This window comes from Mercenaria mercenaria, chromosome 15 (genome assembly GCF_021730395.1).
Source record: "Mercenaria mercenaria strain notata chromosome 15, MADL_Memer_1, whole genome shotgun sequence".
In the NCBI taxonomy this organism is placed as follows: domain Eukaryota; kingdom Metazoa; phylum Mollusca; class Bivalvia; order Venerida; family Veneridae; genus Mercenaria; species Mercenaria mercenaria.
Genome location: NC_069375.1, coordinates 27273416 through 27345504, shown reverse-complemented (window position 1 = coordinate 27345504; position 72089 = coordinate 27273416). Strand labels below are relative to the sequence as shown.

At 35.5% G+C, this 72089-nt stretch overlaps 1 protein-coding gene across 2 annotated transcripts; it reads left to right on the top strand.

Annotated features, from left to right (window-relative positions):
- The first annotated feature begins 14823 nt into the window (after positions 1-14823).
- Positions 14824-46936, top strand: LOC123549573 (LIM/homeobox protein Lhx3-like). 2 transcript variants are annotated; one of them, XM_045337771.2, is made up of 6 exons: positions 14824-15157; positions 26180-26354; positions 39203-39405; positions 41096-41282; positions 43168-43307; positions 43693-46936. In XM_045337771.2, the coding sequence occupies exons 1-6, from the start codon at positions 15046-15048 to the stop codon at positions 44040-44042; spliced, it is 1167 nt and encodes a 388-aa protein (XP_045193706.1). In that variant the 5' UTR covers positions 14824-15045; the 3' UTR covers positions 44043-46936. The 2 variants fall into 2 exon arrangements, with proteins under 2 accessions (XP_045193706.1, XP_053380832.1); XM_053524857.1 differs by having other exon boundaries at positions 39203-39411.
- Positions 46937-72089: the final 25153 nt, after the last annotated feature.

Here is a 72089-nt window from a genome sequence, read left to right as displayed (position 1 = left end):
GAGTACCACCACACGGGTGCTAGATGCTGACTCTACTAGTTAGTTCAACTATGTATATGTTCCTGTGTTGATACCAGTTCATGAACTCTCGTAGGAGATATGAGCCTAACACATTTTGCAAACTGCAAGAATTTAGAAAAAAAAAACATCTTCCTACTCATTTTTACTGCGTGTGAATCATCAAACTTGAAGGACCATGCCATAAAATATGTCGACATTTTACATAATTTGAAATGTAATTTCTGTATTTTCACATTGTGATTATACTATGGACTTATCGTTTAAAGATGTACTCTAGCGTTATGAAACTTAGCGTCAGCAAGCCGTTATACAACTTTGTCTTTTTTCCATGACGACGCATAATTATAAGAAATTACATTTTTGTTGAGTTTCACGTCACACAGATACAATTATAGCATAGGACCACAGCACTTTCATTAGCCAGCTGGGTGGCTTCCTAACATGAAATAATTCTTCATTAGCGGGGTTATTAACATACATATGTATGTTGTATCCCCTGAAGCATAGAGGCGTATAATGCTCAACAAAGTAATAGAGTAAAACATTCTCTTTATCCTTCCTTCTCTTTTTCTTTTTTCTTTCTATTTTGTTCTTTAGATCTTTGCACTCTTTGATAACGCCGCTGTAACCGAGCTTTGAATTATTTATGCACATGCACGGTCTAGCGCTACAGACAAAAGGCTAAACTGTATTGATGAAGCTATTGCCATTATGTGCAATATGTCCGCTTCGTTAAAGAGGTGTTGGGGGTTAAGTGAGAAGTTGTCAAAGATCCATACATCCCTTGACCCTCCAAGTGACCTAAGGCCTTTCATCATCTGTCCAGATATTGACCGATGGTCAAATTGGGAATCGTTGTTTACTTCTGTTGCTGTCTGTCAGGATACTGTCGTGCGCTGATAGAGGGTTTGGCCTATTGTAAACTTGAAACATGTCCAGCTTTGTCGGCGAACTCACTGGTAGAATTATACATATATATGCGCAGTTGCATAAGGAACTCTGTAAAGTGCTGGTAATTAACGAGGAGTAAACTTAAAAATGCAAATCAGCTCGTATTCGTTGGAAATGATATTGCAACATTTTCATATATCTTTTATTTTAAAAAATATTCTTAAATCATGTTCTATTCATACTTAAAATACCGAACTATATTGGCTATATTGGATATTGCATAGCTCGCACCTTAATTTTGACAAAAAGACCGTGAAAATTTCACTTTAAATATTTTTGTGATATTAGAAAAGGGTCAATTTGCTCTGAAGTTCAATTTAATCTGTTCATTAAAAGCGGTCCTTGAAATCACTTGTCCTTTGTTGACCTTTCAAATGAGAAGAATCAATCAGCACGCGCCTAAAAAGCTCGGGATGACCTTTTAAATTCTTCTCAATTGGGTGTATCAATTTTCTCTTATAAAGGCTTGTCACATATTGAAAATTGCTGCGGACGAAAGAGAAGGAAAATTTAAGATCGTTGAAAAAAATTGCTAAAACACAGAAAATGGTACAACATCAGATGAGTTGGATCTTTTATTAGTTGAAGAGAATTGCAAAAATTAGAATATCAAAGCTTATCTATAACATTTTTATTAATTACATAAAATGTATAACACAGAACAAAAAAAAATACCGCAGTTCTGAGATATAGATATTGGCTAATTGCATCTATTTGAAGATTTCATCATAATTAAACGGTTAACAGAGGACCATTATTAAACTTATTATGTAGTATAGGTATATTTATACAAGTTTTATGGAATACGGGCGAATTACAAATACTTTTTGATAGATTAAAAGAATATATTTAAATAATCCAGCTTTAAACATTAAAGCAAATTGCCACAAAGAAATTTAATAAGTCACGATATTTTTCTCAACAGCTTACTAGGCTTTGAAAATATTAACAGTACATGTACTATGCATTTGGTTTACAACAGTAGACAATAATAACAATGCTGGAAGATTCGTGTTGAGTTAGTTTTAAAGTTTTAAAATTTTCTCCCAACACTCAAACCCCTAACCCGTGTCCATTTTTATATTTTGCATATGATTAAAATGTAATAGTTTTCGGAGTTGTGATGCAACCCGTCTGCCATATCGTTCCACTACAGTTTCTTTTTGTTGCGGGCCTACTTTGCGATGCATGGCTCTCTGGCTGTGTTTCGGTTGCTCTCTGCTTCCAGGAAATCTACCCCTAATCATCCAGTTTTTAATTAAATCAATTGGCTCAGGGCATTTCTTCTGAGTCTTATTTGTTTGCATGTCTATGATTGTTGTTTTTAAAAGGACGTTAGGTCCGATGTTTCAGCTTCAAAGCTGAGTTTCTTTTCAGAGCTAATTGTAGTGTGCTCCACAGGTCTGTGAAGTTGTGCTCCACACGTTTGGTATCCGTATTTTCAGACTCTGGCTTGATTTTCTTTTACACGTATAATCAATAAGAGAGGGTAAAAGGCGACCGATGTTGTTTTCGTTTAGCCTTTCTGATAATCGCTGTGTCTATAACAAAATGCAACTAGCGTTTTGTTCATGTTGCAAGATTTTCTTTCGATCTCAAAATTATTACAAAAAGAATTTTTTTACAAAGACTCCTAATAACTACAGTCATTTTTATATATCTATTGGGTTGCCAAAGACTATATTATCAATACTTGCAAGTAAATTGATCTGTATATAACTGCTAACTTAAAGTAAAATTATGATAGACAGAAGTGACACAACAGAGTACAGCTCTGTACAGTGGTTCCACCCAGATGCCCGATCACGCCTGAAACAATCTAGAGTATTCCTCCACTATCAAACCATATGACCTAAACTATTTCAGAGTGATGTTGAATCCAACAAAAACCTCTTTGTAAGCACATTTTGTATGATACTAGTAGGTCATTAGCTAGTTAAGTTGCAAATTATAAGGATGGAAAACGTGTGAATACGTGATTTGGTTAAGTGCAATTCTCTTACTGTTTGATCGCGTGGTGCTGCTAAAGCGTTTCCACAGGATGGAAATGACCTTCAAAAGGGAGTGACCTTCAAAAGCGGACAAAAGGGAGTCCAAGTGCATTTCTCCTGCCAATGCACCGTTCAATGTATATTTCCCTAAGCTCAAAAGTGTCTCATGGCACGATTATGCAGTGCATTGATACAAGAAAATGACTTAGGATCCCAGACAGAAGGACTGTAACTCACTGTTGGCCAAACAGTAGAAGCATATAACCTAGTAAACACATTATACAGAACCCCGACCTCTAGTCTTCAGTTAGCAACGAGTAGACCGGGAATTTGGCTGGTACTTTAAACAGCTACCATTACTGATATGAATAGTTTTAGTCAACTTATTATTGTCACAAGTAAATACTCTTATCAGAACATTTCGAAGTAGTTGGACGACATAAATGTACATCATTGCTTTTTACTGTTGTTAAACATACCGATCAGAAAAAAAAACAGCTGTGTTTGGAGATTATCAGCATTCTGTGTTACTATAACAACATCATTGGTGGAAAATGATATTTTAGCGTAAGTTTTTTTTTACATCAAACTTCAAAGGTTTTAAGGCATAATACAAGAGTATTAATGTAGAAAGTAAAGAGCTTATAAATAATTATCTTTCATTTTATTTGCAGTTTTCTAGAACCCCGTGCAACAGCCATGGTTCGCCTGTACCACAGAAAACATTAAATACAATCAAACCTGTCTGTAAAGACCACCCTTGAGAGAGCCCAAATGTGGTCTTTATTGGGAGATGGTCTTTATTCACAGGTTAAAATACACTGTAAATGTTAAAATGGGAAACAAAACGTGTGGTCTTTAGAGCCAGGTGGTCTCTGTTCAGAGGTGGTCTTTAACACAGGTTTTAACTGTATACAAATAGCTGGCAATATTTATATGTAACATTTAGTGTCTTTTCTTGTAGAAAAAAAAAACAAACTTTTTTGTAACATTTCAACAGTTTCCGTATTAATAACACGCGTGTTTTAAATATTTATTTATTTATTTAAGTCTTATCAGCATACATAAATAACATCACAGTAGATATATGTATTACATATAATATCATAAAACATATTGAATGCTGCCACTCAATACTGAGTAACCTGAGACTATATATCTTGTTACAAATATAAAAATTATATCATACAAAACAAATTCCACATCATATTGCACTTATAAAAAGCCATATTATCTGTTATCACAATTGGGTTATTACTTTCATACTAAAGGATAAACATATACCCTATAATTCTATCCCCTAGTAAATATTTACATCTACTTTTGTAATCTAAATCTACACATATTTGATTTATATTACATAATTAAGACTTGAATCCATTTCGCTAATCTTTTGTAAATAAAAACTGCCATAAATTTTTGCTTAAAAAACTGAAACGCAAAACAGGCATTAATATGCAACTGTTAGACAATGTGTGTAAGAAATCCGGTTCAGCATTAATCAGATTATTGATGGTTTGATTAGCCAAATGTATTCAGGGTCAAATAAAATTAAGTGAAAACATCAATGTATTAAGAAACGACTGCTTATTTACAAAGGCATAAAATTCTTCTTTGTAAAATATCATAACAGGTTTTGGCGGTACACCTTACCATTTCCTGGTTGGACATAATAAAAATCATCTTTTCCACATCAGAAAAATTGGTAAAGTTTGCATCTATTGCTATTGCCTTAGTAAACAGAACCTGTCTTATATCATTGTAAATGTGGCAATGAAATAGAGCATTACTTCAGTTTCAACTTCTTTACAAAACGGACACAATCAGTTTCCAAAACTTAAACTCTCAAATCTTCCTGTTTCCACTCGTAATGGTGCTACACCACGCCTAAACTTGGCTAAAGCAGACCTGTGTTTAAGTGGTAAAATAAATTTACAGTACTGCTTAACTTGGAGCTCAGATTTATACAAAAGATACATTCGAAGTTTATTTCTTCCTTTATGAGATGGACCAACAACACTTTGTATTTGACTCAACTATGTTGCCTTACAGTTTTCTAACAATGCTGTTTTAACAGTATTACACAATAATGGAGAAATAGGGGAAGAAATGTCAACCTTGAGGTCAATATTCAACTTCCTCATTAATACAGTAATTACAAAATATATATTCTTGCATGACCCAGAAGCTTGCGAATAAGCCCGCAATGCTATATGTTTGTTCAACCTGGTTACATTAGTGTTTGACAAACGTTGCATAGACTTAGTTATACATAACACTTGTTACATTAGTGTTTGACAAACGTTGCATAGACTTAGTTATACATAACACTTGTTACATTAGTGTTTGACAAACGTTGCATAGACTTAGTTATACATAACACTTGTTTAACATAAGCTGGTTCCCATCCCATCTCTCCAATAAGTGCAGCCTTTGGTGTATACTTTTCCACCCCTAAAAAGAATCTCATGGCCCTGTTTTGAACCGCATTAATACATGAATACCCCTTAAACCCCCAAATGGAGGCAGCATAACTTATAACTGGCCAAACTACTGAGTTATACAATTTTATAAATACACGTTTTACATCATATGGTAAACCACCTGCTAACTTGCACTTTGCAATCAGTAAACCTAAGGCCCTACTTGCACTTTTAGCAACATATTTTGCGGTCAAATCATAGTCTAGATATTCAGTTAACAATAAACCAAGATATGTATAAACTATTACCAATGGAAATAGTATTTTCACCACATTTAAAATTAAACTGAGTATTTGGTGTAGACTGTTTGCGAAAATGAACAATGTTACTTTTACCAATATTGATTGACATATCATTTCTATTACACCACATTATGTAATGCATCTAACAAAAATTACAGATCATGTTCAGTTTCGACTTTATTATGTCTAAAATAATTTCTTTTTTCTTTCTTATTAAGAAAAAGGGTGAATAAGTAGTGCTAATATATTGATGTGCAACAAAAACAGATGAAGCTAATATGGTTTTTGTGATGGTGATGCTAAATCTGATTGCATTATTTCTCATTCTCTCCATTATCAAACTATAATATCACCAAATTTTGGTACAAGTTTTTATGCCATTTTTTAAAAGCTTTTGATACCATCATCAGAGATATATTATGAGATAAATTAATGAAATCTGGTAACATAATTAAATCCATATGTAGTAACGTTAAGTCATGTATAATGTCACAATTCTTTCACATAACTCTTGGCGTGAAGCAGGGTATCTTTATCTCGCCTGTTTTATTCACTTTATTAATGATATTGCTAAAATAGTGTTTTAACTTTATTTAATGACAATGACGTGCATATTCTTTTTGTGTATTAAAGTTTGTTTGCAGATGATATTGGCTATTCGCAACAGATCCTACTAGTTTATAGGCTGCTTTTACTGTATGGTCCTATAGCCGCGATAGTACATATATTATTACATCTACTTTTTATATCGTTATGATATTGTCATTGTATTGTATATCTTGGTCATATTTACTTCATGCACTGATGAATGGCCAAAAGTATTATATTTACCTCTTTGCCTAATACTAGTATAGTGAAACTGAAGAACAGTGTACCTAAAATTGCAGTATAACATCCAACTTATATTCATAGACGCCAAGGACACGCGTCGCGATCATGCACTTTGCAGACATCCTTTTTGCTCTGTGATATATGACCCTATTTGTCACAAGCGTGTGTGGCCACCCCACTACATCACACGCCCAACAAATCTCTCATTATAATATAATGGCCATACACGTCAAAACAGTGCTCGATGTAATTTGAACATGTGGTCAAGTAGTTTGAAATCGACCAATTTTAGTATGTTGAACAAGAATGAACATAAGAACTGTCGATCCAAAATGTAATTATAAAATCGAATATTTTTTTTTCTTATAAGATATTTTAACAAAAGTCTTTATATAAAACGTGCCACATATACCGGTATTTACGAACAGCATTGAAGTAGCGGCACAAATTGTTTAAAAAACTTTGGTTTTTTGCATGCATTCGCATTGTAACTTCTGTTGTAAATCTTGTATTCTGTAGGTTATTAATTACTACATGCATGCAAAAAAAAAAAAATTTAGCTCATCAAATTTCATTAAAAGGTATCGCTGATGCAGTTACTCTATCTGTTGTTTGTATTGTACGACAGTATGCAAAGCAACATAAGCCAAAGACCTTCTAAATGGAAAATGAACAAAGATGTGAACTTGTAGAAGAAATCCTAGCAAAAACGCCTCTCTTGGTAATGAATAAACAAAAGCAGCGTAAACTTAACAAGTCCTCTAACATGACATGTTTGCTAATACCTTAAGAATTGCTGACAGTGCATTTTTCAGAATTCGATGTTCATTTACAACAATGTGTATGCTATTCCGTAATCAAATAATTGCACTATAGAAATGTTCATGGACAATTTAGACATACACCGCCGCTACAATTTGAAGTGTCACTTTCGAACTGATTTTATAGTGTGGTTATTTGACTGTAAATATTTTTCTTTTAATAGGCATGAAACCCTCGTGTTTTTTCTTCTTCTTTTCATTCAGCAATGACGCTGTTTGCAAGATACAGACATTTAAAAAGAGACCCGGTGTGTGCTGCTTACGTTGCAAGTTTCACAGTTTTATTAGAATAATAAAGGCCAGCTATTTAGTGTATATATGCCTAACCTAATGAGTTACCATAGAAACCACGGTCTTATAATCAAAGAGAGTTCTATAGAAATACACGTGCGCGAATATTTCGTTATTCTGTCTACAGACATAGACAATATTTTAGGGAAAAGTCTCGCCGTTTTACTCGTTTCACAATTTGCCCGAGGTATCTGATTTCACAGATTTTTTTTTCTAGTTTTGACTTTGGTCGTGCAAAGTTGTTGAGTCATGGAATTAAGCAGAACGTACATAGTATCTTTGGTTTTGTTTTAACAGTTAAGTTCTGTCCTGCTAAGTAAGCTGAAGAATTGTCTTCTGAAAAACCTGCTAATATTTTTTCACGGATAAGGGTGAACATTGTGTCCTTGGCAATCCCTCTGCTCCTACAAAATGTCTACGGAAAGCCAGCCATTGATTAAGATATGCATATCTGACAGTTCTTTTCTCGTTTTAAAAATCTGGTCACAGCACCCGAGCACATAGAGTTATTTATCATAAAAGAAAAATAATCTCTTCATTATTAAACGTTTTGATCATATTTTAATATATCTTACAATATGCCTATTTAACAAAACACAATGCCATCTAAAATACTATGATTAAAAAAATATTTGTTTTTCAAACGTAGTCTGTTATGGATGTAATTAATGGTACACATGTATCATCTAATGATAAAATTCCTCTTGTGTGCATATTTCCTATTTCCGGTGGCCATTTCCATTTGAACCAAATTGTAACAAAAAAGACATTAGATTATCATTCAGAGCCACGTGCGTCTGATATTTTCTATTGACATAAAAGCCGGATTTCTGCTTTTAAATCATCGCCTATGCATATCTGATGATAAAGGTTGGGCGATACGTCTAGTTTCAATCAGATTGCTGTAGAATCAAATTGTCCATACTCTCCGGAGAACCCTTAATTTTTCCAACAAACCGATTCTTTTAAGATCGCATGCTTCCCTCAGGGTTTGCTATCAAAGCGTTCCTGCTCTTTCCCGGCGCTTGTATAGTATTGTCGCCGTATTTCAGCGCTGTGTGTAGCTCTTTTGTGGTCAGCCGCTGCTAATATTCTGTTTTTGTTCCAATAAAGTTAACAGACGGGAAACTGTACGGTAGTGTATTTATAAAAACTGGTAAACGAGAAGTTCTAAAGTGTTCGGTAATTTGCCGTAAAGTGATCGCATCTTACAAAGACGTCAATTGCATTCAATGTCGCAAAATAGCGCTCGGTGGTACTTCAATAATTATTCATTCGCCAAAGAAGAATTGATTTTCTTTTGATTTTTGAATTGATGACACTCATAAAGTGACTTGAGAAATTCTTAACAGGTGTAACAGTGCTCATTAAAGTCAAAATAACGGGAAATAAAAGTAATGCTGCAATCTGTTTAACTTTTCTTCATTTCAAGGCACGAATGTTCTTGCATCTATTCTAGGAATTTTCTATTCAAGTAATTCATTGGAAGTTCTGGCCTTCTGGCCTTGACCTGTTAAACATAAATATCATTGTGTCGTGCATGTATACATGTACTAGTATCTCCCTTTTGGAGAAAACGTACATATAATGTAGCTACTGTTGGGATATTAATGTCTATGTTTATGGTAAAAAATGCGACGTGGCAAATGAAAGATTTCTTTAAACCAGGTACCCCTCGCTTTGTTGGTCCAGTCTCAAAGTGGTTAATAATGTTACCAGCTAGGTTGTGTCTTGAAGATCCGTGGTTCTGTTTACTTCCCCCCTCCCAACCACCCTGAGGTGTCATGCCATGGTCGAAATAATACGCAGACGTTTTCACGAAATTTCAGTGTAGCTTATAACATTTTAACGTAATTTTAATAGCCAAAATTGTTCTCTGAAGTTTTACATTATATCATTGTAATCATATTTCGAAAATATGTACTCTTATACATTATTGGAATCTCTGAACTGCTGAAATAAAATTGATTATATAGTTTATAACTACAAAAAGGATATAGCCCACTAAATGGGAATAAAATGCCTTACTATCATCACCTGTGAACGAAGGTTATGAGCAGGTGAAAGCCCTTATACCCAAACTCTTTACAATATTTCATACAATATTCTCTGCTTAAAACAGAGGAACTTTGTCGTGAAATTCTCTGGCACGGGTCCCTGGAGCTGTGAATACAACATAAAATGAAGCCAAACTTTGGGTACAGGGGGTTATCGCAACCTATTAACCTTGTTGAATTATTGGTGATGGCTGAGAGATTTTATTCGCTTTTGTAACCTATATCTAGAACTATGAAAGTTTTATTCAGTCTCCATTTAGAGATTTAAATAAATTTCCAAAAATGTATAGTTTACATACTTTCTCAAGATTTAGGGATTTTTACAACGCATATTATACGCCACCAAGTTAACTAAATGCTTTCCTCGAGCGTGATACATGGCTTGGACCTTACACTTGCCATTCTGTCATATGAAAAAGGCTTAAAAATGGAAACTTTTCACATAAAAGCTTCATTATTGTGCATAGTATTGTAATATACAAAAGAAGGAATGGTTTCCTATCAGAAACTGAGAAGAAATACGGCTGGAGTCTGGTGTTTCTTGCTGAGAAAATTTAGAATTATCTTGGGAAATCATCAAATGGTGTAATATACAATGAACTCTGCATGGATGGGATATAGGCATTGTATACTGTATTACTCGGTCTTCTATACGGCACACTGTAGACGCATTACTGACAACACTAAGTCCTACTGTGCAAATAACTTCGGACACGGATAAAACTGCGTATGTAGTGTATACGACACAATAGATTAATATGGTAACTGAATATTTTTAAAAGATCGAGAACATATCTTCTTTTACAATGGCGATATAAATCTCGTTTGAGCCATACTAGTATACAGCTTGCAACAAACATCTTTCTGACAACGTTAGAATAAAAGACCGTGGTTTATACAGATTGCCACCTACATCCTTCTGACAACATGAGAATAACAGACCGTGGTTTATACAGTTTGCCACCTACATCCTTCTGACAACGTTAGAATAAAAGACCGTGATTATACAGTTTGCCACCTACATCTTTCTGACAACGTTAGAATAAAAGACCGTGGTTTATACAGTTTGCCACCTACATCCTTCTGACAACGTCAGAATAAAAGACCGTGGTTTATACAGTTTGCCACCTACATCCTTCTGACAACGTTAGAACAAAAGACCGTGATTATACAGTTTGCCACCTACATCCTTCTGACAAAGTTAGAACAAAAGACCGTGGTTTATACAGTTTGCCACCTACATCCTTCTGACAACGTTAGAATAAAAGACCATGGTTAATACAGTTTGCCACCTACATCCTTCTGACAACGTTAGAATAAAAGACCGTGGCTTATACAGCTTGCCACCTACATCCTTCTGACAACGTTAGAAAAACAGACCGTGGCTTATACAGCTTGTCACTAACATCTTTCTGACAATGTTAGAATAACAGACCGTGGCTTATACATATTTCTGACAACGTTATAATAACAGACCGTGGCTTATACAGCTTGCTACCAACATCTTTCTGACAATGTTAGAATAACAGACCGTGGCTTATACAGCTTGCCACCCACATCTATCTGACAATGTTGATAGATCGTGCCGTATACAGCTTGTCATCTACAACCCTCTGACAATGTTTTAATAACAGATCGTGCCATGCACAGATTACCACCAACATCTGTCTGACAATGTTAGCCATATTGTAGCACATGCATTTTAATAGAATTCAATAACAGGTGAATGGCAACGGAACATTTGCATATATTTTGATCCAGTCGGAGGTCCTTAACCCTTAGCCTGCTGGCGGCAAGTGATTCTGCCTATGCGACTAGTGCAGACCAAGATCAGCCTGCACATCCGTGCAGTCTGATCATGGTCTGCACTAGTCGCCATTCAGTTAGTATCTTTTTTTTTTTTTGGTAAGCACCCCTTTTAACAGTTAATGGTACTGTCCAATTTGAAAGATGGACAAGTTCATTATAGAAATTTAGCAGGGTAAGGGTTAATTGTATTACGGACCATAACATACGTAAAGGTATTGCACTGGTGGCTTCATGAAAACTTCCGTACGATAGAGTATGAAACACTCGAATACTTTATCATCACATCCGTTTGTACAGTACGTGTTAAAAAGCATTTACATTTTGTACATGTTGTATTAGTGTAAAATTAATATATCATAGAACAAAGAGTTATACTTTGCGGGCAGAGTAGAACACAATGTACTGATGCTGCTAACGCCAGTGTTTCAGCCTGTAAAAGGTGAACTATTATTTTGAATATCACACAGTGAGTCACAGCGACCAGGTGGCTCGAAGATTAAAAAACACCACGGGTGCGAACATTGGGCGGAGAAGGTGCGATACCCGTGGCGCTCCATTTATAGCGAGTGTAGCATCTACCTGAGGGTGAAGACATAGGTGCGAAACCCATAGCTTTTATTTTTGCATGATTATTTGATATGTACGAGAGGGTGAAGTCATGTGTCTGTATTTACTGTGAGACCACACCGCAGATCCATTTATCATGTCAAAGCGCGTGAAAAGCAGTGTAAAAACTGGCGGGAAATAGTTATATATAAACTCCAGTATTTTAAACACCTAATAGAACTATATAACGGATTTTGTACAGTAGATTTCTATCCTATTTTACCACTTACGGAGTTTTATGCACGCAAATGTTTCTATTCATTGTATTGAAACATTAATTTTATCCTGATTTTAAATGGCAATCTTAGAGATCCTTACGTCCATGTGAGCTTATTTCATCTCCAAGTTTCTTAAAAACAAAACCCAAAATGCAGAAAAGCTGTAGTTTTTATATTCAAATAGGCTACAGACTCGTATTTCAGAAACCCACATCAGGTTTGTCTTCTTTTTTTGTTGTAGCATGGTGCATAATAATGAAAATGTGCAATACAGTCAAACCTGTCTATAAAGACCACCCTTGGGAGAGCCAAAATGTGGTCTTTATTGGGAGGTGGTCTTTATTCACAGGTTAAAATATACTGTAAATGTTAAAATGGGAATCAAAACATGTGGTCTTTAGAGGCAGGTGGTCTCTGTTCAGAGGTGGTCTTTAACACAGGTTTGACTGTATTTTAAATAGTTTATAACTACAGTGTATACTGATTAAGCAGTACAATATTCAGTTAATAAAATAAATTCCTTATAAACAAATTATGACTTGTTCTCAATATGATGGGGTTATTGGAAGGCAGCTGGGGAGCCACTGTAGGTTCGTATGCTACAGCCAAGGAAACGTGACCAATATCTGTGCCAGACAATATTAATTAAAATTAACATATCTTTTCTTATATATTCATTTATCAAAACTAATTTACTATTATATCTGATACCATGCAGTACAAGTTCTGTTTGCTTTTATGTACTGATGGTAAAATACCTGGAAACAGGCAGTACATACATTCTCATTTTTGTAAAGTATATCTACTTATTCCGTACAATATACTGCAGTGATATTATACTGTAGCGACAGTTACATTAAACTGTAGTTGCAATATACAGTAGTTGCAGCGTAGGAGTTATTATAAACTACAGTTACAATGTACAACCATTATCATATACTGCATGAACATTATACTGCAGTTAAAATATACTGCAGTTACAGTATACGTCAGTTACAATACACTGCAGTTACAATATATTGCAGTTACAATATACTGCTGTTATCATAAACTGTAGTGCCATTATATATACTGCAGTTACAGTATACTGACGTTATTACCCCATGAAATTAACATGGTGCTATAGTTACAATATGCTACAGTTACAGTACAGCAGTTATCATATAATATAATATACTAGTTACAATATACTGTCGTTACCATATACTTCAGGTACATTGTACTGCAGTTACAATATACTGCAGTTACAATTTACTGTAGTTACGATATACTGCCGTTACCATATACCTTAGGTGCAATATACAGCAGTTACAATATACTGCCGTTACCATATACCTCAGGTACACTATACTGCAGTTACAATATACTGCCTTATCATATACTGCAGGTACATTATACTGCAGTTACAATATACTGTAGTTACAATATACTGCCGTTACCATATACCTCAGGTGCAATATACAGCAGTTACAATATACTGCCGTTACCATATACCTCAGGTACACTATACTGCAGTTACAATATACTGCCGTTACCATATACTTCAGGTACATTATACTGCAGTTACAATATACTGCCGTTACCATATACCTCAGGTACAATATACTGCAGTTACAATATACTGCCGTTACCATATACCTCAGGTACACTATACTGCAGTTACAATATACTGCCTTATCATATACTGCAGGTACATTATACTGCAGTTACAATACACTGCAGTTACAATATACTGTCATTGCCATATATTGCAATCACAATACTCATCAGTTACAAAATACTGCAACTATACAAAGCTTCAGTAACTGCAAAAGAATAACGTTACAACACACTAAAGTTACAATATACTGCAGTTACTATTATTATTATTAACAAGTTACGTTTGCGACCAAGGAAAAGAAAAAAGAAAATTACAAGGAAGAATGTATTTATGAACTTCGAAGGACAGCTGTCTGCGCTCTATAGAAAACACTTATAATTTAAAGATATTATGGTTCCATACAACACTAGTAAAACATTGTTCTATACGCGTAGTGTTTTTCTATTTTAAGTCTTGTTTTGCGAAATGTTTTATAACCTTACATCGTGTATACCAATATCTTCCTTTAGTCTGACCGCTCCTTTGACAATGTTCGAAGGGGGATAGACAAAAGCATGTTATGGAATTTCTTGTCATTTTTTCAGTAAGTACTTTGCAGTACTGTATTTCGAATCTTGTATAATACCAGCTTTCTGAAATATTCAAAGTTACATGCAGATTTCCAGTACCACAGAAGTATTTCATAAAATAAAGAGCTGAATTCCGGTTCGCCAAAGGCTGTAATGAAATATTCAGAAGTAAGACCGTTAATTCACGCCCGCAAATAACGGTAAAATCAGAAAAGAGCAGCGCTCTGCTAGAAACGCCCATTTCTCCGTAGAGAGTCAAAAATCAATGAACGCCTTATGAATATGCAAATAATGATCACGTGATTCTTAGATACTTGTCGTCTGGAAGTGGTATGAGAGACGCAGAGCCAATAACTATTGTCACAATTTATTAAGAATTGAAAGTTTGGAAGAACAACAAAATCTAACCTTGGAGCAGACCAATTTGGGGCTTTTGCGATAAGCTTAAATTAGAAAATTGTAAACGGGGAATACAGTATTCATTATCAGATTGGATTATAATAAATATAGCGTGGCCTCATCGGGAATACATCCAGGGTTCAGGTGCCGACGGAAATGAGTGTGGGACTGGAATCCCCGCACAACGGATATTTACCGCCGTCGGGAAGTCCCGGGAGCCCGCCGGCATCGCTTGCTGACATGATAAGTCGGAATAAGATGTTAGAAGGTAAGGATCGACGACTAAGTTTTGATTGTAAATTTAGCCCAACATAAATGTTGTTCTTTTTTCATTTACGAGATATTTAGAGGGTATTATTTAAAATGTATAAATTTCAGTTGTCCAGAAATACATCTAAGTTTAAGACGTACATATGCGAGTTAAATTTGTTTTCGTCGAATTTTGTGTCTTAGCAGTTTGCTCGTAAATTAAGAAATAAAATTGCGTTCATGTAGTTAGAAAATTAATATCAAGTACCAGACCATTCCCTTAACGATGGGTTCACTTGATATCAGTTTGTATTGATGACCTTGTAATTTAATCAAATTCTCATATTTATTAGGTTAACCTCTTCCCACCGAAACTTGTTAAAATAGATCAAAAATACGATAAAAATCACGATGTAACGATTAATATTTAAGTTCACTGGATGAATGAGTATAAAAAATACTAACCGCAACCACTGTTAATGTTTCAGCAATTATTTTTCTCGACATTTTGAACCTAGGTCATTATTTTTTCATAATTTAAATCGGAATAGGGAGCTAAAATTATATAAGGTCGTGGAAATACAAACCTGCCATTTAGTCTTGCGTTACCTTTTCAATTATAACCCATATGATTTGATTAATAATTAAAACTAATTTTTACGAGATAACTCATTTTAATGTACATTCTATTGACCTGTCTCTCTCTTAGTTTTTAGGACTCCCGTTTACTTCATTAAAAAGCAATCTGAAATGGAAAATAAAATTTTCTGTTGCATTTAAATTTGCTTCGCATTCAATATTGTTGTATTTTTGTCCAATTAATTGCTGATAATAAAATATTGCCTCATAAATATGTATGACTAGTAAAAAATGATGAAATTTAATAACGTTTTTTTATTGCGAACGCTTGGTTCAACACGGGTTTCAAAGATTAAAAGATAGCGAACTGCAGTTGTTTTTTTTTGTTTTTGTTTTTTTTTTCAACAGTCGATTTTAATAATTGTGTCTTTTATTCTTTAGATGCGATATATAATTCCAGTATTGTTAATTTAATTAGGTATTTACCATTCGATTTAATTTGTAAGACAGTGGATACATAAATTTCCTGAAAATATTTATTGCCCATGCGTGGTATTTATCTTAAAATATCCATACATAGGTATAAATTGTGACAGATATTAAAACTGTAAAATATGTGATGTTGTTTTCACAATAGAAGTTAATGTAGAAAATGAAGATATCTTTCTACAGTCAGGTAAGCTCTTTTCACATAACTTGAGAAGTACAGGAGGGTTTTTTTTTTTAAAAACAATTTTTATAAAAAAAATCATAAATCTTTTATTATTTCAATTTAGTAGACTAATCTGTGACTGTAACTACAACAAATTGTATTTCATTTTCTCTATTGCTCTGTTATAGATATTTGAAAAAGAAACGTGTGTTGGATTGTTGCGTCACACTGACATGGGCGGGGTAGCAACACAAAAGCACGTACATGTTATAAATCTGTATACGCTTTCGCGCACTTTCACGAGCAGGTCGCCGACGTCGAGGGAGGTGTATAAAAAATCATTTTCAAGACTGACTTTTTTGTTCAATTTATTTTACTTAGAAGATTGCTTAAAAGCGCAAATTGTTTTATTTCACAAACTTATTCACATCCATAAAGTACCCTACACGCACCAGCATTTCTTCAATAAAAAATGTTCGAATACTTGTCAACGTTGTTTAACACCCCGCACAGGAGGGCGACAGACGACGTGCTGCAACAGGGGATAGCAGTAACTGTTTTAACATTTATATGCTGTTCAACTTCTTTAATTTAAAGTGGGGTTCGAGTAGTTCGGGCGAAATTCAATTGTAGTTATACAAGTTTATAAATTTATGTCGCATATGAGCACATCTTAAAAAGGTACAAAATACATATGATATAAATCAATGCATGACCAGCCAAAAAGAAAAAAGAAAGAAAAATTTATATGAGCCGTGCCATGAGAAAACCAACATAATGGGTTTGCGACCACTGTTCGCTTTTAAAGCCTATTGGAATTGGAGAAACTGTTAGCGAACAGCATGGATCCTGACCAGACTGCGCGGATGCGCAGGCTGGTCTGGATCCATGCTGGTCGCAAACCCATTATGTTGGTTTTCTCATGGCACGGCTCATATAGGAGACAAACGCATCAGTTATTACTAAAACTTCTCACTGTAATAGAAAATACTCGGGCATCAAGGTACCATGAATCACCTACACTCCAAAATTGTATTTGATGTATGAACTAAAATGAAACGGAATTATATAGAAATATAAAATTACACAATGTGAACACAGTACAGTACATATATTTTTCGAGTAACAGAACACATTCTTCGTCCACTATTCGGACTAAACTTTCAAAATAGGAATACAAAGTAATTACCGATTTGTCAGCATAAATTGAAATTGATCTGACGATAATTTATCTAACAATTACTGATTCGTATGCAAGCACTGAAACATATAAACGCGACACAAGTTGTGAATTATGGCAAGTAGAAAAGTCACATCTAAATTTACAAGGTTCTCATGCTCAGATTCTTACAAAAGTTCGAAACAGTTTGACATTATAAGACTTGGGGTTCAAACATTTGAGTATCTTTTTCGTATACACGGCGTTTGGTGTGAACTATGTGACTGGATTGAAAGATTATAAAGTATGTGGAACTGGGTACTATTTGTATATTTATTATGGAATTCATTTTGTTCACCAATTCATAAGCATCGAACACGCGTTATTCATTGCTGTTTTGTTTTTATTCTATTCCATTTCATTCCATTCCTTTCCATTTCATTATATCCCATCCCATTCTATCCCATTCTATTCAATTCCGGTTATCGTATCTGGGAAAACTCATATGTCAGTGAAACAGTTTGAAGCAAAATGGACTTCAATTTTTTTTAAGTCGTTTAAACGTTTGATTTCCATGCTTTACCACTAATGCATCCAAAATATCTCACCGGAATAGCTCCACTATCAATATACATATACTAAAAATGAAACAGTCACATTAAGACCTAAGATACGACGAAGCGAAGAGCCGCTAGAGGAGCACCCCCCCCCCCCCCCCTCCCCCTCCTGAAGAATTGAGCTCAAAAATGCATTTAATTTTGATTTTTTTTTCAATAGGAAACTAAAAATTTATAAAGTTGTCAGTTAGAAATCTCGCAATATTCTCTTACTTAAGCAGTGCGGAGGAATTACGTCCATTTCTGCAGATGAGTAGAAATATGTATATGTGTGTGATGGGTTAGGAAGCGGGTGGAGGCTAGGGTGGATAACACATTCCAACGGACACTACGGCTAAGGAGGGTTTCTGCATTAATTTTTTCTTCAAGAAGACAGAGCATTGTCAAGGAATATTCGGTCTGAAATCAAAGCCGTGGTACACAAATGAAACAGATCTCAACTAAAAAAAAAAAATAGGCACACAGTAAACAATTCTCTGTCCCAGTCACTATAACTTAATTCAAAGGTTAAATGCATCTCATTTATAAACACTTTTCAATTCATATACTTCACATTTATTAGGAAAGTATTCAAATTTTATGCAAATACTGGTATAACGCCGATAAAATAATCTGTTGCTTTACTCTACCCAGTATTAATCTTCGGAGCTGTTTGTTATCAAAGAGTACATCATATTCTTGTGAAATATTCCGTGCACGGCACGAATTTTATCACTTATCTCTGTCATCCATCTTGTTGCCATTAGTAACCACGTGGAATCCGCTTATGGCGCGGTCTTCTAACCGGCTTACGGCCGTATCCTGATTGACATCTTTCAACTGCAATGTCTACCCTAGTCGGATCACAGGCAACCGGCCAGGTGAAATAGACAGACAATAAATAAATGAAGCATGACTTGTCACAGGTAGCCGCCATAAAGGATCAAAGACAACGCCGCACGCGCCCACCTGCTGTCTATAATAACAAATAACGGTAACGAAGAGATGCTGATTTATAATTATGATTAATGCCCTCTCGGCCAAATAAAATATTCCTGAAATATTGGGAAACCTACTTTTTGGGCATAAAAATGTTTGCAGTGACTGAACTCTACGGCTGATTTCACAGTCTAAACATATTTTTGTTACGTAATATATAATAAGTGATTTCTTTTTAATATTCAAAGTTAGGTAATTAAGAGATAAAATGTAACATTTATATATTTCTTATGATTTTTTTTCACATCAGATTCATATTAAAAGTACACACAATTCTTTTTTTTACATCGTTTTTCTTCTTAGATAATTCTGTTTCACTGGACGTTAAACTTCAGGTGTTGAAAACTTTCACTTTTTATTTTGGAAGAAGATAAAAACAATAATTGATTTTATTTATCCGAGCTATGTTACAGTTATCAACACTGTCAAGGTCATATCAATGATACGAAGTCATATATGCACTATAAAACAGCAATAAACTCAAATAAAATAAATTACTACAGAAACCATTTCAATTTTACAGGAAAGCAACCTTACTATAGTTAAACGATGTATCGTCTGTGTTTAGAATTCTTCGACAGGAAAACGAAACCTGTCCTATGTCGTTACGAAGGCAAACAAGCCATCGACACTTGCCACGAACGACATTGAAACCCTAGCAATGTTTTAAAACGTTTTTGTTCTGCTGTCCCTGTGGAAACCCTACTATTTTCACGTGCACTGATGTATTCCATGAACTCTCAACGGTTTCCGGAGAAACCTCATCCATTTCGTGGGTTCCGCAAAATCAGGCGATTTTTTTTATATGAGTTTATTAATGCGCATGTGCAATCAGTCATAACGTGAAAAAAGGAAACCGATTTTATAAGTGTACAGATACATTTTCTTTACCAAAACTAGGCCGAAATGAAATATGATTAACGCTCTTTTGTCCATTGCCATATTGGTCAAAAAGAAATGTAAAGCGGTCAACAAGCAAGAGTTTGAATTCATTCTGCCGTACTGAATTAAACCCATGATGGTTTTTAGTATGAGTAATAATACGTTAATGTATAGTAATCTAATCTATATTCTAAACAGTAAAAAGGTCAATTCCTATATAATTTTTTACCGAGAAAGCAAAAGATAAAAAAAAAGTAGACTTCTTCTTTGTTTCTATCATGATTTTATAAATGTAATCAAAAGTCTTGCCAATTTGTATGATACATATTTGGAAAATAAATATTGTTTAAACCAAAAGTCTTGTCAAGAGCAACAATAAATGAACGTGTTACCGTGTTCAGCTAACAAGGTTTTAGAGTTTGTGCACGATTTGTGCAGTTTTAATTTTATTTCGAAAAATAATTATCGAATATGTTTAATTTTTTGTGAAGGTCATTGCCTCGTATTTAACAGATTGCAATTCCAGTCCAGATCATTTTTATTTTTTGGAGTGGGGAAGTTTTGTCATTTTACCAACTCCCTCTGTTTCCCGCAAGAATTTCATTTACTATGTATTTTGGGAAAATGCAAGGCTTACCGATCAAAATATAATGTTTTTCCTTAAACTTATTTCACACGAAAGATATTGATTTTTTTTCAAGGTTCTCTTTTGACGATGCACTGGACATATTTTACGGTTTATGCGCACACGTAAAATCTAAACATTGATAAGTTTTATCTTGGTGTAGGACCGATAAAAGAAATAAAACTGTTTCTGTAGACACGGTGCTTCTTCACAAAACAAATATAATGCCACATTTTATAACAAGAACTTCATCGATTTCGGGAACTTTTTTCTCCGCGGAGTAATTAAATTGCCATCACTGTAGTAAGGATTGATGCAATACACAAATCATTGCACCGGAAATCTTGTTACTCGCTAGAATTGACATTAATATATATTGATATTTCCGGAATTATTTTACTATTTATCAAAGTTTCTTTGAAAGTTTTAGAGCTGTGTAAACATTCAGAACTATAATACCAAATGTGAAACTAAAACACATGAAAGTGTTCTTACGCAAAGCTTTTCTGTTTTGATTTTAAACAATATTATAAAACTATTCTTGCATGCTGACGAGGTTAAAATGCAACTTAACGGACCGGGCCGGCAGACCAAATATGTTATAATTATTTTTGTTTGATTACTGTTATGTGCATATGGGCCGAAATGTTTACACTGACTTTCAAATGGGTTGATCATGACATTTAGTCACTTTTAAAACTTATTGCAACCAACTGTCTTAGTGTGGTCATTTAAATCTATTGTTTATAACTCATAGTAGTATAAAAGTGGAAAAAATCCTTTGTTGACAGTGCTGCGTTATACGCTGATCACATATCAAATACACACATAGTGTCGCAATTCCGCGTCGCAATAAAACTGTAATGCCTGGTGTCCATTTCATTTTCTTTTCGTTAAATTTCGTCAATATTTACAAAGTGAAATACATCGATGGGACTTGACATTTTCTAACGCTCAATTTTCTCGGTTAATCATTGCCAATTAACTCACCAGAGGGCGGAATATTGTCATGTGACTTGCACGTGATTGGCACGTGTTTTGACGGAAGTTAGAATTTGACGCTAGTTAAAAATGGAAACGAGGTATCGGCGGATGTATCAACGGCTTAATGTATTGTAATGGAGTCGAGCTACTTGCACGTGTAAACGATAAAAACACATCTGTTATCAGACTGTTGGAGAATTTAAGGCAAAATGAATATACCAACAAAAACATCTCTTGTTACAGGAAGGTCTTGGATTGACTAATTTGAAAACAATCGGCGAATACATAACATACCTTTCTGATTAATGTTTTTTCATCGATATTCCACAAACAAAACATGCTGCTATAACGACTATGCACCAAAGGCATAAGTGTTTACAGATGTGTAGAGTTAATGCTGCTGTGTAGAAAATTTCGTCAACTTTCGTTAAGTTTCCGGTAAATGAATGACAAGGACACTGCTTTGGTATGAAACTATTTTATCTTAGCGGCGGGTGACTTTGCAGACCGGTGTAAGATCTTGCAATTTTTAACTGCTGCAGTTGAACGTGTGTGTTCCATCACCTGTGGGTTGATAATTGTTTGTAATTGCTTTTAAAGGCATACCACTGCGGCATGTAATGGCTTTATTTTTTTCTGTTCAGTCGCATTCAAATGACTGATGTAAAAACATACACACACCATTTGCAGATATTATAGCCTCTACCGCAGTCAAATAAAAAAACGTTCCATAAAATTGCGACATATTCAATTATTATCGACTTCTTTTCATTTTCTATTGAAAACTTACTCAAGAAATCGAACTTTATCATGAGAAAATATTGACTGTGTCGCGTGGGTCAGCTATGAAACCGGTGAAGCGTTAACTTTAAACAGTTGTGAGAAATGATAAAACTGCACGCGATCGTCACGGTGAATGAATAAAACATCTGGCTATATATTTTTTTAACAATTATGGAGCCGCGGTCGTCAAACCACAAAAATAGAGATACGTCTCAAACGAAAGAAGAAAATAAAGCAACGGGATAGATCATTGTCCGTTTGTGGAGTGTGAAATAGAAAATGATTGCGCGAAACCACTATCACGTGTAGATAAAACATTTGAACAGGCTGACCTAATGGTTGTCAATTTGAATCCGTATTGTCGGTTTGGAATAATGAAATATACCTGTCGTGTTCTTTTTGTTATGGCTTTTCTTTCACAAACTAAACGGGGGACTCTAAAATAATAAGTCTGACAGAATTGAAGAATAATTGGTATCATTTTTATAACTGAATTAATTTTAGACCATATGTTCCTACAATATAAGTCGTATCATTTCAATATCAACTTCTAACAATTTCTATAAGACCATCTCGAAAGGAGAATAAATTTGAGACTGAAAATGGAATTAGCGGCAGTTTTAGAGAAATTCCATCTCATTTGATTATATTACTGTCAGAAGCGACACCTGTGGACAAAAGACTGACAATATATGTTTAGACGGAAATAAGATAGCGCACGTGTGCCAAAACATCCATGGGTGTCAGAAACACGAGCTTGAACGTGTACACAATAGTAATACAAAATTCAGATAGTAAATGTCTTAAGTTACTTCAAGTATATAGCATATCCATAACATAATAGCAATATAATTATTATGTGTAGTGTATGATATATAAGGTATAACAGTTAAATTGTGAACAGAAAAATTACGTGTAAAACATTTTGTTGCTTTTTGTACGTTCAAAACAAGTAATACTTCTATGAAATAGTTTTTATGATGGAAGCGAGCACTTCATCAAATCGTGTTAGGGGTTCAACATGGGATATTCATCGAGGTCTTTTAACGATATTATTATTTGTTGTGGAAACCCCTGAGCTTTAAACTAAGGTCATTGTTAAAATGCTAGAAACCAGCTATGATCAGTGGTAACCTAGCTTTTTGGTCCACTAGTAAAATCTAATTATGGTAAGCATCTTCTTAGGTCGCATTATGCACCATAAACAAAGTGTTTCATGTTAGTCCTTAATACTTAACCTGTAGTAGAAAAAGTATGCCTTTATGTTGCTTTTATGTTATATAACAGCACGGTTTTTGGCCTATTTATATATGCTATTATGTTTGTTGAAAAGATCAAAAGTAAATTGATGCACCATACAATATACAGCAGAACTATCTTTCAACATATCGAAACAATACGATGAGGTTATACGCTTGTGGAATAATTTCACGAGGGCGTAGCCCGAGTCACGGAATTATACACGTGGGGTGTATGTTAACACATGGTTCTACTATTACATTACTTCGATTCTAATATGTCTTTTATAAGTAAACAAGAAGATGAAATAGGGAAACACTATTTCGTGGCGTATGTATTGCGCCAAAGTGACGTCAACGCGTGACTTTGTTTTAACAGTGGTAAAATGACGTCTTATGCCTAATAACGTGATTATATATTAATCAGAAATAGTAAGGTTCGTGCTAAGGTGCTAAGGTTCGTGCTAAGACCCGTTCAGAAAAAAAAATATTTTTTATATTTTATATATTTTAAAATGTATATTTTACGACAAAAAAAGGGTTTAATTTATATTTACTCTAAAAGATGCGCTTTTTTTTTCTCGAGGGTGTATTTTGCTCGAAAGCCTGAGAAATTTAAAAGAGTTTAGAGTATTTTACTGTATAACGTGTGCAGTTAGAATGAGTATTGTTTTTACCATGGAAGGTTTGATTGAGCCATTTTGAAGCATTGGTGCAGTTGGATAAAATTTGCTTTTTGTGACACTTTCAGACTTGTTAAAATTCGGAAATACTGAAAGTAATGCGAATTAAATGTAACACCATTCTGTTATGTCATTTCAATTTTCAAACATCATTTATATAATATAACAGAACAGATGTAGGGGCACCCATTCAGAGATTTCCGTGTTTTAACGGAATTGTGCATGTTTTTTTATTATGTTAGAATTTATGAAAAGCATCCTTGTAGTGGGCCTCTAATTTTTTTCTTGTGTAAGCTTAATGAATGAATTTCTTTACACTTTACCAAATGTTTAACATAAACATAAATGATGAAAAAAATCATAAAACGCCAAGTTTCAAAATTCGTGCATTTTGAAGATCATATCCAGCTGCCGTATGACCTTTAGCATTGTCATCACTATCAATTTTCCTGATGATAAAGATTATATAGGGGAATTATTTTTTGATTAAAAGATAATAACTTTTTATTCCCTATTCCTTTAACACCATTGTCAGGATAAAACAGTCTTGCGTTTATAATGGTATAAAATATTTATTATAAAGAAAAACTTATAAATAAGCACCTTCTTGCTGCTCTGGCGTTTTTCAAGGGAAGCACCAGCATAATAGAAAGTCGAGGTATAGGAGGAGATGATTTTCTGGTGTTAACGGAGAGCTATAATTACATTTTGCTTTCCGAGGATCTACCGCTTTCTCGCAAATTACTAATATTAATAATTTAGTTATCTCACAAACTTGGAAGTTTTAGTTAAATTAAATCTTGCGTAAATCATTTTAGTTCTGTATGGGCCCCGACACGCCACGCGTTGGGAACTAATGCAGATGTTGTATAATGTTTATTTATGACCTGAAAACTTGACGTCTTCAATGTGAAGGTATGAGATTTTTGTGATAGGTTTCTGTAGAAATTATTTTAAGGTATTATTTTCATTTTTAATGGCACTCGGGAGATTTCACGGCACAAAAGTTGCCTTGCAGTACAGCGAAATGGGTTTTTTTCTTTTGCAAATACTTTCCTTCGTTATGCAATGTTACCCTAAAAATGGTACTATACCAGAATATCTAATATGATGTAGAGCCTGATCTTTGTGGAATTTTTATTCATTTTTCAGCGATTCTTTCATGATCATACCAGGCTGTAATAGTGATGACGTGATAACATTGTCCACCGAAAAGCAAACCGCACATCCATTTTATAATTTTAAGAGCACTGTTTAGAGAAAAGTAATTTTGTATAAATCTTGTTGTTACCTTTGTTTCTAACAGGCGACTGGCCTGAAAAAAGTTTAATCATTAAAAATCGGAATCTACTAGCTAAGTTGACTGAAAGCCGCTGAATTCTTCCGTCCTTTTTATGCTTATATTGTTTGTTTAAAAAGAACCAAAACAAATAAATAAAACGAAAACAATGCAGACATTTCATTTTCTGTTTTAACTGCGATTTTGGTATAGTCCATTTAATTCAAAAATATTTTCCGCCTTTATTTCAGCTGCTATTCTAAACTGTGCAAGGTGCTGGATTCTTCCAGTTTACCGGGAAACACGAGCAAGTGCTGTTTGGTTTAAAATGATTTTTTTTTACATTTCACTTTCCATTTCTTAAATGTGTCGGAAACAGATAGGTTAATATCGTATCCCTTTTCTGTGTGCAAGATGCTTTGAACTAATTCTTGACCGGTTTATACAGAAATGTATATGTTTCCCTTTTACCTCTGTTTCCTTTTCCCTCTTTCCCTCTTTCAGCTATTATTCCGAAAGATATAGGATATAGGAAACAAATTCTTGACTGATTTATAATAAAGAGTTTCTTTTCTATTCCAGCGGCTATCCCAAAATGTGCTGGATGTGGGGAACCAATCCTGGACCGGTTTATATTAAAAGTATTGGAACGATGTTGGCACGCCCGCTGTCTTAAATGTGCCGACTGTCATGCACAGCTCACGGACAAATGTTTCTCGAAGGGAGACCATGTTTACTGTAAAGATGACTTCTTCAGGTAAAAAAATGTGTGCAATTTAAAAACAAAATATTAAAGTATATGTGTCGGTTAATATAAAAAAAAAAGCTTTGTTGAGAATTGTTATAGACCTAAGCAATATGTAGTCCAATTTAGAGAAGGCCTCCATTGCTTAGTGGTTAAGATTAGGTTGGTTTACTCTCCTCTCGCTGCTGTAGATTTTAAACCTGCTTTTAGTACAGAATTCTTTCCTGTGAGGAATTCATCCATTTGGCTTACGGAAGGTCGTTGGCTCTACCCAGTTGCCCGCCCGTGGTGAAATACCCGGAGGAGCGTGTCACCGTTTGACCTGCGCTTTTGTCAGTGTAACGTTAAGCCCAACGAAAAGTCCAGTGTACCGCACACCTTTAATGTTGTGAGAACTGCGGCTTTTTTTTTAATCAAATGAACGGCTTTGAATGAGAATGACCTAACTTATTTGCATGCAGACTGATTGTGATGTCAAGTCAGTTGTGCTTGAATAAAATATGTACAGTACTATAAATTAGCTTGTTCAAAATGTTCAGTGTCTGTTCCTTTATTTTGGAGTCCATTTAGATTATCTTAAGAAACGAAAGTTAAGTAAATAAACAACACCTTACTGGTAAATGTCACGAAAATTGATTAAACTAAATGACTAAATCGCATGCCAGAAACTTGATGGATGCGATACGCAGTGAAAACATATGTTGGCTTGGAAAGAATATTGGCATATTTCGTGCATTTATGGTGTTATTAGAAGAACAATTCTGTTTTTCATCAGATTTCGTGCAGCGGCTGAAGAATTTGATGGTCACCCTGGGTGCCAAGACGGTCATTATGGGGCATATTTTTTCTTCCGCGTGATATTATAATTGGTACTGAATCAATTAAGATATGTATCATTTTAATATCTGAAGCTGCGTTGTACTCCCCTAAGGTACTGAAAAGAGGTTTTCACTGAAATAAATAAAGGAAGAATTTCAAAGCATTTTTATAAGCACTTTGTGAACAGTTTAATAAATCTGCGCGCAATACACCGTTATACACAGACATACAATCAGGTACTTGTAAACCAGGAAAACATTTATGTAGCTTACAATTTTTACTCACAATAACCTACATGTATAATTAGATAAATATATTTTTTTTAGGTTACTTTCAAACGAAGCGCCTGTTTAAAACACAACTAAAACACTATTGTAGAATTACAGTGTACGACTTTACAAAAGTGATGAACAGTGTATAAGTACTACTCCCGCACGATAATTTAAACGACAGCATGTTTATATTATTGTTTGATTGTTATAGTTCTCATGCATCGTTGAACTCAAAAAGGTTGCTAATGATAGAAGTTAAGTGCATACTGTAATGTTATACAAAAATATTTTCTGTATTGAAACGTTTTAATGAAGAAAAATCAGAATTATCAAACATGTTTACCGTTTGAGTTATCGTGCGGGATTTATAGTATATTAAGACCTGTTTTGTATACTTTCCAAATAAACGCTTTTTAAAAACAGAACTAAAACGCTAATTAGTAATTACCGTGCACGAATTATATAGCGTACAAAACTGACCTTAAACAGACGTTGAATCAGAAACCTTGAAGAGGCAAGAAATCTTTATATTAGTATACATTTTGATATATAAGGGCAATTCCATAAACACCAGTAATCAAACTAAAGAATAGTATATATTTGTCATACATTTAGGAATAGTAATCAGTTACATTGAGATCTTTAATACTTGAAAATTGTAGACGTTTCACTTGATTAATTTTTCCTGTTCGTTTTCTAATTGAATAATCTAATACATGTATAACAGTCTTGTGTATAGTGCCGTTTGGTTAGTTTCATATGTATAAGACCTGTAATCAAGTTGAAAGGTGATAGTTATAATATAAAAAGTTACACAGGAAGAAATAAAAAGGAAAGGGCCAGAGTGTAAGCTCTGCCGCGGAAAAAATACATCTAAAATGAAAGTCATATACATATCAAATAATTTGTTAAAGTAATTTAATTATACTGACAAGTCTGTCTTGAATAATATATAACATGTATTTCTTTATGTTTATGTCATGCCATTTTGAACATTAATTAGAATATTAAATATTAACCTGGACAGGTGTGTTTAACAGTTTATTATTATAAAACACGTACGCAACAATATAACTTATGAAGTTAGAGGGGAAAAAGTTATATTTTATATTCTATTTATTATATATAGTTAATTTTGCACGTGTGTAGCACTGGTTATCGCTTAAACGTCACCAGGAATGGTAGAATCTGGGTCCGGCGTACGGAAACATTAAACATAACTATATTTTATTGCCTATAAATAGATGCACAAAATTACATCACAAAAGCAAATGGGTTGGGCAGCAACTTCCAACGACATTACATTAAGCCCTTCCCAGTAATGAAAACTATAGATACATTTACGAATGGCGAAACAGAAATGTTTATAATAATAATATCATGGTTATATGTCGTTTAATTATTATTTAAATAGTACGTATTTGTACAATGTAAATTATGAAAAAGGAGACATTTAATGGGAGACATTTTAGAAGCGGATATATTGAGACCCTATACTACACTGGTCACTTCCTGTGGTTTTGTGCACGAGTTACTAACTTCCTACTCGTGTTAATATTCACCTACAAGGTTTTGTTGTTATATATAGTCTGAAAAATAAGATCGTATTATACATATATTGTGTTGAGAACAGTAAATCTGTATTTATACTTTTTTCAGTTTAATATTTTTTTACGGCTTCAAAAATGACTATTTTTGTTGCCGTCATATCGTAGATTTGCGGGGCCAAAGAGTCTACACGAAAACTCATCTGTTAACATGTAACCTAACAATGTTACCATCTTTCTAAAGGGTAAACCATAACAATATATATATATACAATGTATGTTTATATATGCACGCAAATCAATAACAAATTTTGTCACAGAATCAACTTCATGGTGTATCTTTAATCAATGGCAAATATATCAAACTGAGCGCACTGACCTGTATATTTTGTTTGACCATATGACAGAAAAACATTGAATTAAAAGATGTAAGAAGTTTTATTAACCTCATGACATAAATGATTTTATATGCGAAAATGTGATCAAAATCGCGACCCCCACCCCCACACAAACAAAACACTTGACCATATCTTTTTATTGACTAAATTATAATAAATAATGATTTGTAAAACGAGGTTGTACTCAAATTATAATTGAAAAATGAATTTTTGTAGAAATTAAATACTCTAAAAAGTCGTATCTGACATTTTCAGTCAATCAGTCAATACTAATCAAATTTAGGAAAGAATATACACATTTTTTACTGCATGATAAATGATAGAAGTATATATACTTGCTTACACTGTTGTTCTCACTGAAATTCCAGGAAAAATAGTAACAAAGAAATTCCTATATACTGCGATATTTAATATGATTTTGTGTAAAAAGGATTAATCAGTGATGCATTATCCTTAATATAGCTTTGAATTTCAGATCTATGATGTTGGCGTGGAGTTCTTTTTAATTTCTTGTTTAGGTAATCAAATTATGATACATGTGTCATGAAAGTCATCTAAACGACATCGCGCTTAGCTCAATAGGGAGAACTCAGATCTACGAATTGCAGCGTCGCGAGTTCGATCCCCGTATATGTTCTCCGTGACGATTTGATAAAAGACATTGTGTCTGCAATCATTCGTCCTCCACCTCTAATTCATGTAGGGAAGTTGGCAGTTACTTGCGGAGAACAGGCGTGTACTGGTACAGAATCCAGGAACACTGGTTAGGTTAACTGCCCACCGTTACATAACTGAAATACTGTTTAAAGCGGCGTTAAACCCAAAACAAACTTGTAAACAAAACATCGCCACTAGCTCGAGAAACTGTGCTTTGTATGCTAATTTAAATTTAATCTATACTTAATATAGCTTAATCTATATATGTGATTTATTTTATGTTGAATGTGACTTGAATGCCTTTTGGATCTACTTTTTGTTGCTCTGTTCTTGACTTTCTATAAACAATTCGGTTATTTTTTTTTCCATTTCATAGTATACCTTTTATGATTATTTCGAAAAACTTTTAAAAGATATAAGAATACCAGCCGTCTCATTTGCATAAGACAAGAATGACTCCGAAATAACCCACAACCCCACAGAAACATGACACGTTAACTCTGACCAAATATTGATAGGAAGAGCCAAATCAATCAATTTAACATATAAGCCCACATAAACAGGTATACGTTTAACTCTAGGAAGAGCTAAATTAATCAATTTAACCCATAAGCCCACAGGAACATGTATACGTTTAAATCTGACCACATATTGATAGGAAGAGCTGAATTTATCAAGTTAAATCAATTGTCAGTATGAAGAACTTACCAATTTAAAATTTCTTTTAAGCTGTGGTAACAAGCTTAAACATTGCAACACAATTTCTATGTGGCTGCAAGAGTACAAGGCGACTGAAACTCAATAGATCTGGTGTTGCATAGTTTGGAGAAATGGAGCCACTTTAGCTGTAAATTGTACCTACCGAATCAACTCATATACACTCAGGCTGTGGATCGAACCTGGATGGCCTTGGTGAGACAGCAGAATACAAACAACTTCGCTATGCAAACAAACCGCAAATAATTATATTTTTATGAAAAATAGGTTTTTTTTCTTACATAAGTACGGAATATTTTTTTTCTACAATTAGAGGGTTGTTATTTGTGTATTAATCTGAATTTGAGTAGTGACTAACGTTTTAAATATTAGATATTGAACACGATTTCAATCTTAGCCTTTAAGACGCCGTGAGTGCCTCTGTCTGTTGATTTCTGATTGCTAAGACAGAACATCTCGCATCTGTTTTTTGTATGTAGAGTTTAGGGTCGCACCGGCACAATTATATGTCATATGGCGATTTTCCGGCTTTTGATAATCTCATATATACATTGCAAGAAAAACAGACAGACGGATAGAAAGATTGGTCAATATTCCGCACGTCATTACAATGATTTACCATGCCTTCGGCCATTAAGCAGTACTTTCAAGAAGATTGTTGTCTGCTGTGGCTAAAATGGAACATAGTACGAACTGGCCATACTATGACCACTTTTCTAAACAGATTCTGGCATGACAAAGGTTTGCTTCATATGCAAATGAAATAATACTCGCTTCCCTTTTAGTATGAGTTCCCGTACCTACCACAGTTTTGTGATTAAATTACGCTTCACAACACAGACTTGTTTGTATTTTGTATCACTCAATAAATGTAGCATTTTAACTCCTCCAAAATGGTGCCATAGTCGCATGGACACCTGCTTGAGCTCATATATAGCACTCCGGTAACCGTATCTAGGTCTTCTGTACATAGTTCTTTTAGGATCTTTATACGTACAAATATGGCTCCAGTGGAGCTGTTTTCGAAAAGAGCCTATTCGGTTTAACTGACGAAAGGTTTCACTGAAAGGCAACCGTTTACAAATATTCACAGTTTACGTCCTTCGCAAAAAATACTTTAAAAAAGGAAAGAATACATGCATGAAATCGTCAAGTATGGCTTATTTACTAATCATAGTTTTAAATATAGCATCTAAAACAAGGATATACTTGCACTCTTTTACAGATAAAAATCTTCAATGTCGGGGCTAACATGCCATGTTGGCTCCGGTGCTCCGTCACCAGCCTGCTGTTAAGACTAATATTGTATTCCCGTGGATATCAGACAAGTTTCCACATAGAAATTCGCTCGGATGTAATATGCTAGACGGACCCACATTTGCTTGCGACGTTGTCTCGGCGGTATTTTTATCTTGGGTGTAATTTTGCCTTATCAACGAAGAGTGAGAAAATTAAGCCTGGGTATATTCAAATATTATAAATATTTGACGACCATTGCATTAACAAGCCATCCCTAGGGGTGGCAGATCATCTATTTTCAGAGTTCCGTATTAAAACGCCAGGTTACAAAAATGACATAATATGCTAACAAATCAAAGTGGCATCCGTAACAGACGGCGATTTTAAGTTATTTTACATTTCCTAATTAGTTTCAAGGCATAAAAATCTTCATTTTAATATTGATGATAATATTAACTGTCCTATTCCAGCCTTATTATTTTAAAACTATGAATAGTTTATTAAAGATAAAAGCAATATGACAACAGATGATTGCGGTGCAATTTAATTAATAAATTGCATGTGGTGATGGAAGGCACAAAGTATATTAGTCGGTTTTGGATAATGCCGTTGCGTACCACTGCATACATACCTTGAGCGCTGGAGATTAAAGGGGAACACTTGTATCAAATGATTAGAAAGATGCCCTTTATGGTACGTGTTGATGAAAAATTAATATAGGCGAAAAATATGAAAATTAGACAATAAACAAAAGTGATACAGCTTTTAGAACAAGATTACAGCCATTGCTGGCGCAGTGATGTCATCGATTGCCTATATGCTCTAACAAGATATGAGAGTGTTTACAAACTCAATTAAATACAATTTCATGTAGGATTGTAATACAATGTTTATATTTTAAAGTTTGAACTTAGGTTAATACAATATCTAGTCAAAGTATACGATTACTAAAATCATACCTTTGTTAATGACAATGACGTATATTGACGTGAATATTTGTAAACATCCTTTGATGAAATAAAAGTGAGATCACGGTGTATACTAAATAGCCACCACTACCTAAGAAAAAAAGGTTTGAACTAATTATAAATTAACCTTTACCCTGCTAAATTTCTATAATGAACTTATCCATCTTTTAGTTTGGACAGTACCATTGACTTTTAAAAGAGGTGCTTACCAAAATATACTGACTGAATGGCGAACAGTGCAGAACAGGCTGATCTTGGTCTGCACTGATCGCAGAAGCAAAATCGCCTGCTATCAGCAGACTATATAAGGTTTAAGATTTTATTTCCGATTTTCATTTTCACTTCTGTATATATACTTAAAGCTGTGTTTTGGAATTTCTAGCAATAGGGTATTGCCAATATCTTTTGAGACATCAAAACTGGACACGACTGATTCTTCCTTTTCGACCAGTGTAGATCATGATCAGCCTTCACATCCGTGCAGTCAATGCTGAACAAGATCTGCACTTTTTGCCATTCAGTCAGTTTCTTTTTGGTAAGCACACCTTCTAACAGATAATAGTACTGTCCAAATTAAAAAATGGACAAGTTCATTAAAGAAATTCAGCAGGGTAAGGGTTAAGACATCGTATTAGGTTTACTACTTTATCCTTATAACACCAACTGTTTCTTGCATATTGGGTAGATAAAAGTTGAAGTGGATTCATTCAAAAAATTGGTTTTAGGGAATTTGCATAGAACTTCTACCGACACTGGGAAAGTCACAGCTCAGTATTGTTTGCTGGCATAGTACATGGCAAAATACTATCACTGATTTCAAAGATTGATTTTAATGAATGACTTATCAGCCTTGTTCTCACAGAAAACAAATTGTATATCAAAACAATATACCTATAGAAACAGTTTTATACATTTACAATTTCTCCGCACGGAAAGGCCCTTGAGAAAACGCTAGATTTAAAATAGAATTATTTAATTGATTGTTTTATCCGCCATTGTTGTATCCGCTAATCTGGCATGAAATCCCTTACGTATCATTAACAATACAGGCATTAGCTGAATGCCTGTGGCGAATTAGACTTTCAGACAAATTATAAAAACAACTTTGGCAGAAATTCCGCGTTGATCTACATTTTAGAAAATTTATCATGATTTTAAATACACGAAAATGAGCAGAAATCCAGTTATAGTTATTTAAAATCATTAAAACAAATCGTCAGTACAAATTTTAATTTCTTGCATGCCAGACAGGATTTCCCCGTGCTTTTACCGATGCTAGAAAAACTCGTATTACCTCAAATGAACCACTAATGAAAAAGTCACCATACAATAGATTCTTAATAGTACAAACACTTCAACTTTAATACGTTTTTTTTTGAAAACCCACATGTACATAGCATTCTGTCATGCTTTTTTAATACAATTATTTTCTCTACCGAAAATAGATATGAAATACTAGTACATTATAATTTCTGTTTGAAACAGAAATGGCTGTATTTCTGATTTGGCATTAACCCTGGAAATTTGAAAGAAGTAATCATCCTTTCTAGCTCTTCCTATTAGTAAAAAGAAAGCTCACAATAGATGTTGCAATGGAAAAAAAAGTCAGTCTTTTCTGGAAAAACTTCAGATTTTTTCCTGACATTTATGCCGGCTGATGATTGAAGTCTTGCAAAAGAAAATATTTATTTTGCTCGATTTCTCCATTTTCGGAGGAAATTCTTGTTTTTCTAAAGGATTCATAAATATTGTCTGTATAAACACTGGTAGGAGATAACGCGCCCAATAAATCTTGGACGGATACTGGTTTTGTGCAAATACAGGAATGTTGGGAAATTTTATGTTCGGATGGCGTTGATTAATTCTTTTTATATTTTAATGCAGAAATATTATCTTAACATGGAATTATTGACGATGCATTTTAATCGCTTTTCTTGATACAGTGTTGTGATTGCATTAATAAATTCCATTTTAGCTTATGATTTAAAACTTGCTTTCTCAAAGCTATACTTAAAAACTTTAAGTAAAGCCAAATACATGGTAATTTTGTTTAATTGTTTACATTGAAAACGCTACCCAATAAAATTTCAGAAAACAGTTGAGCTTGAAGCGTTATTATTTCCTACAAACTAGATTTATATAAATCTCAAATCCAAAAATCATACAAAATGATTCAAATAATTTCATTCGAGATTTAATTAACCATGCATAAATATTATATATTGTCTATAGCCACAAACTTAAGTGACGGATATAAATATTACATGAGATATAAAATGCAAAAATTGCGCCGTTTTGCGACAAATAATATGAGCCGTGCCACGGGAAAACCAACATAGTGGGTATGCGACCAGCATGGATCCAGACCAGCCTGCGCATCCGCGCAGTCTGGTCAGGATCCATGCTGTTCGCTAATAGTTTCTCCAATTCCAATAGGCTTTAAAAGCGAACAGCATGGAGCCTGACCAGACTGCGCGGATGCGCAGGCTGGTCTGGATCCATGCTGGTCGCATACCCACTATGTTGGTTTTCTCATGGCACGGCTCATATACTCAATGAGTGTTCTCAGAAAACCACGAAGACGGTCATTACGTGTAACTGGTGTAAAAATAGAAAATCCGTGTAGTCTGAAATCTCTTTAACGTGCCCACAAATATTAAACGTTATTCGGATTTTAGTTAAGTTGGTCTGCAGTTCGCAGTTCGCAGTTCGCGTTTCGAATTGCGAACTGCAAACTGGTCTGCAGTTCGCAGTTCGCGATTCGAATTGCAAACTGGTCTGCAGTTCGCGATTCGAATTGCGAACTGTAAACTGTTCTGCACTTTTCGATTCAAATGTCAACGTGAAGTCTGATCAACAATGTCCTGCACATTGCAGACAAGAATGCATTTCACAGTTGGTCTGCAGTTCTCGTTTCGAATTGCGAACTGCAAACTGGTCTGCAGTTTGCGATTCGTGTTGCGAACTGCAAACTAGTCTACAGTTTACGATTCAAATTTCAAAGTGTGCAGTCTGATCAGCACTGCCCGGCAAATTGTAGACAAGAATGCATTTCACATTTGGTCTGAAGTTAGCAGTTCGCGTTTCGAATTGCGAACTGCAAACTGGTCTGCAGTTCGCGATTCGAATTGCAAACTGTAAACTGGTCTGCGCTTTAAGCTTCAAATGTCAACGTGCAGTCTGATCAACACTGTCCTGCGCATTGCAGACAAGAATGCATTTCACAGTTGGTCTGCAGTTCGCGTTTCGAATTGCGAACTGCAAACTGGTCTGCAGTACGCGATTCAAATTCGAACTGCAAACTGGTCTGCAGTTCGCGATTCGAATTGCAAACTGTAAACTGGTCTGCGCTTTACGATTCAAATGTCAACGTGCAGTCTGATCAACACTGTCCTGCGCATTGCAGACAAGAATGCATTTCACAGTTGGTCTGCAGTTCGCGTTTCGAATTGCGAACTGCAAACTGGTCTGCAATTCGCGATTCGAATTCGAACTGCAAACTGGTCTGCAGTTTGAGATTCATATTGCGAACTGTAAACTGGGCTGCAGTTTACAATTCAAATTTCAAAGTGCAGTCTGATCAGCACTGTCCAGCGCATTGCGGACAAGAATGCATTTCATAATTAGTCTGCAGTTTGCATTTCGCGTTTCCAACTGCAAACTGCAAACTGGTCCGCAGTTCGCGTTCCGAATTGCAAACTGCAATCTTGTCTGCTGATTACAATAAAAATTTCAAAGTGCAGTCTGATCAGCAGTTTCTTGCGCACTGCAGACAAGAATGCATTTCACAGTTGGTCTATAGTTCGCAGGTTGTGTTTCCAATTGCGAACTGCAAACTGGTCTGCAGTTCGCAGTTCGCGTTTCGAATTGCGAACTGCAAACTGCAAACTGGTCTGCAGTTCGCAGTTCGCGATTCGAATTGCGAATTGCAAACTGGTCTGCAGTTCGCGATTTGAATTCGAACTGCAAACTGGTCTGCAGTTCGGGATTCGTATTGCAAACTGTAAACTGGGCTACAATTTACGATTCAAATTTCAAAGTGCAGTCTGATCAGCACTGTCCAGCGCATTGCGGACAAGAATGCTTTTCATAATTAGTCTGCAGTTCGCATTTCGCGAACTGCAAACTGGTCCGCTGTTCGCAGTTCGCCTTTCGAATTGCGAACTGCAAACTGGCCTGCAGTTCGCAGTTCGCAGTTCGCGATTCGAATTGCGAACTGCAAAATTGTCTGCAGTTCGCGATTCAAATTCAACCTGAAAACTGGTCTGCAGTTCGAGATTCGTATTGAGAACTGTACACTGTGCTGCAGTTTACGATTCAAATTTCAAAGTGCAGTCTGATCAGCACTGTCCAGCAAAATGTAGACAAGAATGCATTTCACAGTTGGTCTGCAGTTTGCAGTTGTCAGTTCACGTTTTTAAATGCGATCTGCAAACTGGAAAAGTTAAGAAGAAATGAAAAGAAATGAAAAATCTTGAAATTGAGCTTCTCTATCTTGCAGGATTTTTTCCAATGAATTTAGTAACATTTTTATGGAGGAGCCGCCCATATCAATTACCGGTGACGAATATAGATAAGCTTAAATATAAGCAATGAAAACATGTAGAAGTTATTAGCATGTTTGTCACGGGATGTAACATTTCATGTTATTTAAACTTAATTGTGACGTGCGCCGCGCATAGCGGGGAAACTAATACTTTTCCCTGGCGGTATCGTCTGCTGTTTAATTGAATTGGATATCCTCGGCAATGAACGTGTTATTACGAATATTAACGGAGATGTCCGAGGCACTTCATCCTTGCCCGTACAGTCTTTGTGAATTCTTGTCATGTAGGTTACATTCTACCAATTCAATTCCTTATTTATTTCATATTAATAACAAAACATTCAGACCTCATTTTCAGCACTTTAGAGCATTTCAATGATATGAATACCATGTCTTCTTCTCAAAAATAGAAAAATATTGACATGTTATGTTGTATATAAGAAAAATAATCTGTTCTGAGAAACATCACCCTCTAAAAATGCCCCCATGAAAACAGTCGTTTAGCAATTACGCGTAGGTAGACATTTTTCGCAAAGAATAAAACTTATTCCAGGAAATTTACAATGAAAATGGTCTAGATCTATTCTCAATACAATAAGCAATAAACATAAGCCAAAAATTTAACTGTCACCTCCTCATGTCACTCATTATAAACACAAACTGCGAACTATAGACCAACTGTGAAATGCATTCTTGTCTGCAATGCGCAAGAAAGTGCTGATCAGACTGCACTTTGAAATTTTTATTGTAATCAGCAGACAAGATTGCAGTTTGCGAACTGCGAACTGCGAACCGCGGACCAGTTCGCAGTTGGAAACGCGAAATGAGAACTGCAGACCAACTGTGAAATGCATTCTTGTCAATTCGAAACGCGAACTGCGAACTACAGACCAGTTTGCAGTTCACAATTGGAAACACAAACTGCGAACTATAGACCAACTGTGAAATGCATTCTTGTCTGCAATGCGCAACAAAGTGCTGATCTGACTGCACTTTGAAATTTTTATTGTAATCAGCAGACAAGATTGCAGTTTGCAATTTGGAACGCGAACCGCGGACCAGTTCGCAGTTGGAAACGCGAAATGAGAACTGCAGACCAACTGTGAAATGCATTCTTGTCTGCAATGCGCAGGACAGTGTTGATCAGACTGCACGTTGAAATTTGAATCGTAAACTGCAGACTAGTTTGCAGTTCGCAACACGAATCGCGAACTGCAGACTAGTTTGCAGTTCGCAATTCGAAACGCGAACTGCAGACCAACTGTGAAATGCATTCTTGTCTGCAATGCGCAGGACAGTGTAGATCAGACTGCACGTTGACATTTGAATCGTAAAGTGCAGACCAGTTTACAGTTCGCAGTTCGAATCGCGAACTGCAGACCAGTTTGCAGTTCGCAATTCGAATCGCGAACTGCGAACTGCAGACCAGTTTGCAGTTCGCAATTCGAAACGCGAACTGCGAACTGCGAACTGCAGACCAACTTAACTGATATGTTATTCGGATTTTTTTAATGAAGCGATTGTTTTACCATGATATAATTATATGACAGGTATCGTACCATCACATAAAATATAATGACAGCCGAACACAAGTGTAACTTTAAAAAATATACTTTTTTTGCAGCAACTCTTTTCTGGCATACATTTATGTTTTAAAGTCATTATAGAAATAAACAGACAATTTTATATATTTTCAGACACTTTGGAACGAAGTGCGCTGGATGTGATAGAGGCATTCCTCCTACGGAAGTAGTCCGGCGCGCACAGGACAATGTTTATCATTTGGAGTGCTTCGCGTGCTTGATGTGCAGCCGACAACTTAACACGGGAGATGAGTTTTATTTAATGGAAGATAAGAAACTTGTTTGTAAAACAGATTACGAAGCAGCGAAGGCAAGAGGTGAGGGTGAGTTACCGATTGCATCTATTTACTCTCTTTTTTTCCCCCTGGAAATGTTAAAAATTTCATACTAAAAACTGTTATTGTTGTTTTTGAAATAATATATCACGTTTAGTCATATATGTTGTAATTTTCAAATTTATCCAAGTTCGCAGACAGATAAAAATCAAACGAAATTATATTACAATTGAATAAAGTTCTTCCATGATCGAATTCTAGTCCGTGTATAACAGAATTTAAATATGTTTTGGGAAATATGACGTCATCCATTTTTATCAGTATGAAACATAGCCTGTAAGTCTATCATCATCTCGAATAATTCCATGACAAATGTTGTTCCCTCCCTGCAATGTCACTTTCAATTCTTCAATTTATTATACCAATTTTGTATTATCTGATAAAAAGAATCTGTTTTTCTAATCTTGTCTAAAAGCTCGACCCCGTATCACATCCTAGTTAATCTATAACCCGTGTAATGTTCATTTTGCAACCGTAATTACCTGTTATATAAATCATTTGCAATATACCAAATATATTATTCTAATCCGAAAAAACAAAACAATTTCCAATACACTTTTAAGACAGGAAAATAGTTAAAAATAGGATTGTAATGGATCATTTTGAGGTAATGGACCCGTTATGGCACTCGGCAATCTCCGTGAGATTAGGTATTCTCCGGCGTAAAGTAGTTCGGCATTCTTCTGACATACATTGTTCTTTTAAATATTTAAAATTTAAATGATGTTCATCGGTAAGCGATGTTAATTCAAATACAACGGCATGTCGGCATGAGAGATATCCAGCAAAAAATGAATTTCGTTATTTGGAGAGGAAATACTGCGTTTCTGTATTGAGCCGTGCCATGAGAAAACCAACATAGTGGGTGTGCGACCAGCATGGATCCAGACCAGCCTGCGCATCCGCGCAGTCTGATCAGGCTCCATGCTGTTCGCTTTTAAAGCCTATTGGAATTGGAGAAACTGTTAGCGAACAGCATGGATCCTGACCAGACTGCGCGGATGCGCAGGCTGATCTGGATCCGTGCTGGTCGCAAAGCCACTATGTTGGTTTTCCCATGGCACGGCTCTATTATATTTGTGTTTTTTTTCGGCTTGTTGTTTGGCAAAAACATTTTTTAAAATAGCGCGTGATAACTTTCCCCTAGGAAAACATAAACAAAATTGAATAGATTTGAATTCTATATTTTGCTGATGTTCTGTGATATTTAAACGTGATGCCCTCAGTTTATCACATTTTAACCAAACTGCAACGTGAAGTAGGTATGTTCACAGGAAAATTTTCACATTCTCAGTTTCTATTAACACTTCAAGTCTCAGCTGATATGTACACTTCTAGAGTGTCTCACACTTTCCCAGGTTAAATTAAAGACCTTTCTTTTAAAGTGTTACAACTGGTGTGTAAGGTAAAACATATGTTGCAGAGTAACACTGTTTTAAGTGAACACTATGTATAAAGTATCTGATTCGCGTTTTATTAAATAATCAGTGCCTTTGTATTGTTTATCTTCCGATTTACAACGGTTCAAAATTCAGCTAGGCAGGAACTGAACGCCGAGTGGTTAGATATCCCAGTATCTGAACAGCGACCCGTGGTAAATCAGTAGACCACAATAATGCGTTGTTTATTTTCAACAAACAGCAATGTATATAACAAATAATTAATATTTCAGAGGGTTTTGGAGACTATGGTCTGGATGACGCCAGCAAGCGTCCACGAACCACAATAACTGCCAAACAACTTGAAGCCTTGAAAAGGGCATACAACGAGAGCCCGAAACCCGCACGTCACGTGCGAGAACAACTGAGTGCGGAGACGGGGCTTGATATGAGGGTGGTACAAGTCTGGTTTCAAAACAGGTCGGTAGAAATTATTCATTTTATGCAAAAACAGTAGAATATCGGGTCCTTTGTGGTCAGTTTATCCCTGATTTCGAACCATTTTTATACGCCCGAAGGGACGTATTATGTTATGGTGCCGGTGTCCGTCTGTCCGTCCGTTGGCAATTTCGTGTCCGCTCTGTAACTTTTGAACCCCTTGAAGGATTTCAAAGAAACATGACACAAATGTTCACCACACCGAGACGACGTGCAGGACGTATGTTTAAGATGTCTCAGTCAAAGGTCATATAAGTGTGTTTCGTGTCAGCTCTGTAACTCTTGAACTGCTTGAAGGATTTCAAAGAAACTTGGCATAAATGTTCACCACACTGAGTCGACGTGCAGAGCGCTTGTTTCGGATGACTAGCTTCAAGGTCAAGATCACACTTAGGAGTGAAAGGTCATATATGACTTTGCTGTGTCCGCTCTGTAACTCTTGAACTGCTTAAAGGATTTCAAAGAAACTTGGCACAAATGTTCTTCACACTAAGGCGACGTGCAGAGCGCATGTTTTGGATGACTCGCTTCAAGGTCAAGGTCACACTTAGGGGTCAAAAGTCATATATGACTTTGCTTTGTGTATATTTCTATGCAATGCAGGGCCTTGTTTTTATTTGGCAGATCCCTTTTTGTTCTTTTACAATATTTTTTTTTTAATTACTTCCCTTTTTTGTTACTATAAATAGCCTATTTTGAAACTTTTTTATTATCTGCAGTAGGGAAAAACCGAGACCACTTTTCTGTGGTACAACATGGATGGTACATCCAATTTTTAGATGTATTTTGACATAACTTTACCTGGTAAGAATATTTTTGTGGACTTAGATTTTTTTTTGGAATTTCTTCTTTTTGTTGTTCATGTCCTTTGGGCTTCAACAGTCAAGTTCTTTAAATTTTGCTCCCATCCTCTGATGTAACCCTTCGGGCGTATATTGCCCCACTTGGCGGCGTTCTTGTTTGTCATTTTTTTTAACCAAAGTTAAGCAAAAATGGTTGTAGAATATATATTCAAACATATTTACAGGAGTTATAATGCCGACAAGAATGCTTTGACTTGACCGAATGTGTTAATAGGGTTGACTGAAACTGGAATGAACGCGAAATGTACATGTATTTCGTGCGTGGAAAACTGTTATTCGTATTTTGAAACTTCATTTTCATACTATGAATATATAAGTTTTGGAATAAATGCCCACCTGTCTTAAATTATAGTTGAACGTTGCGTGTACATTGTTATTAACAAATATTGCATGACAATGGTTCAATTCATCCTGTTTTATATCCGCACACATCTAGCCTATTCATAGCAAATAAAATGAGCCGTGCCATGAGAAAACCAACATAGTGGGTATGCGACCAGCATGGATCCAGACCAGCCTGCGCATCCGCGCAGTCTGGTCAGGCTCCATGCTGTTCGCTTTTAAAGCCTATTGGAATTGGAGAAACTATTAGCGAACAGCATGGATCCTGACCAGACTGCGCGGATGCGCAGGCTGGTCTGGATCCATGCTGGTCGCATACCCACTATGTTGGTTTTCCCATGGCACGGTTCAAATGATATTTTTGAGAACAGCCTATGTTGACAGTACTAGTAAACCTTATCGCTGATATTTTGACTGCAATCCTTTGGAATCATAGAACGTTTCAAAGCAACATAATAACAGCCTCGGTATCATTGAAATGTGCAACACCCTTCACGCCCTCTAGCGCCGGATTAAGCAGAATTCTTAGTAAAAATGAATGTTCTCCAGGATCCCAAAGAACCAAAAAATATAACAACACTGAGCCCAAATACGGGACGACTTTTTACAGACGCCACAGGGCATACTTGATAAAATCTGAGCAAACTTGTTTCTATTTATAGGCGTGCTAAAGAGAAGCGACTGAAGAAAGATGCCGGACGTCAGAGGTGGAGCCCTTATCTTAGACAACTTAAAAAGAACGGGGATATAGATAGCTCTCTTAGTGACGATAGGTCAGAGGATGGAATGACAGACTATCATGGTTGGTGCAAACATTGTTTCTAAGCATTTCGTTTTGATGAAATTCCCTTAAGTTGACAATGTATAATTAGACTATTACCACATTTTTAATAATTACGACTGCGCGAAATAAAAACGGTCTACATTCACGTTTGTCATTGGTTTAACAACCACCCCCGTCTTAAAACCGGGCGTAATCCATGATATTAGAGGTGCCGAAAGTGTTTTTTTTGCCTCCAAGTAGCTTTTATATTATGCATCTATATATGTTGTTTTCTTTGAATACTGTGATTGAAAAAAAAGAACTGTTCTTGACCTGATCCTCTCATTGCAGCTGTCAATGTTCAATGATTTTATACTCCTTCCTTAACTACTGGTTTACGTGGTATTTTGAAATCTCATTTCAGTCGATTTAGATGAGATGGACCCAGGTTCCGTGCATAGTGGGCGCCTCTCTAGTGATATCTTTGCTGGTTCCATGGAGCATGAACAAAACATGACAGGTCACGGACACCATGTGCCCCCTGGCACACCTCCCATGGAAAACTGGGGTCCCTACGGGGGAATGATGAATACTCCCAACTTTATGGAGCGGCGCTCTCCCGGTATGAATGGACATTTACTCCAAATGGATGGCATACCCCAAATGATGGGCGCAAATCCAATGGCACAAAGGATGATGCCTCCGGATATGAACGATAATGGCCGAGGATATCCAGATTTTGGACCAAATTCAAATCATGTTGAAGTTTACTGAATGAAAAGTGAAAGTCGAAGCAAAACGTTGATTTATCATAACTTGATTAACTTAAAGTCGAAACTGACTAGACAATGACTTTTGAGTATTCGTCAAGTAAAAAACAAGATCGGGCTAGTCAAGGAACGGTAGGCTGCATTCATAACAAAGCATTATTCTGTGTTTTGGTTGTTGATATTGGAATACTATGTTCATCAATTTCATGTGGAGATAACTGTCTTGTAACATTGAATTAATGAAGTGCTTATTGTTTGAATATAAGAAGAAAAAGAAAACATCGCTGACAGATATTGAAACTTACAATATGTTTTCTTATGCTGACGAGAAAGTATATATCTCACGAAAAACTTTAATAATAAAAGCTAGCATATAACTCAGTCATGACCAATCTAGGTAAGCAAGTACAAATTTGTTTCAAAGTCGTGGTTTTATTTAGTGTCATTTTCTGTGTTTAGGATTCACGTGGCATTAGTTGTATGTTTCATATATTAATAAATACCGGAATACGATTCTTTAGCTGCTAGTATAATTTAATTTACTAATAAATCTTTTGTTATGAAATGTTATTTTAATCATTTTTATACTTTAATTAAGAGCAATAACCAAAATGCATGCTACTTCCAAGACCCTCTTGCCGATGGGTCATATGAATGTATAAATCGATTGTTTAAGAGAATCCAGGTTTATCAAAGAGCGATGAATAAACTACAAAAAAGAATTTTGTAGCAGTTTATGTGAGAAAAAAGAAGTAGCGGTTTTAAAAAAAAAGTTATTTCAAACAAAATATTTTGATCTTAATGTTTTTATTGTTCTGCTTATAAAATTTATTTGATAATTATTTATTTTGTTTTGGCATGTATAGTTTCTATTTTATTTTAGACTATGGAGAGGATATAAAAATGTGCAATATTAACATATCAGTTCAAGTCAGTTTATGTATACAAGTTATTTGTTTGAAACTCTAGTCTTTAATGTATATTGCCATTAGAAAAATGTTACTTAAATACTACATGTAAAATAAATAATATATAAATATATATGATATTGTATGTACATATTTCACAGAAATATAGATGAAATGTCAATATTTATATGTAGATGAGGAATGCTTGAGTGATAATTGAGCCGCGCCATGGGAAAACCAACATAGTGCATTTGCGACCAGCATGGATCCAGACCAGCCTGCGCATCCGCACAGTCTGGCCAGGATCCATGCTGGTCGCTGTCAAAGCCTATTGCAATTAGAGAAACCGTTAGCGAACAGCATGGATCCTGACCAGACTGCGCGAATGCGCAGGCTGGTCTGGATCCATGCTGGTCGCAAATGCACTATGTTGGTTTTCTCATGGCGCGGCTCATATGTTTTTCATTATCATTACCAAACCTGATGATATCAAACAATACACCCCATGAAGATTCCAGTAATTTCTTTTCTACGTCATTTTGTCCTGTATAGGCTATATAAGTACAGGTAGTTCATTTTACCGCGGAACTTATGTTTGTCATTTTCAACTTTATGGCAGAGATTGACTGTACAAGTCATGTTGTTTATTGAAAGAATATCTCTTAAAGGGACTGACCTCCAGATCGCACGACAACAAAGACATTTTTAAAGGCTTTGAAATTTAGTCTTGATTAGGCATCTATTAAACATAGTCCAGAAACAAAAACTCATGTTCTATTATTCATAATATGATCACACTTCAGTTTTAAAGAAAAATCATTTTTAGCCAAAATCTGTAGCCCAGTCCCTTTAAAAATGAGTAAACAATTGCGTGTGTCACGTTACAAATAAAGACCAGAGAAAAGAAATTCATGTTTGCACATATAAATATATATCATATAAAATGCATTAACATACATTCCTAGGTTCTTGTTTCGGCTCATAAAAGTTAACACTTTATTAAAACACATAAAAGACATAACGTTTAAGAGATTTAGAAAATAATATTTTACTATACGTTTCCATTACTGAAAATTTACATCTCTGGTAAAGAAAAATGCAAAAAGTGAGAAATTAAAACAAAACAATTTATTATCGACATAGTTGATTTACACATACTGTTCAAAGTAATCTTTCGAACGAATTTTGAATAGAGATCTCAAACAATTTTTTTTTTTGACATGTACCTTAAAACTGGATTTTTAAAAACTTTTTTTTATGTTTTAAGAGTTTTTTTTTACATATAGTTCAATGTACCTTGCATAAACCATGGTTCAATGGTTCAACGATATACGGCGAAACTTAAACGCTGATTCAGTTAATAATAACTGCAAAGTGAATGTAATGTCGTCATGTTAAACGGTGCATCGTAATGATTTTTCGCAGATATTATACATGTAAATCATCCCTTCTGTTTCTTGAAACAGATTAATGAGCCGTGCCATGAGAAAACCAACATAGTGGGTTTGCGACCAGCATGGATCCAGACCAGCCTGCGCATCCGCGCAGTCTGGTCAGGATCCATGCTGTTCGCTTTTAAAGCCTATTGGAATTGGAGAAACTGTTAGCGAACAGCATGGATTCTGACCAGACTGCACGGATGCGCAGGCTGGTCTGGATCCATGCTGGTCGCAAACCCACTATGTTGTTTTTTTCATGGCGCGGCTCGTTTGTATTTATATTCACATCCAAATGAAATAAATACTGCGGAAAAGATTTAAAACTATGACCATATTTGACTTTAATCATCATTTCTAAAATATGAAATGTATTCAGTAAAATGGTCTTTTTATTGCGACGAATTACTTTCACGTATTTGTATCAGCAGGTAACCATGGTGACCAGTGAATTATCCGTTGTTATTGGTTATTCTTATCGACGATTTCTATATTTATTGTCTGAACATGTCAAGTTTTTGCAGCATAATGTAATAAAACAAAAACACATGATATTTTAAAGCGTAGTTTCTTTTTCTTTCGTATATTGTCTTTTTTTCCAGCATGTTACGCGCAAACGGGTTATCTCTACAGTACAGCGGTGTTCGAGTCCCACGTACTGAAACTTCTATCAAACATAGATATATCGTAAATATAATAAAATTATCAAATAATGTTGATGATTATAGAAATTTTAAAGGAATTTTGTTACTCGCTGTAATCAGCTGAAACAACAACAACAACAAAATCAAGTGATTATAACTGAATGTTGGAAGAAATAAAACGTCTTTAGTGAGCTGCTTTTTACTTGAAGCAGTCATTGTATTTTTTACAAAATTTGACTATTATTGAATGAACTTTATAAAAATAAGATTCAAACAATGCAAACGTGTAATAAAGCCATAAAAAGATACATGAAATATGATTTTTCTGATGTCAAATACATGTATGTGCAATATTCAATGTTATATTGTATATCAGCTCATGTTGTCACCAAGATGGCAAACCGTTTCATATACTAGTAACTGGAAAAGTAAGAGCCACATGTAAATATATGGAAGGTTGCCGTTCCTGGTGAAATGTTTTGTCTGGTGGTATATTTCTGCCAACCACATATCCACTTATTTATCTCGAAATTCTTCGTAAAAATGCCACTTCTTCAGGTATTATCAGGCAAGTGAAAAAACTGCGTTAAGTATCTTAAAAGGACAAAACTGCCTGTTGGTGCCCATTACTCACTTACGTTAACTAGGTATGTTGATTTTTGTCAGTTAGTCAGGTATGGTTGGCAATATCCCGTAATCGTCCCCTATCATTACGGAATGAATGAAAATAAATAAAGGAGCAAAATAAATATGCAAATTTATCATTCCTTCTGAATGTTATAAATCATATCTATAAGTTGCACCAGCCATTAGGGTTGGGGATGAGGTGGATATACACTCATTCATTCCGAAAAGTCTAACATTTAATCGCCAATTTGGGTACGAATATTAACTGGATATCAAGAAAACTTTCACAATAACCACGTATTTATGTGAATATATGGATGGCAGTTTTGTCCTGTTAACATAATTATCCGGATAACACGCAATTTTGCCACTTGCCAGATAATAACTGCATGGATATATGACATTTTTAGAGAAAACTGTCTACATAAATAAGTGGATATATGGTTGGCAGAAACATGCCACCATAGTTTTGACGTATCTTATTACAAGGTAAGCTAAATTAATAAGCAATTATTACTTTTTAAGTATTTAAAGAAAAAATCTAAAACAAATGCTAATAAAAATAGAATTTAACTTAATAAAGTTTATGGAATTAGTACAATCTTTTGGGTAGACAAAACAATTTACAAAAAATAACCTAAAATATGATGCATTATAAATTAATAGAAATAAAAAAAAAACACTATAGGAGTTACTGGTTCGATGTTTTAATGACGACAGGGGGCAACAAAATTGAAAACTGCGCCAAAAAATGTTGATACCACTGCAAGAAAGATAATTGTAATAAATGCAATTTTGAGAAATGTCAGGGAAGAATATTAGCGAATGTATCACACGCACACTCGAACGCACGCATGCACGCATTCTTCATTGTACGGTACTTTCGGCCTGCCAGTCCAGTCGTATTTACGTTGAAAAGCAGTGAAAAATTGGTTTCAGACGACAAAAAAAATGGCCCGAATTGCCCACCTAGTAAGACATGTCAAATATTAACTGCAAATAACAGACCCTAAGCGGATGTATATTTTTATTGCATGCAACAGTTGGTCAGAGACCATCAATTCAAAAAAGTACAGGGAACTTACTGGGAATGAGGTAAGTGTATACCTGGGAATAAGGTAACATCTGTGCGTTCTGATTGGTCAGTCATGTAAACAAACCCAGGAAGTGATTATTTTTTCAAAATTGATATTTTTTCACTGCATTTACAGTATTTTATTATACATTTTGACAAAATTTGCTACATTTTATGTGTACTGAAAAAAAGTTTTATCAAACGAATTTCTCCCGCCATGTCAATGATGTAAACAGGGGGTCATCTCATTCACACGAAAATTACTTAAATAAAGTATCACTATTCATATGTTTTTCGTCCGATATTTTGGTAGAACTAAGATAGTTCTTGAAAAACTTGTGATTAGATATACATGTTTCGATGTATGGAAGGCCGTACACGCCATAATGTTACAATGTAAGTCTATGGGAAAACAATTGGTGGTCTCTAACCAGTTGTGAGAAAACTGTCTTACAACCGTTTACTTTTTTTGTGTGCAAATCTGAGCTGAACTTACATCGATGGATGACCTTTCCCGTTTTGACTGACATTCGGCAAGACGACGCCTCGGGTTTGATTTTAGTCTCAAAGAAGCTAGGAAATTCGATTCATGCATTCATTTATTTTACACAACACTTACTCATTTGTGGGAACCCTTAGTTATATAGTCGTTCAATATAAATACATATGAAATACATATTCTCATTTTATTCAGAAAACGTGGGCGTTCCTTGCCGTGCGAAGAGTGAATAATCTCTGCTAAAGTCTATTCAGGTGGCAGGGGAGCGGTTTCGTAGTTTGGCCCCTGTCGATTTTCTGTATAAACAGGACAGGGTAGATATAAAGGCATATCTATCTTACTGGTTATTTATCATTATTAATTCTTTAATATATCTGGGGAATGAGGAACGGTTAATGATTCTACATGGCGGGTGTTTTAAAATTCCTAGCCCCGTACTTCCGGTTGAGGCTAAAACATAAACATCAGAACAAAAAGTCGGCCAGACGCTCGGCTGTTATCCATCCACTTTTTTCAAGTGAAAATTAGGGAAATAAAGTGGTGGTTGGGAGACACATTCCACACCACCTGGGTATGCATCTATGTTCGCACTATACATAAATGCTACGAAATTGGATTTAAAAATACAAAATGGATGAATGGCAGAGTTCAAAGTGAGGCCCGGTTAGGCTAATTTTGGTCTATAAAATTTGGGTGATTTGGCCAATTTTCACTACATCTGGCACGGAAAGCGACAGGTGCATAGGACCGGAGAGTTGTCTTTATGTAGTCTATAGTATCTGCAATAGTCCATAGTAGTTTCAAAGAGAAATAAGCAAAAACGAGATTTCTATGGATATTTCAACACTGGTACCCACACGTCAATGTGGAATTCGCAAATCTGCACTCCCCTGCCACCTTAACGTAGACGTCCCCAGAATGCATTTCTCCCATAAAGGATGTAAGGTGTATTCTGATTGGTCAGCTTCTTTCCAAGTAATATATCTCGAACAGAATGAAATAATATCACAAAATGTTTATAAGCCGGCTTTTATGTTTTAACTTCTGAAATGCCCGCAAGAACACGACATTTTCAAACAGATGGATTTTTTTAAAAGCAAAAAAGTTCTTAAAGCCGGGACACGTGATAAAAACGTAACAAGGTAATGAGTACAATAAAAGCTTTAAAAGACATGATTTGAGCCGTGCCATGGGAAAACCAACATAGTGGGTATGCGACCAGCATGGATCCAAACCAGCCTGCGCATCCGCGCAGTCTGATCAGGCTCCATGCTGTTCGCTTTTAAAGTCTATTGGAATTGGAGAAACTGTTAGCGAACAGCATGGATCCTGACCAGACTGCGCGGATGCGCAGGCTGGTCTGGATCCATGCTGGTCGCAAAGCCACTATGTTGGTTTTCACAAGGCGCGGCTCATTTTAATCTCATTCATCATAAGCTCGTTCATAATGAAAAGATTACAGTTTCCTCTTTAATACCTGTGAGGCATTAATATCAATGTCAGTTTATAGAAGCAAGCCGTGCTTCTAGCTTTGCTCTACGTTACCAACATCCGGTTGCGTTTAATTTCAACAACGAATGGTTTCCGATATCGACATGTAACTTCCTTCCTGTAGAAATATCGTCACCCTCTTCTTGTAACTTCAGATACAGCCATCCATCCGTTACTTTAATGACCCAAGGGACGGAAAATTAAATCGTTTCCAAGTTGACGAATGTCGTAAAGAAACGGAGACTTGTACAAGACTAATTAAAATCTTGCGTGCAGTTTTCATATAACACCGCCGATACCTGTGGAAACTAGCTTTTAATTTGCCGTACAATCGATCGGTGGACGTATTTTATATTAAGATGAAACAGATACTGGTTTTTTTCTGCTTCCGTTATCTGGCCATTACTGCCTTGAAACGTTGTATCTCAAAATAGCGATGAAATGTCATTAATTTGAAAACAATGAGATCTGATAAGACTACAATACGATGGAAATAATTAGTCCTTTACGACAACACAAAGTATACCATGTCATTCATCAAAGCTCTAGACAAAATCACGTGATCTCCCTAATGGTCCCCATAAACTCTTTTCATTTTGTTCTTGAGTCAGTTTTAATGCTTTCAATCTAAGTGTTAGCCAAACAAGGCAAATTGTTCTCCAAAATTAAAACGAGAATTTATTAACAGGTGTTTTACAACTGAGTTGATTAGTAATAGTTCTAACTAATTAGGAAGTACTACAGCTTACTCCTGCAACTAACGCAATGCTCTTGCGTTCGGCAATTAATAATACAACTCAAGTTAAGACTGACTTATAACTTAAAGCAAATCCACTTAACTAGGAGACATGGGCGCTGAGAAAGAGGCTTTGCGCCCCTGCTCATTCATATTTGTAATATCAGATTATCCGAACAAGGCGCTTTATCGGCGCGTAAATTAACCTTTAATTAGATAAAGTTGATATAGGGGGAGCTGGCGAGAACATCCTCCGGATTTTGCGGAGACTAAGAATTAATCAGCCTGAAAACACACTGACAGATTAATTTTATTAATCTAAAAGTCTCCAGCATGATGGAATCAGGATATTATAGTGGCTGGTCTGCTAGACTTGTCACAGAAATGTTTACCTTTCTCCTGTGAGGAATTGACATGACATGCGGAACAAACATCAGTGTTACAATTCCAAATTGCAGTTTGGAATAACCATGATCGTAGCAATAACTATAGAATGATTCACAAACTGCGTTGACCCCCAAGATCGCTCTCTGCAAGGGAGAACTGTTGGTAAAGTAGTATTTTAGGGCAGAATAATTGTTTCATTAAAGATAATCCGGATTTATATTTTACTGACGTCAACGTCATGATGCTTTTTAATACCATTACCATGAGTTGATTCATATCTCTACAATCACATTTAGATGTAACTTGAACGAAAAATCCTCAGACTGTCAGTTCCAGCTCCAAAGCTATAAAACTGCTATGGAAGAGAAGTCGAAGTTACTTGTCTGTGACATCATTAGCTGAGGAATGAAGTTTTAGTTCAAGGAAGAGCAAGGCCAGTTTAAATACTTTTCAACAGAATTAACGGACTCACAGTCTAAAAATTCTGAAACATTTTCCAACCGCTGATATTGGTCTTATGTAACAATGATTTTACGTGGTGTTTTTATGAAAATCTGTGAAAATATCTCCTTTTAGTAATCGGATAATAAGTTAATACAATAGGATTATTATAATAGTAGCTTGATCTGGGATGCTGTATTCGGCTCGAGTGAATTATACCAGGTCGGATAACTCGAGGCACGCAATGCAATCCAATCGAGCTGAATTTAGTTACTTTTATTATATACCTCCACTTCTTTCTTTGTCGTTTTGTTATCGAAAGAACTGAGTGTAGGTTTTGTGTGCGCTATTTATAGAAGTGTGTCAGGTCAAGCAAATCAATTTGCTGCAGAAATACTCCAATCCAAAACTGATAGGATATCAAATTGGGCCGATACATGGTTAGTTACCTTTAATCCTTCCAAATCGGAGACTATGACCATCTCACGTAAGTTATCCAAACCTTTACATCCACCACTTGTTATGCATAATCAGCCTATTTCCTCAGTAGCTGTACCCAAACAACTTGGAGTCTATCTTTCTGATGACTAACTGTTCCTGGCATTCTCATATAAACTACATTAAAGAGCGAGCCTGGAAAAGAATACATATCATGCGTAAACTAAAGTTTCAGCTAGATAGAAAGTCGTTAGAAGTGATATACTTATCTTTTATCAGACATCTTATTGAATAAGCTGATGTGGTTTTTAACGACTGTACGCAGTATGAGAAACTCGAACTTGACAAAATTTAGCATGGAGCTGCCCGTATCGTTTTTGGGGCAACTAAACTTGTGTCTCTCAATGAACTCAACAGAGAAGTTCCTTGGGAATCCCTGGAGAGTCGAAGACAAAACCATAAACTAACTCTACTATACAAAATGAAAAATTGCCTAACTCCTGATTACCTCCCGTCCTTAGTCCGTTGGAGAAACTTCTCTACGCACTGCCGATAACATCCAGTCATTCAACACAAGAACATTCCTTTACTATCACGCTTTTCTGTCATCGGCTCTGAGAGATTGGAACGAACTTTCAAGAGAGCTACAAAACTCACCGTCCCTGGACTCCTTCAAAACGCAGGAAATGGCAAGTCCATCATGCTCGTCTCCGTACTGAATGCAGCTCCCTAAACAAGCACTTGTTTAGAAAAAACATTTATCCATCACCTCTTTGTCAATGTGGTTCTACGGAGAGTAATCATCATTTCTTCTTTGAATGTCGTCGTTATAGTGACATCAGAGTCCGTCTTCTTGAGACTACTTCCATCTATTGCACCGTAACACTTCACATCTTACTGAATGGAGACCGGAATCTCAGCGGTGATATTAACATTCAAATATTTCAAGGAGTTCAAAACTACATCATGGAAAGTAGAAGATTTTCATGAGCACTTGATTATATAATATTACATGTTGATATTTACTTATTTCTATTTTATCATTGATAAACATTGAAGATTTCGTTCGATAATAAAACAACAAATAAAAAGGTGGCGATATATGATAAAAGGGTCATTATAACTGTAATTAGATCTGGGATTTTGTATTCGGCTCTCGTGGATTTTGCAAGGTCGGATCTCACTCGGTGCTTGTGCGCCTTGTGTGATCCGGCCTGGCAAAATCCGTTCGAGTCGAGCACATCATCTCAGATCAAGCTACTATTATTATAACCATATTGTATTGTTAACTATTAAAAAAGTTAAAGACTTCATTTGAAAGCTAAAAACGTCACGCATGTAATTAAGACATTGTGTGCAAAATAGAACTGACTGCCAGTAGTACTGGAAGGCGGTCTTTTATATTATTAAATCACAAGAGTGGAGATTAGCATTTTTGTAAGTCTTGATCATGTCGAAATTTGCCTTCTGTAGAGAAAGTCATTCGGGTAATCTTCACGGGATGTTTAGCATAATTATGGAGTCAGAAAAAGAAACAAGACGGGATAAGTCTAAAACACAGACACATTTTTGCGTACGATCTTCGGTCATTAAGAAAAAGCTAGCCCAACACACTGGCATATATGGAGTATTTACTTAGTGCCTTTTGTGTGGTTCATCTCTGAACCATTTCTGGTTTGTTAATAATATTTTCAGTGTAACGACTAACACCTACAGACGAATATTTAACACGAGAGCACTTTGTATGCTGTCTGTCGGAGATGTGGCACCATATTCATCAATGTTTTAAGTATGACATTAAGACTTCGACTTTTAACCTCAAAACATTCAGACTGCTGTGGATCCCTTTGTAATACATATATGAGCCGTGCCATGAGAAAACCAACATAGTGGGTGTGCGACCAGCATGGATCCAGACCAGCCTGCGCATCCGCGCAGTCTGGTCAGGCTCCATGCTGTTCGCTAACAGTTTCTCCAATTCCAATAGGCTTTAAAAGCGAACAGCATGGAGCCTGACCAGACTGCGCGGATGCGCAGGCTGGTCTGGATCCATGCTGGTCGCAAACCCACTATGTTGATTTTCTCATGGCACGGCTCATATGTTGCTGAAACCTTGCATAGTTTTTAAGTATGATATGCGATATTCAAGCCAATATGATTTACAAATATAGAGCAAACTTTAATTTTAGCATTTCAAAGTGAATGTCTAAGATTCAGGCTTAAACCTTTGATGAATACGGACTCTGGTCCATTTAACCTAATATTTCCCCTTGTTTTGTTAGCATTTGTTTTTACCTGCTGTACATGATGTTCTTAGAGATGTTGCTACTAATGTCAGTACCAAGGTACATGGCCCTGGTAGTTCAATGACATGACATGAGACTCACATTATCCCCTTCCTCCTAAAAACAACAAAAAACAAAACAGATTGGGCATAAATTGACAACATTTTTTAACAATTTTTGAAGTGAGCCGCTACTTCAGGTGATATCATCTTAGAAATCCGACGTAGAATTAGTGGCTTAAGTTTGTCTGGTGCACTGCCTTTGAGAATTTAGCTCCATAGCTAGCAATTTCTTATATCTGTCATGACTGGACTTCTGCAAAGGTTTTCAGTAAGCTCTGATTGAGGACGTGACACTACTCTGTCGGCCAAATTCTGTGCTGTCATTCTGTGACAAATGGCTGAGGCAGAATGGCGGTTTTTTTGTTTTTTGGTGAACTGCTGATTTATAAGAGAAGATGTTTGTAATTAAGATTATTTATAGTCGCCACCGGTAACCCATATGGGTGACTCCTCTAGAATACTGTTAGTAATGTTAGGAGGAGGATAGTGCAAGATACAGAAGACGCTTCAATTCCAGAAGCTTTCCTGGTTCTTTAGAGAGCCAGATGTAAAGCATCCATACACGGGACTCTTATCCCAATGTTAGTCAGTTTAGTTGTAGGAGCGGGGACTTGAACTCACGACCCCTGGTTTCGTAGTCAGACAGTGTTACCACTGGACCATCCTGATATATCTACCTGTTATCCCGTCTGATATCTCCGCCTGATATCCCGCCTGATATCTCCGCCTGATATCCCGCCATATATGTCCTGTCTGATATCATGCCTGACATACTGCTTGATATGTCCGCATATTTCTCCTGATACTCTGGATAGTTTACGGAGGAGGTTTTATTGCTAACGTTTAAATGTCTGCATGAAAAGCAGGTTTACAGACTTTAGCTGGACATCAGGATTACTTTCTCCGAGTTCTCTATGTGAGAACGCAATAGATCCGAAACTGTATGCTTATAAACAAAAATTTGCTTCTAAAATAGGGTTAGATACTCACTCAACAACAGACAATGTCGTGACCTGCTATATCCGGTAACTCTGCGACATGTTTAACTATTGCTGGATTTGTTCTTATGCACAAGTTCACGTAGCCTCAAAATAATCCTGAAAGTCAAGTCATTCAATAGTTTTGTCTTATTCTGCTTTTCTTATCACAAAATACACATGTTACATTCACACACGTAGTTCACGGCTACTAAGCCCTAGCGCCACTACCAAAAGGTGGTGTTAAGGAAAAGCGCTATCGGCATTTCGTGGTGCAGCTATCACCAGTTTCAAACTGTAAATGTTTACATTCTATCTTATATTTTTCGGCGACGCCGTCTAAATTCGTTTTCGTTACTTATCCACGTGACTTCAGTTTGCAAATCAAACTACTTGATAACGCATTGTAGATAATTTATCAAAATGGAAGATTTATGCAACACTCTGCCTGATTGGACGAGAGTGTCAATTTCTTTCACTCTGTTGATTGTGCTACGCTGAGTGAAATGTGGACAAAGCGTTTATCCTAAACGACGCTGTTCACAGTTTTAAAGCTAACTTTGGCTCAGTATATTTAGCAGGAATATTGATATATCTCAAAATGATAAGTAAGTTTAATAAATATGATAAAAAGCCTGTTCAAATACCATCAAATTAAAGAAAGAGCTGAATACGGTCTGCGTATTACATGAATAAGGGTGTAAAAAGAGTCTTTTATGTAGAGAAATGCTTTTTAAAAGATTTTCCTTGTTACAATTGTCGTCTGTATATGAAAAGGTTTCTTGCTTTTGTGACTTATTCAGATTGCATATTGAAATGAGTACTTGTTTGCTTTGATATATTTGTTATAAAATATTTAACTGATTTATTATATATGAATAATTTTCTTTAGTATGGTATGCAAATATTGAACTCAGTTGAAATCTGTTTTAATATATATATGCTATATAATGACTGAATCTCATTACTCTGAAATGAAGGTATACAGTTTATCTATGTGATATGACTATACGGTCAAACTTTGCTTATGAAACAGAAATATTGAAATAATTACATTTGTATGTTTTGCTTGACCTTCACTTTTTATAGGTGTGACGTCATTGTCCAAAGATTCATGAATAGCGGATATGCATTTGTTAAAGCGGGATCAGTTGGCTTATTTTAGAAAGAAATAAAAATAATAAATAAAAAAATCCTTTAATTGATTTTTTCTCATGTATTCTAATCAAACTTGATTTGTAGCATCTTTATTAGGCCCGCAGCCAACTTTGTTCAGCTGCGACATTTAACCCCTTTTAGGGGCTGCTCAGTAGAGCTAAAACTAGAAATGCCTTTATACAGCGTCTCATGAACAGCTTGGTGGATCTTTGTCATACTTGGTCTGGAGTATCATTATAAGGTCCTCTTCCAAATTTTTTTATATAGGAACTTGGGCCCTATTAGGGACCACTATAGCAAAAAGTAGATATGCCTTTCTTCGCATTAACCACTAAAATGTAATGGATTTTTATCAAACTCGATGTGTAACAATATCGTAAGGTCTCCTGCTATTTTGTTACAAATGGGGATAGGGGCCAATTTAGCTAAAAATATAAACACGTTTAATGCCCTCTTCTCATGAACCGCTTCATGAATCTTCATCAAACTACTGCTGTAATTATTCGTCTAAGGATAAACGAAACAAAATTGCAACCCTACGAAACCTTTGCGAAAAATTAAAAGAGAACCATTTAAATTGTTAAAGTGCGGTGTTTAGTTTTGCAATTTGAAAAATGTTAGATGAAAGATGAATGTTAGATGAAAAATTCATAAACTTCTTTCCTTATTACAATTCTCCGACCATCATTTTTAAAGATATTTCTTGTTATTGATAAAATTTATTTAAAAAATTGGAGGATGTAGTTCTGTGTAAGAACACTTTTACTACAGGATGAGCGTAATTTCATTAAAATATTATAAAAATTATGGTGTCAAGAGCTTTTGGATTATTTTATCACATCTAGAAACAACATGTATACATGTTACATCAGCATGTGGAATTTTCCTTGCAGCTACTCTGAAGACAGAAAACTCAATGTTTACATTTTCTTTTTCAAATATTTCCAGAACATCTATCAATATTTCTGAAATGGTTTTCTCTTTGTTAAAAAGAAATCAACGACTTATCTGCCTAATTAATGACAGAGTTTTCACGTGCACCAAATTAATACAATTAAGTGACACATTTCTCCATTTCGCTAATATTTTCAAGTACTTCTTCATATTCATTGTCACGCTTAGAATCGTCTCATATCTTGAAGTGTTTCTTGATTTGAAAGTGACTGATTTGTCAAAAGTTTTGTTTTATTTGGAATGTGATTTTAGTTTTATGACCTATTTTTGATCGGTGAACAAATTAATTTTTTTTTAAAAAAAAGGTGGAAACTCCACAGGTCGCTCAACACGACAAAAATGAAAATGTCGCAGGCTTGGTTTGATTGAGCCTGTTCGTGGACGGTAGTGGTAATGCATGCTACCGTCCACGCCCTCTAGCCCCGGGTTGAGCAGAACTCAAGTTACTCAACATTAGACATGCTACAAGTACAAAAACAATTTTAGAGAATCAGCAGACGTGTTCATACGGCGGTGCACATGGAACCTTCAATGATTACATTTGGGTTAAATTCCATGAAAAGCGGCGTATGTCCCCAGTTAAAATAATGGGTTTGTCCTAAACGAGAAAACAATGGGCAGAACTAAATAAACTGGAATTTAGAAAGGGCTTCTTGAGGTTATGGAGCCTGCATATCACAGAAACTGCCAAAACACAAAATTAAAAAGCAGGCATCATATCCAGGGGGTGATTATACAATACCCAAAGCTATGAAAGCGGGAGTATTGGAACCACCAAGACCGAACCGAAATGTTCAACAGTACCAATAACACGACATAAAAGCCGTGCTGAACGATCTGAGGAGATCGAAATATAACAGCTCTGACTGAAACCCTTTTTGAGTAACGGTATTTTGGAGGAGTATGTGTTCTTGTTATAGAACTTGCCTTCAGTGGGATAATTGTGTTCATTTGAGTTAATCCCTTCGGAGAGGCCTGGTAAGATATTGTTCTTTTTATAGTTGTTAGGAGTTTCGCTTGAGACTTCCCATCTGCAGCTGATAATCAGTGTCTGCATGATACTTGAATATATAAAAGTTTTATAATGTGATTAAAAGATAAGTCGTTCAATCATTAATCACACACATGCTTCTCTTAATTTTGAAATAACTTTAAGACATTAAATTTAAAAAGGTAAATGACAATCCCTGTAATCATACCTTATTTCTCATGAATAAAACTACTTTTTTTGCAGTCAGAGACGTTCTAACGCTAACCGTCCGCTACAGCGCCACCACTACTCTATAGCGCCATCACTGGTGCGAAAGCGCCACCACCTTTAAAAACGCTGGAGTATTTCTTTATTACAGTCAACCTATAGCAAAAAATGTTCTTACGCGGAACTACATTCACCGATTTTTGAAATAAGTCATATCAACGAAACTTTAACGTAAAATTTAAATTTTACTCACCTGTTTACATTTTGAAACCGGCAATAGCTGCACCACGGAAATGTCGACAGCTCTTTTCACCACCTTTTGGTGGTGGCGCTAGGGTTTAGTAGCCGTGACGCAGAGGTAGAACCGACGCTTGACACACATTTTGATATCAGCTATAAATGTGTAGTTCAAAACCTGACGTCAGTAGGTTTTTAATCTGTTGAAAAAAAATGTAACTACGAAGGAAACAAAAAAAAAAAAAATACTAGTACGTGAAATTTCTCTGAGGTGAATAAGTTTATAGAAGACGTGAAGAGAAACGAGTAAATTCACTGCACGTGGTGCCCGTAGTGAGAACCAAGCAAATGAAATAGGCTAGCATATTTATTCCCGTTCATGTTCTGATAATGGATTTGGTGTTACATGTTTTAATGATTCTCTTTCTGGTATGGTGCAAATGGCATTATCAAAGTAACGTAGAATTAGAAATCAAAATGATACCAAAAGGTTTAATGTGTATCTGCAATAAAAAGATGAGTGTTCTTCAGAGAAAACTGTTTGAATTCTGTCATTTGGGTGTAATTCGGCTATTGAGTGTATGTACGTGTATACCATATAAAAATAAGCGCCGAGAAGTTGACATTGATATCGATGATCGAAAATCGAAATTGAATTTCGAGCAAGCTTTGAACTTCGAGCCAGCTCAAGGATCGAAATTCAGTTTTTTGAAATTCAATCTCAGCTCAAATTTGACCTTTTTGAAAATTTGAATTTCGATCTTCGGGCCGGCCAAAAATTCAATCATAGCCCAAAATTTAAATTTTCGAATTTCGATGTCGGTGCCAACTTCTCGACGCTATAAAAACAAGTTATATGCGGCTCTTAACGTTTGAGTTTACTCAATGGTTAAGCAATAAGATGTCAGAATACGAACCAAGGGTCGAGACTTCGATACCTCGTTCCAGCCTAAACAGACTTATCTTTATGTATAAAATAATTCAGCAGTCTCTCAGATGGAAAAAGAATTCAACACACTAGTGTCACAGGGTGAGAAAAATGTGCAGCCAGACCAGGACTCGAACCCGCGGCCTCGGAAAACCGTTCTGATGCTCTACCGACTGAGCTACCCGGGCGCCTATACATTTTCTCCCCGTTTAAATATTCAAGTTCTACACCGTGAAACTAGTACTGAATCGCCTAACAGGGCTACCGTTTCCAACTATTATCAAATTCTGTAACTTGATTTTCTTGAAAGAAAAGAAAATTATGGGCACCTTTGAAGATGATTAAACTATTTAAGTCATACTTTCAGATTTAGTGTCAGACAGGAGTCAGACACAAGCATTAGACAGTAATTACTAACAGTTTTTCAAGCTATCGGGGGTGCAGTGCACTTGCGCCTTACGTCTGGCCCGTTAAAGAATGAGGGATCTGTCTGGAGTTGAAGCACAATTATAGAATACACTAAAATCGCCGAAAACCTTTTTACGCACCAACTAAATGCATGTTCAGTTTTAAATTACATCTGCATCCACAATGATAAACTTTTCTTGCCTACCAAAAGGGAGTTTCTGATGTTTCCACCGGTGCTGAAAAACTCTGGGTCTCGTGCTGTATATGACGTATAACGAACTACATTGCTTTTTGTTAGTGCAGTGTGCAGTGTATGTCGTAAATGACGATTTTATTTTCCTTTCGATTTGCAAAATTTCTACTAAGTTTTTATTTTTAATGTCTGATCTGGCCCATAATAATACCATGAGATTAAACAACACAGACTAGAAAAAGAAAGAAGCAGGAAAGAAATCAAAGAGCAGAAAAGAAAGCAATTTTGTATCGGACATCACGTGGAAAATTCCTTTCGTTTTCAGTTTGATGAATGCACCGGGAAGAAGGTTATCTTTTTCGTGTGTAATAATTTTATTTTTTTATTTTATTTTAAATATTAATTCATAATATTGTAGGCATTGTTATTTGCTACATTTATTTCATATGATAGGGTGTATAGACCTTTTATTCAAACCGAAATTCCGGATACTGCTTTGTAAAGTAAATTTTATTTGTCCATATGTATTAATTTTGTAACTCACTCTGCAGCTCTATAAAGGTACAAGGCTCCGTCATGGCTGTGTCCATTCCTCTGTCGGTAATCAACACTAAGTTTATTACACAGTACGTACGTCTGGAACAAACATCTATAAACAGTGTGTTATATTTTTAGTTTTATACTTTGATTTTTATTTATGTGTGCATAATTATAGTCAAACCTTTTACAAATGTCACCTAGCAATAAGGCAAACAACTGGCCTTTGAACCAAAGTGACTTGCATTTTAAAGTATCTCAATGTAGGTTTCATACAGGCTGACCTTTAGCAATATCAGAACAATGGTATTTCTTGAGAGGTGGCTAATTGTACAACATTGACCGTTTCTCATTCCAAAATACCAGTTGATCAGTGTATGACTGTATATAGTGGTTAAGGTGTTTACAGTAGTAAACTGTTTAGTCAATATTCATTGCTGCGTATTCAGAAGCTGTTCTCCTAAAAAGGAGGTGAAGAAAACAACAACAACAACAACAACAACAATACCCTGTAAGTAAATACACCAACGTAATCATCAACATATAACACTTGGGTTATAATTTTCTTGTTCCTTTTAAACTGTGAGTTTCACGCCCCTAGATGGGATGAAATGATGTTTGTTGTGTTTCATTCATTGTACATCTTAGTCTTTCCTCATCATTTAATTTGAAAGTATCATATAGAGCCCACATTTCTGATTAGACATTTATCAGAATAATGGTCTTGATAACATTCTGAGCTAAGTTTGAAACTCAGTCATTTTGGATGAACAACTATGTAAGTCTGAATTTAAGCACAACCTTGTGTATACAATACATTTCATTCCTTATACCGAAACTTAGAGGTCAATTTCTCATATGGGTCATGATCAGTCAATGATAAAATTCCTGCTCACACTACAAAGGCAATGCTTTTTCTTCAACATTCATGAAACCCCATCAGACTGTTTGCCTAGGGTCTACAACAATACTTGTATAGTATATTCGTGAGGTAATTTTTATTTTCTTTGTTTAGCGCATCAAATAGGTAGTTCCATTTTGTTTTTGGTAGTATATTTCTCGATTCAAAAAAACTTAACAGGAACTCTACGTTGTTGTTTGTCTTTGTAACATCTTTCCTGGTTCCTGTTTACGGATGTAAATTTCCCGTGTTTTGTGTGAATACGTATTCGCTATAATGGAATTCTTTCGTTTGAAATTATTTTACTATAATTTGTTGAATATGGCGTGCAGGAAACAATTCTATCACTGGTTGTAAACCGCGTTAACAGTTTTTCTCTAGCCGGATATTCAAAACTGCATTTCGTTATGTCAGTGCAGTAACTCAATAAGTGCATATATATTATATAAGAACTTATTGAGTTATTGCGCTGACATGACGATTTATATCTTTTTATCCTGTCACTTGCAGTATTTTCGACCCGATATCAGGGTGCCGTATATCTTTCTTGATATACCGTCAGTTGATCATGTGACCAGTGATATACGGTCAGTTGATCATGTGACCTTATGCTCGATATTGTTGTCATAAGAAATTTTGCAACGAAACCATCATCATTGTGTTGGAAATGTCCGAACTAAGAAAATGAGTGGTCAAATAATGAGTTTTTATTCAAAAACGAAGAAGTTATTGCGATTTTGCCGGTAATCACGTCATTAAATAAGTGACGTCATTAAGAATATGACGTCATTAAAGCGGTTGTCGCACACTTATTTTTCTAAAATAAATTGCCAAATATCGGAAAATGAAGTAATGACAAGATAAATAGAATAATAGGTTAGTGCCTAAGATGGAGAAAGTTTATCTGGCTCGGCTCCGGACGTTATCAGGTTCGCCTTCGGCTCACCCGATAACCTCCTCCACCTCGCCAGATAAACTTTCTCATCTACGGCACTAACCTATTATTCTCTATTAATACGACTCATGTGACAAAGACGCTACGTCAGGAGGTCACAACGCTTGATTGGCTGATGCAGCTTATATACGTCACGTCATATGTGGTATGTGCATTTTACTTGACGTCACCAATGGAAAATGTGCGTTGTGACGTGACGTTTGAACGTTTGCTATTTCAACAGCCGTCATTAGTTTACGATATCTATAAATACAGACGTATTCAACATTGGATCTGCCTCTACATACTTTTAACAGCCTGATATATTTCGTACCCAAATATGACCTACTCAACTGATATAGGTGTCCTATCTGGAACGATAACCGTTTACGACGTCACATAAAGGAGTAACGTCCAGTATATCCATACGATTAATTGACAGTGTCTTGCATACCTGGTGGGGATTTCCGGTGTTTTCACCGGTGCTGGAAAACTCTTACATGACTCCCGTGCTGTAAATGACGTTTAACGAACTACATCTATGTAGAAGATTAATGTAGTGATTTGAGCCGCGCCATGAGAAAACCAACATAGTGGGTTTGCGACCAGCATGGATCCAGACCAGCCAGCGCATCCGCGCAGTCTGGTCAGGATCCATGCTGTTCGCTTTTAAAGCCTACTGCAATTAGAGAAACCGTTAGCGAACAGCATGGATCCTGACCAGACTGTGCGGATGCGCAGGCTGGTCTGGATCCATGCTGGTGGCAAAGCCACTATGTTGGTTTTCCCATGGCACGGCTCATTTATAGTTTATAATTTCATAAGCAGATCTATGCAACACTGGATCAGTTTAAACAGTGTGTAAAGTATGAAAACAGAACATAAATAGCATAATTTCCATACCCCGAACATAATGTACTTAACGACCTCCACAAGGACTTTGAACACAATTGTCTTTTTTGTACCAAAATATAAACTAGTAAATGACATCCGTGCATACTTTAAACATAACTATGTACTTCATGTCTAAGTATAAACTAGTAAATGACATCTACGCGTACTTCACACACAGCCATTTATTTAATAAAAATATATGAGCCGCGCCATGAGAAAACCAACATAGTGGCTTTGCGACAAGCATGGATCCAGACCAGCCTGCGCATCCGCGCAGTCTGGTCAGGATCCATGCTGTTCGCTAACGGTCTCTCTTATTGCAATAGGCTTTGAAAGTGAACAGCATGGATCCTGACCAGATTGCGCGGATGCGCTGGCTGGTCTGGATCCATGCTGGTCGCAAAGCCACTATGTTTGTTTTCTCATGGCGCGGCTCATATGTTTTTAACTTCTGATAAACGACCTTCACCCATACACAACAATATATTTTGTACCCGTGATATAAACTACTAGACGACACTCATGCTTACTTTAAACACAACCATGTATTTCATAACCTAGATTATTTCTTCATATTTTACAGCGAGTGTATAGAAACTCTACGCCCAATGACTGCTGACTGGTTAAGGATTTGGAAGACCGCGCTTGAAATTCGCTTTCACCAGGACTCCAACCATATCATGTGTGCGTTTGTTAACATGGATCTCAACACATCAATAAATTCTTGGAATATTAACCGTCTGAAAGCAACAACACATTACAAAATAATATTACAAATAAAAAAAATCTTAATTTTATCTTGTCAATAGTGACATTTCATAGAATAAAAGCGAAAATGTAAATTCAAGCTCTTAGCACTCCTGATTAGAATCTTTGCTGGCATTATCGACGCTTTACGCAGAGTGTACACTGAACTGACAGTAGTGGAAACATTGATATTTGTGACGGCGCGGCGACATTTTGAGCGACGTTCGAGAGAGGTATTGTCGCTTGACGGGCGCCAAGGGAAATTAAGAGATGGGTTTCAATGGAAAATTATTGCGCTCTTTACCGTATAAATTTTACTCAATCAACTTAATAGAGTAAATGATAAAAAGCATTATAGTGTCCATATAAATGCTAGATGAGTGCCTAGGGAGAGAGAATGTCGCCAGTGAAGAAATAAACAGTATATCACTCGTATAAAAGTCTTCTTTGAGAAAGTTTTGGGTGAAACAGATACCATGTAGCAATAAAAATGCTATATAAGTGGAAATTATACATTTTATTTCAAAGGAAATAAAACATGAGTGCATCATTAAGGCGCGTTTTATATGTTTCTTTTCTCACTACAAATGTATAACTCTACATGCATCTGTTGGTATGTTGTTTAAAGTAGTGTATGTATTTTTGTTACACTATCGTGTATGACATTGTAGTGTGTAAAAGCCCTTTAGCTTACCGGGCTCCACGGAAGTAACAAATCATTGCAGCTCAAAGTTTTCGTCGTGTTCAGCGAACTAAACCTCGACCCGACTGATACTGTTCGGTGTTTTCAGTGAACCAAACTGCTGTTTCTTTAGCGAGCCAAACCTCGACAAAATTGATGTTACTCCCGTCTTTTATGAACCAAACCAATGCCTAATTGATGATGTTTTCGGTTTTAGTGAGGCAATCCTCGGCCAAACTGATGTTGTTCTTTGCCCTTAGTGAGCCTTACCTCAATCCGTTTGATATGGTTCCCTGTTAAATGTGAGCCAAACCCCGACCCGAATGATTTGTTATTTTATCAAGTGAGCCAACCTCGATCCAATTGATAGTGTTGCCTGGTCATAATGAACAAATCCTCTACCTGGTTGATAGTGTTCCCGTTTTTTTTGGTGTGAGGCAAACATCTCCCCGACTGATAATGTTCCCAGTTATCAGTTAGCCTAACCTCTACCATATATTATTCCCTGTTTTAAGTAAGCAAACCATCTACTCAATTGATGTTGTGCCTTAAATTTAGTGAGCCTAACATATATTGTTCCCAGTTACCTGTGAGCCAAACATCTACCCGACATATACTGCTCCCAGTTTCCTGTGAGCCAAACATCTACCCGACATATACTGCTCCCACTTTCCTGTGAGCCAAACATCTACCCGAAATATACTGCTCCCACTTTCCTGTGAGCCAAACATCTACCCGACATATACTGCTCCCACTTTCCTGTGAGCCAAACATCTACCCGACATATACTGCTCCCACTTTCCTGTGAGCCAAACATCTACCCGACATTATATTGTTCCCAGCTTTTAATGAGCCAAACATCTACAGGATTGATATTGCTCCCGATTTTTAGTTTCCCAGATTTCAGCAAGCCTAACCTTTGTCCAACTGAAATTGTTCTTTGTTTTCATTGAGCATCTGATGTTATAGTTTATGTTCACTGTTGTTTGGGACAAGATGACATTTTCTATGATATTTAAGGCCTCATTGTGCTATTTTTTGTGAATGAATACATTTTCCCTAACGTATGCTAGAATGAGCCAGAAATTATTATAGGTGAAGGTTTTAAGTCTAAAATTGGCTTGCAGGAGAAAAATTCCGGACCGCAGCGCAGACCATTGCGTATTTGTGGAAATATTTGTTTGAATTTTCTATTTCTTATCCACTAAATCTTTCAGATGTAGGGAAGAGAAAATTAGATATAAATATTTCAAATTCGTTACGTTTACACAAATTAATGTATATAAAATTGTTTAATAAAATGTATATTAAAAATAAAATTAGATATTATAAAAATATTTATTAGTCTATGTGGAAGTCTTATATAAATACATTTTATTCGTAACGTTTGAAAAAATAATGTTTTAAGCTGGCAGATATTTGAAAACAAAAATGAAAAAAAAGTACATGTAAATACAGATGATATGACTTAACACGAACAAGTAATACTCCAATCACCCAGGGGAAACACAGGGCACGTGACCTTTCTACGTTGTACATATCTGAAAGATACAAAAAGCACGCTAACAAAGGTATCAAAAGCTGCACTTCCCCGCCGGGATTTGGGTTCATTCATTGATGAGATTTTAATGACGGATACTTTGTTTCATGTTGTTACCAATTGCACAGTAATGAATCAATTTACCCCATTCATTAGTCAAAGTACAAACGAAATGCCGCAGATTAAAATATAGAGTTTTCATAAAATGTCGACGGTGTTGGTGACATAGGTTCCTCGCATTTTAATTTTACTTTTAAGATAATTTATATTATATCTTGCAACACTTTTTGTGCAGTAGCATCGTTTTCTTTTATTCTTAGTTATTAAGAGTATAAATTATTTACAAGTTGAAAGGGTACTCAGTCTTGTACTGTATTGGCACAGTAACAAAGTTTCCTTCCTTGATTTCTCTTAAAATATAAGTCAATATTTTGTACACCAATCTAAAGAACCCCGTTGGTGGTAATAGGAACATTTTAAATTTTCAAGACATCTTTTTCACTTGTTTTGAATCTATCATAAAAATATTTTTTGGGCAATTTTCCATTGTAAATTTCAACCATTTTAACAACCAAAATTAAATAACAAAAACGATCTATAAAACGTCATATCTTGGTTAGCATTGTGGCATCATTCTCATGGGAAAATGCAATATTTCTAAACATTTTTTTTCAAGATTATGACTTTTCCCGATTTTTACTATGGGAAAATACATTTTTTTACCATAAATGGACATAGTTAAAAATATATGGAAATTTCACAAAAATCCTACTGCCGGCCTTGGAAACTTTTAGATTGATGAGTAGGCTATATCGGGATCATGACAAAAAAAGAAGAAAAATATCTGCAATTCACTTATTAGGCGGCTCAAACAGTAACAGTATAATCATTCAACTTTGTGCAATTAATTTTATGTTCTATGTTAGTTGAATTTGTGTACACTGTAAGGTTAGACTCGGAGTCCAGCTATGTATATATCAGCACATACAGTACAACAAAATTGTACAGTCCATAAAATAAACAAACGTGTTAGTACACATGGACGGATCCAAACGGAAGGGGAAGAAGCATTTTTTATACAAATATTTCGATGGCGAAATACAATACATATCGTTGCCCTGACCAACCTATAAACCGGGCCAGTCTATTTTAAAAGTACAACAACACGGTTGACCCATTTAAACGAGTTGTACTAATAAACTTTGATAATGTGGCAGTTGACCTCAATACAATCGACACTGTTTATTTCCCAATACAGGTAAATCCAATAATTGCTTGACAATAGATTTGTGACGGATTATCTTTGAACACCCCTGGACTTATTGGACTCAACTGCCACATTATCAAAGCTTATTAGTACTAACGTTATGTTATTGTCAGTGACTTTGTCAAGCCTTTTCAACTGACCGGAACTAGAGAAATTTCACACGCAGCGTGTATTTATAAAGCGGTCATTTACGGCAGGGTGTCTAGCTATACAGTCGGACCGGCATATCATAATAACAAAATTTGTATGAGTATATATGACAATGTACTATGTACAAGTCGGAAATAATTACATGTTTTGTTGCTTTGGTAAAAAACTGAAAGGTTTTCGAAGGCGATTTTCAACAATTGATGTAAATATTCTTAATAAACACAAAAATAAATGAACTTTGCGGCTGTCCATTAGTATTACTCTAATTTTCGTTTTTAAAATGTTTCTAAAGATAACCGACAGAAGTCGACTAGTATACATATCAACATTTGAATTTTAGGTATGATTTCGGTTTTCTGACATATTGATTTCCGTTAAGAGAAAGAATTTCTTCGTTCTTTATATAGGTATGTAAACTTTAAGAGAAACTTAGTCTGTTGTCATTGAGAACATATCTGCACTATTTTTGACAGAGAAAAGAAAAGGCAGTAATTATTTATGGCTGCAGATTGGACGGTTTGGTCCATAACTCGGCATGCCTCTCACATCTTCCAGCTAGAAGGTGTTTAATTATTCACCCATCTCTACTGTAACTCCATTAGCACGAGCTTTTCCCGCTGAAAGTATTTAATTATTAATACGGCAATATCATATCTAACGTTCACTGGAGAGTGGGTGATCCTTAGGTAAAGTATAAGACCTTTGTTATGGTGGACTACTGATCTTTAAGTAAAGGTTATGGCGCTCCTACGGGACAAACAATGGTTATAGTGTGACTTTCTATAATTTAGGTGTAATTTGTAAAAACGATATCGCGCAGATAAAAAGAAAAAAGATAAAGCAATATAGATAGTCTATAAAGTAATGTGCATCTCTTTTACAATCATTTTATCAGTTAAATACAGTTCTTTTTGATAAATAATAAAAAACGACTTTTTTTATATCGTTTATCCTTTTGTCAATGTTATGTTTTGCATTTGCATTTAAATGTCGAAGACTGAATTATGGAAACAGTTCAATAAGTATATATAATTATGTATCATTAAGCGGTATAAGGAAGTAGTGATATTCTAGCGTTAGCTAAACTGATAAATGACAATGGCTCAAAACAGAAGTCATAGGATCAAACAAGCAGGGATTACATTCCACACGTAAAGAAGACGCCCCAGTTTCAAAAGCTTCCACACGTTCTTCAATATGTAAGGTACATAAGATAATCCAGTTCCAGAAATTTCCGCAGGTTCTCCAACGTACAAGATGTAAAACATCCACACTGGGCATTGGCCTGTGATGGGGTTTGAACTCATTACCTTTCACTTGTGGAGCCAATTTACAATAACCGATAATCACTGAATCATTGGGGACTCTTATGTACTTCTGATAAACTTAAGTCCGTTAAAACTAATGACAAATCAGGAAACATGTAGAAAATATTTAGTGCGACGGTCAGGTAACATTGTCAGCTGATGGTAGGACATTTGTTTATGAAATATGTACTTTCAATGATGTCTTTTTCAAATATAGTATAAAATACATATCACATACATATTACACATATAAAATATTGTACATATCAATTCACATTTAACTTATAAGAAACAACATAATGCATTGCCAGTTTTACATATTTAAAGACATATAGTTTATTTTCTTTAAATAAAACACATTATAAATACATATTCTGATGTGTAAATTTTACTTCAGTTTTTTTCTTCAGCCCTTTATTCATGCCATGAAATACACTGACGGAAACGAATCTTGTAAAAAAAAAAAAAAGTCGTAAAAATATTGAACAGATGGAGTGATGGTGTTCTATATCAATAGAGGTTTCATCTCAATGTTTGTGTTTTGTGTGTTCATGATACAAGTAAACAAGGGACCAATACCCTCTCATCAATCATCCGCAGTCCCTAATTGTCCCTGTCATAAACTCATAACCATACAAAATGATGAAATAATTTCCTGTCTTTTTTTTGTGCAGAAATCTGGGAATACCAAAACAAAAAGTTACGAGATTGTTTTTTGTCTGAAAGAAGTCTATTTTAGCTCTGTGGTTTGAATATAGAAATATATTTTTGTCGAATGGCTCTTATTAGAGGTGTATAAATCTCGCATAATAACTCAAACGATAGCTTGTTTGATAATTATGATTTTTCTTCATTAAAACATTTCAATACAGAAAATGTTTTTGTATAACATTACAGTATGCACTTAACTTCTATCATTGACGACCTTTTTGAGTTCGACGATGCATAAGAACCATAGCAATTAAGCAATAATATAAACATGTGTCGTTTAAATTATCGTGCGGGACTAGTAAATAGTTTATAATTAAATATAAAACTTGGCTCAATAAGAAGAGTGCATGTTAATTTAACAAGAAGAACAAGTTTCTAGATGTTTGCAGTTTTTCTCATTTTCTTTCAAATTATGCATATGCTTTATTAAATAATACATGCATCTGCAAGTAGAGGTTTTGAAAATTTATCGGTCATTATTCATGTTTGGCAGAAATTGATCACAACTTCACATAAATGTCAACATACAAATACATATGATATAAAGTATATGGTTAAAATGCAGATGTCGAGCCCCTGGAAACAGAGGCCCAATACAGTACACTTGAAACAAACAAAATTCTTATTACACAACGTTAAGATATACTGGTGGAGGCTGACTTAACCGCCACATGTCGAGAATTTGGAACAACGTGGAAAAATCTTGACAACCACCACCAGTAATTGCATGAAAATATAGAAAACCAAATGTTCCAACAAATTTTCAAGGTCCTGCATATGTATTTTTTTATGTAAAGATATCCATCTGATACGGGGTCTATGTATTTTTAAATTGTGAAATCTTTACAATGCAAGAAAAAATTAGTAAAATGAGCTGGTTAAACAAACAGGCGTCCTAAAACTTTAGTAAAAATACTATGTTTGATCAGTATACGATTACACCAAACTTACAAAAAGTTGTAATATGTTAAAAGGATGTATTATTTATATTGTAACACGTTTCAGCTTGACCTCTCATAAAACACATAATTATATAGTAAAAATAGAGTCATTTGCAGTCACTATTTCAATAGAACGCCTGTATATTTAAGTAAATAAATTTTTTAAGATTCAATTTTTACAAATTACAACATTTTCGCTGATAAAATGTTAAGATGTTACTTGCATAATTATAGTTATTTGAATATCATATCATTTACCTTACTTTATTAGGTGACTTTATTATGACAGTATGTGTAATTTATATACATATATACTTACGCCCGATTAAACACCAGCAAGGCATATGCATCTTTTTCC

Coding starts and splice junctions, on each gene's coding strand:
- LOC123549573 (XM_053524857.1), top strand. CDS start 15,046: ATGAGTGTGGGACTGGAATCCCCGCACAACGGATATTTACCGCCGTCG. Junction 39,412..41,095: donor AGCGAAGGCAAGAGGTGAGG/GTGAGTTACCGA, acceptor TTAATATTTCAG/AGGGTTTTGGAGACTATGGT. Junction 41,283..43,167: donor CAAGTCTGGTTTCAAAACAG/GTCGGTAGAAAT, acceptor TTCTATTTATAG/GCGTGCTAAAGAGAAGCGAC.